At 63.3% G+C, this 67,278-nt stretch overlaps 2 protein-coding genes and 1 long non-coding RNA gene across 13 annotated transcripts; 1 reads left to right on the top strand and 2 right to left on the bottom strand.

Annotated features, from left to right (window-relative positions):
- Positions 1–27,738: 27,738 nt before the first annotated feature.
- RBFOX3 (RNA binding fox-1 homolog 3) lies at positions 27,739–46,030 on the top strand. Of its 9 annotated transcripts, none has more exons than XM_047094034.1 (11): positions 27,739–27,984; positions 33,379–33,516; positions 35,514–35,567; positions 36,395–36,487; positions 37,959–38,019; positions 41,175–41,275; positions 41,388–41,563; positions 42,172–42,207; positions 43,115–43,183; positions 44,267–44,345; positions 45,986–46,030. In XM_047094034.1, exons 1-11 carry the CDS (start codon positions 27,769–27,771, stop codon positions 46,028–46,030), a joined length of 1,068 nt encoding a protein of 355 aa, XP_046949990.1. In that variant the 5' UTR covers positions 27,739–27,768. The 9 variants fall into 9 exon arrangements, with proteins under 9 accessions (XP_046949990.1, XP_046949993.1, XP_046949989.1 ...); XM_047094027.1 differs by having other exon boundaries at positions 27,754–27,990; positions 41,175–41,228; positions 41,431–41,563; positions 42,049–42,211; positions 43,122–43,183; XM_047094031.1 differs by having other exon boundaries at positions 27,769–27,990; positions 33,382–33,516; positions 41,175–41,228; ... (1 more) ...; positions 42,172–42,211; positions 43,122–43,183.
- Positions 46,031–46,594: 564 nt separating this feature from the next.
- Positions 46,595–49,098, bottom strand: LOC124522546 (uncharacterized). Its single transcript, XR_006964804.1, has 2 exons — positions 48,563–49,098; positions 46,595–47,838 (listed from the first exon to the last, which is right to left on the bottom strand). It is a non-coding gene; the product is annotated as an uncharacterized LOC124522546 (long non-coding RNA).
- A 2,847-nt stretch (positions 49,099–51,945) lies between these two features.
- Positions 51,946–61,183, bottom strand: ENGASE (endo-beta-N-acetylglucosaminidase). Of its 3 annotated transcripts, none has more exons than XM_047094023.1 (14): positions 60,980–61,183; positions 59,372–59,439; positions 59,018–59,219; positions 58,105–58,253; positions 57,183–57,340; positions 56,486–56,634; positions 56,024–56,189; positions 55,026–55,129; positions 54,600–54,708; positions 54,238–54,428; positions 53,552–53,700; positions 52,980–53,088; positions 52,586–52,700; positions 51,946–52,424 (listed from the first exon to the last, which is right to left on the bottom strand). In XM_047094023.1, exons 1-14 carry the CDS (start codon positions 61,084–61,086, stop codon positions 51,975–51,977), a joined length of 2,226 nt encoding a protein of 741 aa, XP_046949979.1. In that variant the 5' UTR covers positions 61,087–61,183; the 3' UTR covers positions 51,946–51,974. The 3 variants fall into 3 exon arrangements, with proteins under 3 accessions (XP_046949979.1, XP_046949981.1, XP_046949982.1); XM_047094025.1 differs by having other exon boundaries at positions 52,980–53,085; XM_047094026.1 differs by having other exon boundaries at positions 59,018–59,215; positions 60,980–61,004.
- Positions 61,184–67,278: the final 6,095 nt, after the last annotated feature.

The following is a 67,278-nucleotide window of genomic DNA, read 5'->3' as shown; positions in this document are numbered from 1 at the left end:
CAGATTTGGGGGGCAGTGGGTTAGAACAGAGTCCTCTGGCCTCCCAGCCTCCCTGCCCCTCCTGCTTCCCCGTTTCGGTGTGTTACCCACCCTGGAGGAGGGAGCAGCCGGGGGGGTCTGTGAAAGCCCACGCACAGCTCCTCTCCTCCTCCTTCCCCTTCCCCTCCCCGTGCCCCTGCTCTCTGCCAGGAAGCCCCTTCCCCAAGCTCTCCGGGACCCCAAGCCCCACCCCTGCCCGCCAGCCTCTCCTGACCGCCTGCGCCACCAGAGCGCATGTCCCGTCCCTCTCTGTGTCCCCCACGAGCCCTCCCAGGGCAGGGTGAGCGGGCAGCCCGGGGCAGGCACCGGCAGGCACAGTCCACACACCTGCACCCGGATTCCTCATCTGTGTTACTGGGGGGGGGGGCGGGTTGGGCAGCATGAGGTCAAGTCCAACCCCTCCCCCCCATCAAGACTTTATTGTTCTGCGTGTTCAGGTGCCCAGCTGAGCAGACGGACAAATGTGGCCTCGAGAGGTGGCCCAGCCTGGGAGAGCAGCGGGGTGGCAGTGGTTCCCCGCTGGCTGTGTGTGTGACAGGCAGAGGCCAGGCACTTTGCAGGGACAGGTCTCCCTGGGGCAGTGGCATGAGAGGAGTGAGCAAGGCTTCACTCTCCCCACTGTGCAGATGGGGACACTGAGGCTCCCAGAGGGAGGATAACGGGCCCGAGGCCCCCCCGGCATCCACCCGGCTGGCTGTGAGTCCGTCCATCCTCCGTGCCCCTGCCCCTGTCGGCCTTCATCTGTGCTCCGGAAGGTGGGGGCTGGCTGACGATGTGGGCAGTGGGGGATCGGTAGGGGAATGAGGACAGAGGAGGTCGGTCCCTGTAATGTCAGGCTTGGCCCTGCCCCAAGGGGGGGCCACCTGCCCCGAACTCGGTGGTGGCCCCAGACCTCAGAGAAGAAGTGCCATCGTGGCCCCAGGGGTGGGGGTGGGCCGGCCAAGGGGATCAGCCACCTCCTGTTGGTTCTGAGCAGTGGGCACGGGGCACAGGAGTGTTGTTGAGTCACCCAAGGAGCTGCCGTTTGGGCCGGGGAACCTGTCTCGGGTGATCGGGAGGGAAGATGGAGTGACTTGGGGGCTGACGCCGTGTGCCCCAAACTGAAAGAGCCAGGCCCCACCTCTCCTGCCTGCCCCCTGCCCCCTGCCCCCTGTCTCCGGCAGCCCTCCTCCCGGGCTTCTCCCTCCCGCCTCACCCCGCCCCCCGCCCCTGGCCCTGCCCCCACCTCCACCTGCCTGTGTCCTCGATGCCCAGATGTGCAGGGGCCACAGCAGCCCCGTTGTGTCCCTTGATCAGAGTGAGTGCCCTGCCCTAGCGGAGACACCCTGGACGCTCCAGCCAGGAACCTCTGCAGACCCCGTGCCTCGGTCTCCCCGGGCTGTGGCTGTTGCTCCAAATCCTGGCCAGCAGGCCAGCCGCCACCCACTGCTTCTGCCGCACCTCAGACTCTCTTATCCTGACCGTAAGGGCTGGTCCTGGCCACCCCTCCCCCAGAGGCCACCAAGTTCCCGGGTGCCCCTCTTTGCCCCCGAGCCAACGTGCCCCGTACCCCTGCTTCCCCCGGCACGTAACAGGAGTCCCTAATACAGGCAGGAACGTTCTGCTTGCAATGCCTGTACTTCCAGAGAGGAAGGAGCTGGCTGACCGCCTCTGTCCCCTTGCTCCTGGCCTGCAGAGATGCCCGATGGTGGATGGCCGCCGAGCCACCACCCCGTTCGCCCTGCAGGGCTGGCCTCTCCCGGGGAGCAGCCCGACCCCACGCAGTGTCCCGGGGTTGGAGGCGCATCGGGGTGGGCGAAGGCTCCAGCAAGCACTCAGGCCACCCCCAGAGGGCATCGGCGCTGCCCCGGCTGGCGGGGAGGGAGGCCTGTGTGTGGTCCCGCGGGAGGAATTTTCCACCGACGCCCCCAAGTCACACTTCCCAGCGCCTCGCACGCCTCGCTGCCTCCAGCTCCGCGCAGCCAGCCTGAGTCCCTCCTGCTGCAGCCGAGCCCTGTCCCATCCAGCCCCCTCCCTCCCCCAGGACTGGCCCTCTGTCTTCACACCGAGCAAGTGAGGTGAGGTGCGGGGAGGGCCCTCCTCGCAGCCGCCAAGAGGGTGTGGGGGGCTGGGCCAGACCTGAGCCCCGCCTGCACCTGCCCCCTCCTCCCCGCCAGCTCCCCCCACCCCCGGCATCCCGGCTCCCTACAGCTGGACCGAGCCAGGGAGGGGCCGTGAAGCTGCCTCCCATGCTCTACTAATCCCAGATGGATGTTTCCACCTCCTTCCCTGCGTTCGCTAATTTGGAAACACCATCCCCAGTGTAACTCCAATAATAACGAAGCCGTCACATTCCCTGGCAGCCGGCTGGAGTCTCTCTCTCTCGGGGCCGCGGGACCCTCAAGGCCCTGGAAGGTCTCTATAAGCTTAAAGGTGGCCTGCCATCAGTTGGTGGCTACAGGCTGGGTATTTGAGCCTCATGCCCCCAAAGCCCAGGGCAGCACGGGGGTTTTATTATTAGTGTTTCTTGAAAGAATTGTGTTCCGGCCTCTTACATTCCTGGAGAAAACCCCAGACTGTCTCCCTCCGCCCACCATGGGGCCAATTGGCGGGGGAGGAAGGGCGGGTCTCAGCCTTTGCTGTCCTCTGGAGAGAGTTCAGACTTAACCGCGCAGACCCTTGGAAGGTGCCGGAAGCACCTTTGGGGACGGCTCAGACCCCTGAGTCTGAGCTCCCGGGACAGTCTTGCGTTAATGATCGCCTCCAGTTGGCCGACTCCTTGCTCACGTTGGTGACTGTGACTAGATTTCCCCCTCAGCCACCTGTCAGGTAGCCTTGTTTTGGGACTAGGCAGTGATAGCCCAGAGGGGCTAGGCAGCCCCCAGAAGGGGTCCAGCGGCCGAGGGGCAGAGGCAGGATGTGAGCCACCGCTGGGCCGTGCGGCACATGTTTCTTCCCCTCCGGTGGCCCCACCCTCGTCTCAGCATCCTCTGGGTGAGCAGTTTCGCTGTAGGGTCTGCCGGTCTGCGGTGTTAGCTCAGCTCCCATCCCCCTGGGCCACAGCAGCAGAGAGCAGGACAGCATTAGCTTCTAGAAACGTACAGACCCAGACCAGCCTGAGACCTGGAAGGAACTTCTGAGTGAGGCGGTGCAGTTGTGAGGCTCCGCAGGGACTCCGGCAGGAGACCGGACTCCAGATCTGCGGGGCGGCACGGCCGGGACGTGTGGGGCACACGTGGGGGAGGAGCCTTGGCGGCCACGGCTCCCGGGCCGAGAACGGCCACGTCGCCCTGGCGTCCCGTCCTGGGCCCCCATCCCTCCCCCGGCCCAGGATGAGCCCCGGCGTCCCGGGCGAGGAGGCAGGTCCAGGTGACAGGGTGGGTGGAGGTGTGAGCCACAGACACTGCCCGGCACCTGGGCCGCAGGCTCACGCACAGCCGTGTCCACCCCGGGCCCCGGCCCGGCTCCCGCCCGAGCCGCAGCGACAGCTGCTTGGTATGGATGGTGCGGCATTTTGGGTAATGAAATATTCACAGGTCAGTGATTCCTTGAGAAATGATGGGGATCAGTCAATTCCTTTACAGGAAGTAATTTTCTTCCCGTTCGCAGCCTCTGCCGCGTGTTGACGGTCATTAGCATGAGAAGAGGGGCCAGATCGAACGAAGGCACTTGTCAGAGCTCAGGACCAAGGAGCCTGGGCGGGGAGCACGGGGAGCAGGTGGGGGGCCCCCCCGGCCGGCTCACGGCGGGGGTGGAGGGGGCCGGCTCGTGGCCTGGCCCCGAACACCCCGCCATCCTGGGCCAGGCCAACCGCCCTCCAGTAGCCCCAGGACCCCAGGTTGGGGGCCAGCCTCTTCCCCGCTCGGGTTACAGATCACGGCCCTGATGTTGGCAAGTTGCTCGTCGCCTGTGCGCCTCGGCCTCCCCTCCTGTGAAATGGGCCGCACGGGCCGATGTGGGTCGAAACAGGGTTGTGAATCCACCCGAGGCATCTGCAGAAGTCGGCACCGACCCGAGGTCCTTGTTTCTCTGAAAGGCCACGCACACGTTGCCCTCCCCCTTGTGGCCCCAGATCCCAATGCGCCTGGTTGTTTCCGCCAAACCCGCGGCCGCCACTGCCGCCACCCCCCCGCCGTCCGTGACCACAGCTGCTGCTGACGTGGGCCTTCCTGTCTCCGAGGGTGGAGACGTGTCCAGGTTCTTGGTTCAGGTTGGATGTGCGCTGGCACCGATGTCCACAGTCAGACGGCAGGCGCGAGCCCACCGCTGGGCGCCGGGCCTGGGGTGACCGGGGTGACCGGGGTGGGGGGCGAGGCCTCCCGCTCACGCGCCGGTTTTCGGCTTTGGCTCGTTTCCTCTGTAAAAGATCAGAAGCAAAGGCTCAGGCCACCGGGTGTGTCCGGGAGCCAGGCAGGGGCCCGTGTTGATCGCGCTTCACTAAAAGCGGAGGGGACAGTGGTGCTGATGCCTCACGCCCTGCCCCGCGGCTGGCAGCACGGTCTGCCCGCTGCGCTGGGGCACTGCCCGCCTGCCCCCTTCTATGTGGGGAGAGAGAGCTGGGAGGGGAGGAGCCCACTGTATCCCGGCACGGCTGCTCTCACACACCAGACGTCGGTGAGCAGCATGACCCTTAGAACGAGCCCTCCCCGCTGAGGGAGGGGCCGGGACTGCCCCTGGGGACCTTCGCCAGGAGAGCCTGGGACTTGGGGACGGCAGCCGCACTGGGCCCTATCCACATGCTGAGGTGCCCCGGCTCAGCGCCAGATGCTGTCACACACACACACACACACACCAGCGGTCACCCTGCGAGCAGACCCGCCCACGCCGCGTGTCGGTGCTGGGATCGACTCCCCCTTCCGGCCAGGGAGTGGGCCTGAGGATCGCAATTGCCTGCCGGTGGGGGAGGGGTCAGGAGACCCCTCTGCTGTCCCCCCATTGGGCATGAGACAGGCCGCCTGCTCTGCAAACAGCTGGGCACCGAAGGGCTATGCCCGGAAGCAGGCGGTCACTTACCAAGGGCCTGATTTTGAGGCACGACAACTCCGGGACGGGAAGAGTGGGGGCTCGGCCAGAGCCTAAAGCTGATGGGGGGCCAGGCCCTGGATCATGAGTTTAAGTCCCTCCAGCACAAGCCCCTGCTGGGAAGCCATGGCCAACTTTGAAAGGCAGTGGTCCCCTGAGCCCCTCCTGCAGGAAGTTCCCTATGCTTAGTGTCCGAGGAACCGACCCATGGCTTCTGTGCAGGGGCTTGTGCTGGAGTTAAGTCCGTGCCATTGAGGGCCGAGTCACCAAGTGTGCCCAGACTGGGTTTACTGCTCTGCTTGAGCACGGGGTCCTCTGTGGCCGTGGACCCAGGTACCAAGTGAAAGCAGCTGTTTACAGCCTTCCAACTGTGCCCGCAGGGGACATCTGTCGACACCTTGAGAGCTGAGATTTCTGTAGTTCGGGGATGCTGCTGGCATCTGGAGTGGGGGGGGGGGGAGCGGGGGCTGGTGCCGGGGGCCAGGGGTGCTGCTCAACCCCCTGTAGTGCCCAGGACACCCCTCAACACAGAGGTTGACTCAGCCCCACATGTCAGTGGTGACCCGAGCTAACGTGATAGGAGGGCAAGCCCAGGTGACAGGGGCCTAGACGGGCGTCCCCAACCACACCTGGCCCAAGACAAATGGGAAGGTGGGGGCCGAGCACCTCTGGCCACCACCCCATGGAGGGCCGGTGCCGAGCAGGCCTCCGCGGGCCCCGAGGAGGGAGTATGCGGGCCCTGCTTGCAGGAGGCAGGGCGGCTGGGGGCTGGGGCTGAGGAGTCCGTGCCCACAAGGCCACCTCCAGCCAGTCGTTGTCCAAGCCAGTGCTTCTCAAGCTCAGTTGCACCTGAGAATCCCCTGGGCGGCCTTAAAAACCCCTATGCCTGGGCTGCACCCCAAACCAAAGACACCAGAGCCTCCAGGGGTGGGATGCAGGCACTGGCATTTTTTTTAAAAAACCTCCAAGGTGATTTCCGTGTGTGCAACCACGTTTGAGAACCGACCCCCCCCCCCCCAGTCCACGCACAGACAGCTGGGAGCTTGTCTGAAATGCAGAAGGTCAGGGCTGCCCCACGCCGCGGAATCAGATTCTCGGCAAGACCCCGGCGGAGGCGGATGAAGCTTCAGGGGTGAGACGGCAGCTTCTGTGCTGGGGCCCTGCCCACGCTCGGAGCTTGGCAGACAGGATCTGTGCCCCCGCCCCACGCACGCTGTGGGTTTCCGAGCCGCTTCCCGCAGCCGTCTGCGTGTTTCCCCCACCGTACTGGGACAGGTAGCCCCTCGGGGCTCCAGGCTGTGTCCAGCGCCCCGAGGGCGACAGGGGGTGTCACGAGCAGAACGAGCCACGGGAAGCCTGCTCTCCTTCCCCAGGTGTGGGCCAGCCAGGCCTCGAATCTCACGAGGCGTCTGGTGGTCCAGCCTCCCCTCGTGACTGTCCTTGGGTGGAAGGATGGGGCCAGCGTGCAGGCACACCGTCCGTCCGGGTGGGTGGACAGTCCCACGGGACCCTGGGGAGTGCCCTGTGCTGTGTGCCTGGCAGCGGGCCCAGGAGCCGTGGGTCGGGTCCTCGGACACTAAGCATAGGGAACTTCCCGCAGGAGGGGCTCAGGGGACCACTGCCTTTCAAAGTTGGCCGTGGCTTCCCAGCAGGGGCTTGTGCTGGAGGGTGACCGCCCCCGTTTCCCATCCCTGGTGAGCCCCCGTGCCTGGCTGTGAGTCGGTCGCCAGGCTGAGCGGGTCCCCTGTGGGCTGGAAGGGAGGTGTCCCTGGTGCGGGAGGACCCCGGCTCTGGCCGCTGAGGCCCGGCCTGCATCTGGGACCAGCTCTGTGAGGTCAAGATGGCAACGTGCCCGAGAGGAGACCCCAGGCTGCGGCCAGGCCACCCAGCACTGGCTAGGAAGTGGAGAACATCGGTCACTGGGAGAAGGCAAAAGAGGCACCTGAGACCCTGTTTGTAGGACACACTCCCCCCCAGGACAGCACAGTTAAAGGCCAGAGTCCCGGGTGACCCAGATGCTGCGCCCACAGGCTGGGGTGAGCTCTAGGCAGCCTGTGCAGGGCAGAAGCCAGCGTGCACAGAGAGCAGGGTAAGCTCAGCGCAGGTCAGGTGAGGGTCCCTTCTCGCGGATGTGGGGCTCTCCACGGCGCAGGCGGAGCCACCCCGCCCCAGGGGCCCGAGTGCACCTCAGAGCCCCCCTTGCCCCCGGAAGACAAAGTTGGGAGAATTGTGTCCTCTTTCGCCCACTGGCGGTGGGAGGTGTGCAGGCGAGAGTACGGGGACGGGACCCCTTCTCTCCAGGTCGTGCCCCATGCCCCACCCCCCTCCCCATCCTGCATCCTGTGTCGTGTTGTCCCCAGGACTGGACTCCGTGAAACATCAGGAGGGGCCCGGTGCAGGGGTGCCGGGGAGGGGGCAGCCCTCCCTGGGACCCTCTCGTCTCCCATCCTCAGGCCTGCCCCTCCCCCAGAGAGCCCAGACCCCGACACCCCCGCCCCCACTTCGTGAGAGCCCCAGGCGTGAGTCACCCCCCACCTCGGGCCAGTGTGCGTGGAGAAGCAGGCTCTCCGCCAGCCCCCTCCCCACCCGCTCGAGGCCACCTTGCCCTCAGAAGCCCACCGCAGTGAGGTTACGGCCCCAGCGAGGGGCGATCCCCTGGCCTGGTCAGCCCTGCTGCGGTCAGCAGCGTGGGGAAGGGGCATCCACAGCGAAGGGGCACCTTCGAATAGAAATCCCATCAGTGTTCAGCCATGGGCAACAGGGCCGGTTCAAAGAATACATTCAATTAAAAATTGATTTTTCGGTGTGATCTCAGTCCTAATGAACCACCGCGAGACCCCGTCCAGCTCCCCGGACAGTGCGGCCCCCACGCCCCGGCCCAGCCCTCCCAGCTCCCTGGCCTCCACTCCCTTCGTGGGGGAGATGACAGAGTCAGGGGGCCGGGGAGGGGCTCACCCTTCACCAAATTTGGGAATAACTACAAAAGAGGTGCACGGGGGGACTTTGTTCAGTGAAGGCATCACCGTGGCAAATCTGTCTTTATTTGTGGCACGAGGTTGTGTGTTCCGTGCGGCTCGTTAAAACCTGCAGTATTTAATCCCCCTTGATGCAGACAGTATCTCAAAGCATCGTAAGGTGAAGAACCCTACCGTTTTCCCTCCCGCTCTCCCCACGGACTCAAAGACACCAGGGCAAGAGCCTGGGCCCCAGGGGCCCCCCCTTTCTTAGGGGCTCCCTTCTGGCTGGTCCCTGCGATCCTCCTTCTTCCTCTGAGGTCAGGTAGGGGGAGACAGAGCCGGTTCTCCAAAGCTCCCTGGGGCATCTGGGCCGCGGGATTGTTAATAAACACGCTCATTTTCTGCAGCTCGGCTCAGAGTTTGGGGCCCTCAGGTGACACAGCACTGTGCTGTCCACTTACCTGCATTAACACAACCTGCCCAGGCTCTGTTCCCATACCTGTCTTACAACAAGGAAACAGAAGCCAGGAGCGGCGAGGGACCCTCAGCTACACAGGACTGCTGGACACAGGGGCATGACTATATTTTCTATATGTTTATTAAATGTTTATACGTAGATATGTATTTTATACTTGCATATATTTGGACCTCAGAATGCCCAGCCCTCCTGTTTGTTCTTCCTTCCTGACCCCCACCTACTGGTTTGCTGTGTGACCTCGGGCCCCATACTCACCATCTCTGAGTGTCTGTAAAAAGAAACCCAACCCTGGCTGCTTGTGATGTGATTGCAAGTTCAGAATCAGAGGCTCCGGGAGACACCCTTTTGGCCCCCCAGGCAGGTCCCTTGCCTGTGCTCCAGCCTGCGGCCTCCTTGGCTCTGCTCTCCAGGTGACTCCTGGGGGCAGACGGGGCTCCCAGCTGGCCACAGCTTTCTGCGCTTAAGCCTTCAATGGCCCTGACTCCAGCTTCCCTGGCTTGCTTGGGTTTTTCGTTTTGTTACGATTCTCGTTACACCAGTGGAAGATGCGTCTCATTCTCCTTACGTGTCGCTAAAGAACAGAGTGTCTGTCCCCTCCCCCAGTGGTCGCTATTCTGGGGACCCACAGTCTCATCCTGTCTTGCCAGGCCCCTGTTTTTGTCTGCATTCACGGCTGATTTGAGCCACCCTGCCGGGCCCTGGGGTCCCCCACACCCCGAGTTCAGAGCTGCGTCCCAGCTGGATGCGGCTGGGCACCAGGAAGTGTCCAGGGCCTGACTCACTCCAGAACCCTTCCTTCACTGCCTTGGTCCCTCCCTCTGTCCTCCTGGCCCTCAGCATGGTTGCAGCTCCCACTACGCAGGAGGTGGGGGGTCCTGGGGTCCTGTATCACTCAGCTAAAGGCCCTCAGAATTGCCTAGAAGGACCCTTTGCCAGCCATGGCCAGCCGCCCCCAGCCCCACTCAGCATGGTGTCTGTCTGTGGTTCCCCAAGACCCCTGCCTTGGGTAGGCCTTGGGCGGGAAAAGAATTCTGGGTCAGGGCAGTGTGGGAGACAGCAGGTCCTACGCAATTAAACACATCAGTTAAACTCCTCTCTTTCCCACTGGGGCCTCCTCTAGAACATTCCAGAAGCCTAAAGTTCCATAGCACACGACCTGGAAAGTGCTGGTCCAGGGAAAATGGCGTGGGCCGGGGGTGGGCTGGTGTCCGCCGCACCGTGCCTCTGGGAGCTGTGGGACCTCAGCCCTGCCTCTTTGAGCCTCAGTTTCCCCATCTGCAAAAATGAGGATGGTAATATTCCCAGGGCCGTTGTGAGCTTTACAGCTAAGGTAGGCGAACGTGCACCACCGATGGTGCACACGGGCATCTGGAAACAGACGCGTGGCTGGCACCCGGCTGGCGGGTAGGCTCCACGCTGGCTCTGGGGGTTCCTGGGGAAGCCGCGGGAGGGGCTTGGCATGGCTTTGCTTGGGCTTCACCCTCCAGGGCTGGCGCCTGGGGCTGAGAGAGGTGGGATGAGACTGGCCCTGGGCACAGAGACGGGAGGCCCTGCCGTGCGTAACCCGGATGACGCCCCAGCCCGTTTCCTCGTCTGAGAAATAGAGACATGCCTCTCGGGGGTGGTGAGGAACCTACTAAGATAACGGGCGGGAAGGTTCTGGTAGGCGGATGACCTGTGTCTGGCCATCAGAGCCGGGTGGCCAGCGCCGTCCTGGAGGATGCCAGGACCCTCCAGGACAGAGAAGCCTGGCAGGGGCACGGAACTTGGAGAGTGTGCTGGGGACCCTGGCAGAGCTGCGCTCAGAGCCTGCCCTGTCCCTTGCCAGCAGGGGGACCGTGGCACTTTATTCGGCTTCCTTATCAGTATCGCGGGGATAGTGACACCCACCTTGTGCAGCTGGGATGATGAGTCGGTAAGACAGCCTCGCCAGACACAGGCGGTGTGACTTCCCCCCCGGGCATGTCTCTGCAGCGCTCCGTCCCGCCCTGGCCACAGCCTCTCCAGGCTGGCACGTGGTCCCAGGGGTCCCCTCTGCGCCTGTGGGAACGTCTGCTTCTCTCAGCTGGTGGTCAGGACCAGGTCCTGGTCCTAAAGAACTGCCCTGTCCTGTCCCACCCGTAGAGGAGTCGGAAGGACGGGCTGTCCCCCCTCCCTGGCTGTTCGCCCCCCTCCCTGGCTGTGGCACAGTGGCCCCTGACTGCCCAGCCTCGTGGATGTGGAGTCCGGTGTCCTCGTCAGCAGCAGAAGATAAATGTTTTTAATTCAAAGAGCTTTTCATGAGCCAATGAAAGGGAGTAAATCATCCTTCTGGGCCCCGAAGCCCAGAGCTGGCGCCTGGTCACAGTGGGGTAGGCAGCCAGGCAGGGCCACTTGGACAAACGGTGGACCCGGGGACGTGGTCCTCCGGTGCGCCAGGCACCCCAGCTGGCTCTCCTCCCGTGGCGGGGCGGGAGGGGTCGTCCTGACACCTGCTCGCTAGGGTTTGGGTGCGTGTGCCGTGTGCGTGCGCCACCCAGGTGTGTGACACACTCACACGGGGTGCTCAAGTGCACGCGTGTGCAGGCGCCGCCGCCCGTGGGAGCGCGAAGCGCCGGGTGCCCGCGTGGCTGTGCCCGCGGCAGTGGGGGGGTGCGGGGCTGTGCCCCCAGCCGCGTGTGCGAGCACGCATGTGCACGCGGCTTCTGGAGAAGAAGTGTTTAAAGATGGAGTTGTCAGCCCCGAGTTGACAGGCGCAATCAGCAAAGTGCAGCGTCGGCAGGAACGGCCGCGCTCCCTCAATTACCCGGGAGGAAACGGCCCCTCTTGTGCTGAGGAGGCAGAGTGTGGCTGGAATAAAGCAAGTGAAGCAGACCCAAAAACTTCATTAATTAAAGAAACTCATTAATGAGGGACATTTAATCAGCCGAAGATTGGATCCAGGCTTTCCTCTTCCATGAGCCAGGCGCCAAACGGGAAGAGAAGCCGGCCTGCCTCCTCCGCCCGCCCGCGCCCTCCCCTGCGCGCCCCGGGGCCGGGCCGGGCGCCAGCAGCAAGGAGGGGAGGTGCCGAGGAGGCCTGGGTGGCGGGACCGCTTCTGGGGACAGCCTGCGCCCGGGCAGGTGGACCGGGGACCGCGACGCATGTGCGTGGGTGGGTGGGTGGGTGCTGTATGCACGGTCCCCTGGACGCATGTTCACGCCACGGCGGTGCATTCGGGGGTCAGAGGCGCTGACCTGAGGGTGGTCTTGCCCCCGCCTGGGGACGTCTTCGGTTGTCACAACTGGGCAGCATCTTGGTTGGGGGGTGGGGAGGGGGGAGCACAGGGATGCTGTTAAACACTCTGGGGCACCCAGAATGGCCCCACAGCAGAGGGCACCAGCAATGCCGGGGCTGAGAAGCCGTGCTCTCGGCTGTGCGGGAGATGTGCCTGGGGAGTAGGGGTGCGTGCAGCTGTGGGCGTGGGTATGGTGCGTGCACGAGGGAGAGTGGGCGCGGCCGTGGATGGGTCTCCGTGGCCTGACCGCCGGCACGCAGAACAGGGCACGTGGCACCTCTGGGGACGTGAGGGGACGGAGGGGCAGGGTTCGGAGGCCTGGGGCTGGGCATACAGGGCCCAGGCCGCTCAAGGCCATCCCAGGGCCCCTGGGAGAGTCCCTGAGTTGAAGTGTGTGTAGAGAATCGTGCCCTGGGGGTCAGGGCTATGGGGAGAATGGCCCTGGCCTGGGGCAGCTGTGTCCCGGGAAGCACCTGACTCACAGGGCACCACTCTCGGGTGACGGCACTGTGGGCGCTGTCCCCGCAGGTTCCCCACGTCCAGCTGCCCGGTGAACAGAGCTTGAGTAAGAGAGGCAGAGGCCTGGGACACGTTGAGCTGCGCTGGGCGGCCCTGTCACAGGGCTGTGGACAGAACAGGTGCTCAGAGGTGCAGTCAGGTGAAGGGGAGATGCTGCCCCCGAGGGCCTGGACGGTGGACCACGATGTGCCACCCACGCACCCACGACCTCAGGGAGTCAGGGCCCTGGAGGCCTCCGGCCCTCCTCTGGATGTGCCAAGGGTCCCCACCTCGCCGTCTACAGGGTCAGGTGGGGTCACACCCACGTAATTCTCAGAAGAGGACACTCAGAGTCCCCCCCGAATCTGGTGGAATCCCTGCTGCCTCCTCGGGCTCTGCCCCCTCTTCCTCGAGGGTGGCCTGGGACTCACGAGCAAGCCCCCCACCCTATGCTCTTCCCTGGGCACCTGTTCCAGACCTACTCTGTTCTGGCAGAGCTGGTGCCCGCCCACAGCCGCTGCCAAGCAAGTGGCTGCCCAGACCCAGGGGGTGGGAGTGCCCCCTCCCCAGCTCCGGGTCACCAGGACCCAGACCTCGCGTCTCTAGGGGAAACAGCGCCTCCAGCAGAGCACAGGACTCGTCCAGGGTCCGCTCCGCCGTGTGCTGGCCTGGAAACTCCTCCCTGCTCTGCAGAGCGTCAGCTCAGGCCAGCAGACCCCAGCTGGGACCAGCAGGCCCGGCAGGTCGGGCTCGAGCTCGGTCAGGGCACCGACAGAGACTGAGGGTCCCTTCTGTGGGACGTGTGGGGTTTGTGATCCGCAGTGGCGATTCTCCTGGGTCACTGGATTCTGAGTCGGCAGGGCAGGAGGGTGAGAATCTGCATTCGTAACTGCTCCAGGCCACGCGACGCTGCTGGTCTGCTGACGTCACTTCCAGGACCTCCCTGTGTCCAGCCGTAAAGAGCCACATAACCTGCCGTGTGTGGCCACACGTGACCAGGCACGAGCCCCCACGGGTTCTGTCCCCACCACATCCCCCCTCCCGGAGACACTGCACCGACCCCCAACTCCCACACGTCGCCATGGAAGAAGGGTCACGATGCGAATTACCCAACCGCGGATGAACCACAATCCTCAAACCAGACCCCCGGCGTCGTGTGTTTGACTGCGGGGCGTATTATGTAATCTTTGTTGCCAGGAAATTTACCTTCCTAATTACATTTTGCCAATTTTCATTTGAGTCTGCCTTCCCCGAGCTCACAGAAGCTAGGAGAAGGGCACATGGGAGGGCGAGGGGGGTGTCTAGGACCCGAGGCCACTGGGCACAGACCCTGGGCTACACCCAAGGAAGGGTCTTGCCCACCACCCCCTCCCAGCCACCCACCCACCCTCCATCCACACCCCCACCTGCCCACCTCATGTCTGGGCCACCGTGCTTAATATCCTGTTCCACTTGCTAGATGAAGACCACGGGCCATTAATAATGCTAATATCGCTTAATGAATATGCAGGGAACAGGCACAGGGATGCCGCTGTGGATGCAGAGGGCTGTCCCTAGGGGCGCAGAGCCAGATGCCCCGCACTGTCAAGGGGAGTGGCCCGGGGACCGCTCGCAGACACTTGTTAATGTGTTCTCGGTGGGGGGGCGGGGGAGGTTGTCGGTGGTCCTCCTTCTGGGGGTCACCTTGTCAGCTGTCCTATAGGTTTGTCTTCACGAGGCCCCGGCAGGGAGCTTTGGCCCAGACAGTGTTCTCTCCACCCCACTGAGTAGGAGCCTGGTGTCCGCTGAGAGTGGAGATCACGGGGTTAGGCTTGGAAGGCTTCCCAGAGGAGGTGTTTGAACGCTTGGAGGACAGGGGTGTAGGGTGCTCACCCACTGTTCTCACCAGTGAAACGGGGAGGAACAGCGGACACAGCACCTTCTTGGGGCCTGCACACCACCTTCTAGTAGCTGTTTTTGTCCCTACACCTGTGCAGTCTGAAGAGGGTCCCTGTGCCCAGAAGGCTTTGTTCTCCCAGTGCCTGGTGGGGGCGGAAGGGGAGGCTCCGCGAAGGTGACGGAGGGTACCCCCCAGTTCTGCCGCCAGCAGCCCTGGCATGCCTGGCGATCTGGCCTCATGCACGGTCTCCTGTAGACCGAGAGACCCCCGCACCTGTCCCTACGGGGGAGCACCCGGCGCCTGTAGATGGTTCTTCGTGGCGCATGCCCACACACGTACACACACAAAGCTGCGGGTTCAGAGCACAGCAGAGCCCCGGGGGCGTGCGTGAAGTCGGGTAAGGACCGCTGCTCGCTGGGGGCAGTCTCTCAGCTCCCTGGCCGACACCCGCTGCAGTGCTCAGGCCCCCACTGCCTGCCCTCCCGCGGAGACCCCACCTGGGCTTGGTGCCCGAGGCAGACCCCAGCCTGGGCGGTCCCTGCCCAGCCCAGCAGCCCCGAGGTCTGCACAGACCCACGAGTTGGGACCGGTGGGTAGTGTTTCCTTCTGACTTGATGGACAATCCGGGGTGAACCTGCTTCCCAGCAACCCCCCCCCCCCCACCCACCTCTCGCTCTCTGCTTTCCAAGCCCCATCAGCCAGACGTCTCCTCACTGATTTCCCCAGGCAGGAGGGGAGCCTGGTGGAGGTGTAGCTGAGGGGAGAAGGGATTTACGGAGCCACATTATTTATGATTTGTATGCAGTGGGCTTGGAGGGAATTACGGCTTAATCGCACGAAAATCCGTCCCCTCGCCTGGGGCTTTTCCGCCGAGCGGGTTGGGGCTGAGTCTGGGCTGAGTGGCTGCGGGCTCTGGCTGCGGGGCCAGCTCCGTTCGAGGGGGTGGAGGTGTGGCACCTCTTGGCCCCATCGGGGGTCCATCAGGACCAGAAGTTCTCAGTTTCTTGTTCTTGGAACCCCTGAGCATCTGGTGAGGCACTAGGACCCCTTGTCACAAGATGGTCTTACACGCCTACAGCACACGGGTTTACAAGGAAAACTCTTCGTTGAAATACACTTAGCAAAAGAGAGAAAACCGTGACGCCCTATCCGCGGCCTCTTTTCTGCCGCGTCAAATAAGCAGGCCCAGGGCCGGTTGTGCTCGCCACCCTAGCTGCTGGAGTTGGGGTGAGCACAGGGATCACCACTGGCGTGTCTGCGGCACACCGGGAAGGACCTGCGGTTTCTGCCGGTGGCGGCCAGGTTCTCGGGCGGTGCTCACGGCCTGGGCCTGCAGCCCCATTTGTGGGTGGGGCCGTGCCCGCGGCTCAGCGGGGAGACGGGAGGCTGGTGGGGTACTTTTCTGTCCACGAGAGCAGGTGCCCCAGACAGCACGCGGGGCGCGCCCGGCACACTCACAGGGCACACGGAGCTTGCACTGAGCGCACACACACGGCAAGGGGCACACGGGGCACCCTCGGAGCTGCTTTGCAGACGCCAGGCTGGCCCGGCCGCATCCTGCTCCGGCACCGCGTTCGCTCTGACTGGCACCACCAGCTTTCATGGCGAACGCGCAGAAACCGGGCCATGGCGGGGAGACTAGAACAAACGTCTCCAGGCCTCCCAGCCTCGGAGGCAGGGTGCCCGGGATGCCTCGGGGGGTGGAGGGCACCGGCGCTCGTGCTGAAGGCTCATCGGGAATCCAGGCTGGGCCCCCACGTAAGCCTCATGTGTTCTGTGTGGTTGGGGGTAGGGCTCCTCACTCAGACCTCGCAGGTTTCGGGGTGACCTGGCCCCATCGCCCACCTGCAGCCTCCAAAGCGCCAATGAGGCAGAGGCTTGAGGCCCTACTGGGAAATGAGAGGCTGTGGACACGGGACGAGGAGACACAAATTGGGTGGGGGGGGAGACCCGTGATTCTGGTGGAGTGGAGGGCAGGTGGAGGGGCCAGCAGGAACGCAGCGAGGCCCGCGCCGAGCCGCCCAGGGGCGTAGCCGGACTCCAGGTTGTAAACTTGCCAGTGCGTCAGGGTCCTGCCCATCTGTGGGGGCTCTGCCTGCCTTTCCCCCGAAGTCTCTCCCGGTCCCGGGGGCGGGAGCAGACACACGGTGCGCCCTGCGCGTTCTGGGGCATCGGGGCGGCCTGGGCACCAGACCCCTCGCGGAGAAGGAAGGAGGAAAGGAGGAGAGGCCGCCGAGAGCCGGCCTAACGGTCCCTGAATGCGATGACGTGGAGTATGACGCGCCATCCGACAGCCCTAATTAATAAACGACACGAAAGCAGCTGCCAGGGCACAGACGGGTTGGATGGAGCGGTGGGGGGAGCGGTCGCTCAGGTGGATTCGTGCCCCCAGCCTCCCACCCAGCAAGCAGCGCTGCCCGCCCCCCCCCCCCGGCCCGCCGACCACTGGTCTCCCAGCAGCCCCTGCCCCAGCCCTGCGCAGAGCCCCGTCACACGTAGCACCGTGTCCCTGGCCCTCCCACACCTCCTCTTGCTCAGACCAGGGAGGTGAATCGGGAGCCCGACCGGGGCGGCCCCCTCTCCCGCCCCAGGGTCTCTGGAGTCGTCCCCGCAAGCCCCGCGTTCAGACGCTTCTTGCTGGTAGTTTTCCACCACGGAAACCGTAGACGCCACAGAGCAGGGCTCCCCCCCACCACCACCACACGCACCCGCCACAGAGCCAGTTGCTAAGACCGAGGTGGGGACGGGAGGGCCCGGGGCTGAGCCCTCTGAGCACCAGAGGGAAGCGTCCAGCCCAAAGGTGGGCTCTCAGGACGGGCTCAGGAAACCCTGGCCGGCGGCTCGGTTAGAATGGTGTCTGCGAAGCAGGATCAGCGAGCGGCAGAACAGGCCTCCCGAGTCTTGGGACGGGGAACGAGCACCACGGGCCGTCGACCCTCTTCCAGGCAGTGGGTGGAGGGCACACCCTCTTCTGCTCCTATTCAGACAACAGTCCGTGCCGGTCTGGCAGCATCCGGCGGCTCCGAGTCAGCCGGGCCTGGGCCCGGATCCCAGCTCCGCCACGTGCTGGCTGTGTGCACGCGGGCAGGCAACTCTGGAGGAGGCCAGCTCACAGGTCGTCTGACCGTCACACGAAATAGCACGATGTTACTCCTGAGCCCAGTGCCGGGCTCTCGAAAACCCTCGACCGGTGGCTGTCACTCCCACAATCCCCCGCGTTACTGAGCATTTACCAAGCACTTGCTGTGTGCCTGAACTGTGTCAGGGGCTCACTTCCTCGTGAAGAGCTCTGGCCCTCAGGGCTCTCCTGGTCTGGAGCTCCACACCCTCCCCCCAACCCCTACCGCGGAGATTCTAGAATGTTCTAGAATAGAATTCTAGAATGCTAAGGCATCACCCTGCCCATCCGGGTTGCCTGTTCTGTGATAGCAGCCCAGCTGTGCCCTGAGGCGTGCCCCAGCACGTCCTGCTTAGACAACCCTCACCCCGAAGTCTCTGGCCTTAAGGTGCTCACCAGCAAGGACTCCCCACCACTGCCTCCCACCGCACACCTCTGGAATAGCATCTTGAACTTGGGGAGGGAGGCATGAGCGTGCCCAGGAGCGAAGCCTCTGCTGTGAATCTGCCGGATGGGGTGCAAGGGGGCCCGGTGGGGTCTCGGCAGGAGATGGGGGCTGGGCCTGCCCCCCAGGGCTCCCAGGCTCACCCTCTCACTGCTAGGACCCGGCTTTCCCGGGGTGCCTGGGCTGGCTGGAGTGCCTCTGTTCCCGCCTGGCAAGGATGCTCTCCTGCCAGTGCCTGAGCCCCAAAAGTTGGGGTCAGAAGCCCGTGAGCCATGAAGATGGCCTGTTTTGGGCTAAGGATGCAACTGAGTCAGAGGGCAAGAACCTGCGAGGGAGAAAGCCATGTGCTGCGGCTGTCCACCCCCTTGGCCCCCGTGCCAGTGACCCCGGCTGAATCCTGGAGCAGCCCCTTCTTTCTCTCTGGGATCGCTGTTGAGACTGTTTATTTCCATTTCTGTGCCCCCCGCCGTGTGCGTGGGGAGCCCCTCTGTGAGTCACCAGCCGCCTCCGGGCCAGGCCCCTGCTCTCAGTTGGCGGCCCAGGATGGGAAGGTTAACCTGAGCCAACCGCCGTGGAGACGCTAATTGGCTGCCCCTGAAAATCACATCATGCATTTCAAATTTAGCTAATGCCCAGGGGGCCTCCACAGGGGTGTCTGCTCCCTGAGTCTGGCCAGTGCTCACTGGTGCGCCCCAGGCACCCAGAACCTGGCAGCCGGTGGGTCCTCGTGCGTATCCGGCAGTGGTGTTCCTGCTCTCCATAGCTCACCCTCCTGCCCCGTCTGCACTCACCACCTCCCCGCTGCTGACTTCCTCCTCAGCCGAGCGGGTAGAACATCCTCCGAGGTCCCTTTCTGAGATCCCGGTCGTCCCTGGAGGCAGGGCCGGGCTCCACCATCCTTGGAAATATCCAGAAAAGCAGATACTCCTGCCCAGCGCTCTTTGAATCACAGCAGGACGTCTCTGCCAGAACCAAGCATCATGGTGGCAGGAATGCTAAAAGAGTCCTGACGGGGGGCTTGCCGGGACGAGAGTCAGTGGGCCCCCGTCCCCTTGACGTCATCCTGCACCCGGCTTCGTCCCCGTGCCTTCCCATACTTTCGTCGTCTTTTTCCCCAAAACTTCACTTTCCCGTGATTGGCACATTAAGAAAACAGGAAGGTCCCCTCCGAGAAGACAGCGAAATGTGTTAGTGATTTTCCTCTATGCCCCGAGGGACGCTCTTCTCCACCCCTTTCCTGTCTGTCACCCACCCTGGGCATCCAGATGCTTTCCCACGGTTCATGGCGTTGTCCCGAGTGGTCCCCTTGCTCCGTGACGCTCCCTCCCGTGGCCCCCATACCAGACCCCCCTGCACCTGGGAAAGGGAAGGTGCTGTAGCCGTGGCGACAGTCCAGGACACCGGCCTGGGTTCAGGCACGGCTGCTCGCCTGCCTTCTCTCACCCGTAAGACGGGAGCAACCACAGCACGTTCCTGGACGTGCACCGGGAACAACAGTGGCAGGTGTAGCCGTGTGGATTCTCCGCTCCTGGGAGCGTCAGCCACGGGAGCGTGAGTCCGTGGACTGCAGGGGTGCAGGCCCCGAGGCTGAGCCGGGTGCTGGGTGGAAGTTTCCAGAAGGCAGGTTTCAGCTCAGTGCGTGGAGGAGCTTTCTGGCAGAGCTGTTCCAAGACCGAAGGAGCCTTCGCGTTGGTAGCGAGCAGAACCCAGTGGGGGCGCCTGGCAGGGAGGCGGAGACGGGAGGGTCCCAGTTTGCCCGGCGGGCAGGTTGGGTGTCACCCGCGGTCGGAGATGGGGCCACCGCCTCATGTGTGCGTGCCTGGGTTGGGGGCCGGGGGGCGGGGGACACAGGGCCATCCCACCTCCAGGCTGGGAGGTCAGAGCCATGAGGTCCCCTGGCTCAGTTGTCACCGAAGGCCCCTGAGACTTGGGTGCCACTTCCTGCCTCCTGGAGGCCAGCCCCAGCCTGACTCCTCTCCTCTCTCAGGGGGAGCTGGGGGACGGGCCAGGAGTGCTCACAAAGGGCTCTCTGGACAGGTGTCCTCTGGAAACCAGCCCTCCTATTTTCCTGGCCCCGGGAATCGTCCCATGCCGCGTGCCTCTGGATGAACAGGCTGTGGCCGGGGCTTGGGAAGTTGACGTCTGTCTGTCCCGTTGTGGTTCCAGCCACGTGTGCAGAGACATCTCCAAGACCCGGTCCCCTGCCCGCTTCCCCGCTGGCCTCTGCCACGTCCACCTCCACGCTGCGAGTGCCCCAGACCTCCTGCTCGCTCGTCACGTGGCCTGTGGCCGCAGGGTCCCCTCTACGAAACGTAGCTTGTGACCCCCAACTCTTAGGTCACCAGGAAGTCACTGAGTTTGCAGGGCCCCAAGGGCAGGCCCTGCTCACCACCGGGATGTGCCCTGGTGCCAGGCAGGCAGTGGAGCTCAGCAGACGCTGGCGACTTGGGGACATACGGGTGTGCGTGGCACGGCTGTGAGGGTGGGGGTGCGACACCTGACGGGCAGGGGGCCGTGGTACAGAGTGGGGTGGGCACGTTACGCCCTAATAGTTTGGTCCACGCCAGGGCCATTCTGCCGTTCTGCCTCGCCCCCTCCTCCGCCCTGTCTGGGAGCCAGCTTTGCCCAGGGGTGGAGAAATGGCTCGTTGCCCAGCCTGTGCCGCCAGTCTCCCGGCCGCAGCCTGGCCTGCGGGCCCGGGGCCTGCGGCGCCCTCCTTCCTGGGGTGAGGAGTCCAAGAGGCAATTAGCCTGATTGTCCTGGAGGGACTGTGAGCGAGGAGCCAGAGGGACTGCAGAGAGAAGGTCTGGGGGGCGGGGGGCGGGGGGGGGCGCCATTGGCTGCTACTGACCCCTTCCCCTTCCCCCAACGACCCTGCTCCCCAAGCATCCCACCAGTCCATCCGTTCACACGCACGGGGACCTTCACCCCAGCGGGACGGGAACACACCGGCCGGGGGACCTGGGAATGCAGGCTGGGGCGGAGCACGCTTTGGGCCAGTGGGATGGGCAGAGATACCTGGGGGGACCTTAGCTCTAGATCCTAAAGGCGAAGGTTCCTCCCTCCCAGCCCCTGCCTCCAGGCAGACGGGACGCCCTCCTCTTCCACAGACCAAGAGGTAGGGCTGAGCCTGGTGTCACCTAGCAGCTGAGGATCCTGGTGCCACGGGCAGCCCCTCGGGGACCAGGCAGCTCAGCGGCGAGGCGTCCTCGAGAGGACCCACCTCCCTGTAGAGACGCCCGCCTGGTCCTTCAGCGGAGCACTCATCAGGATCCGGGAGGGAGCAGCTGGTTCCCTCCCTCGCCGTGGGGAAATTCCACGTGAGACGGTTTCCAGCAGTGTCGGGAGGGGGGACAGAGGGGGAGTGCCGGGGAGCACGCGGGACCCCAGCGCTGACGGTGACCGAGCCGCCGCCGCCTCGGGAGGGGGTGAGGGGGGAGCAGCCACTGGACCCGAGGAGGAGGGAGGTCCAGGCCCCCTCGGCCCAGGTCGCAGCCAGCCCGAGACAGCCTCCCGGGGAGGGAGCCAGGGACTAAATACCCGGGACGCGCTCTCCTCTGGGCGGACACCAGAGGGCACAGGTGCAGCCCACGCTTGTCACCTCTCGGGCGAGGGGAGGGCCGGGCTGGCTGGACAGATGGCAGACCCGAGGTGAAGTCACTCACAGAGCCCCGGCCCCGCCCTCAAGGCCAGCCACACGGGACATCTGCTCCCCGCGGCTCCCCTTTGCCAGATGCAGGAACGTCGATCTTTCTGGAACTTCTCACCTTCCGTCCAGCCTCTGGTAGTGTCTTCTGGGCGTGGCTGGCTCCTGCTGGGCCAGAAGCTCCTCGCGGACACAGCCTGCACCTCGTTCCCGTTCAAACGCAGGCTCGGAGGAGGGGCTCCGTAAAGCTGCTCGGGCCGCACTTAACTCTGGCTTTGCAGACGGTCATGCTCGGTACCGCTTCTCTGCCGGGGCGTGGGCCCCAGGGTCTTAACAGCCAGCTCTCCGGGGACAGACCCAGCCCTGAAGGGTGGCACTTGCCAGTCCGTGGGGTGTGGATGTTCCCACCCTGGCCGATGTCACGCTGCCAAGGTGAGGTCACCAAACGTGGAGTTTGAAAACGATGTTCCGGGTCGGCACTCGTGCACTCGTGAGCCGGCAGCCGCTGGAAGGGGCGCGTTCCAGTCCAGCACCGGGCAGGCCACCACCCTCTGCCTGCAGACTCGCCTCGGGCCGTCCCCCCTCGCATCTGGAGTGAGCACACGTGCAGCGGAGGGTGTGGGACGGGAGGGCTCTGTGTGCTCACCTGCTCCGGAACCCCCGGCGGGTGCCCTGGTCTCTGCCTCCGTGCCTCCACTCCCTCTCTGTAAACGTGGCGATCGAAATACCCGCCCCGCAGAATTGAGAACGTGAGATGCGGAGCACGGCCCAGGCTGTCCGCCCCCCACTTTCCCACGGAGCCCGGCCCCCGGGCTTGTGGGGACTCCGTGCAGTGGCACTGGGGGCACACTTAGCTCTGTTGGTGACCGCTGTCACGACACGTTCGCTCGTCCGCGAGGTGCGCCTCTGTCACAGTCCTACTGTGTGTCCTCACGCTCTGGGTGCAGGAGATGATTCGGCAACAGGTGAGGTCTGCCTGGAGACGACGTCCTGGGGCGGGAGGCAGACCGTGCATGATGGCCGCGTCGGGACTCTGAGACAGAGAAGGGCAAAGCCAGGTCAGGGGATGCGGAGTGCAAAGCGGGACTTCCCTGAGAACGTGACCCTGAAGGAGGGGAGACCTTTATGGGGTGTGCGGGGAACGGTGTCCCTGCGGAAGGAACAGCCAGTGCAAATTCCTTGAGGCCAGAACTGGATGTTTAAGGGACAGCAGGGACCCTTGTGACCAGCAGAGAACAAGCGAGGACGGTGAAGCAGGACGTGAGGACCCAAGATTCGGGGGTCCACGTCAGGCAGGGCCAACGGGCCACGTTGGAACTCTGGATTTTACTCGGAGAGGACGGACTATAGGGGCGGGGGCAGAAGCAGGGAGACGGGAACGTCATGGGGGCCGGACCCAGGTGGGAGCGGTGAGTTGGTCAAGGTGGTTGGGTTCTGGGCACGTGTTGAAGGTGCAGCCGACAGGACTTCCTGCTTGATCGTTTGCAGTGGACAGAAAGGTGTCACCCCAGGTGTAGGGCTGAGCCCTGGCCTGTGGGCAGGGGTGTTTCCTGAGATGCGGAAGACCTCAAGAGGGGCAGTTTGATGGGGACCATGGGGAGGGGGAGGTCAAGCTCGACTCGTGCGTATGAGGCGTGCAGACCGCGGAATTGTGGGGAAGAGCCCGGGATGGAGATAGAACTTGGGGTTGGCCCACATACAGCTGCTATTTTAAAATTGAGACTGAGAACCTTGAGGTAGTGAAGATAGCCACAGAAGAGAGGGTCCAAGGACTGGGCTTTGGGGGCCTCTAGCATCTACAGGTTGGGGAGAGGGGAGGAGACAGTAACGCAGGTGTAGAAGGAACTTCCAACGAAGCCAGGGAACGAACAGAGTGTGGCTTGACCAGACCGAGAGAGGACAGTGTCTCTGGAGAGAGGAGCGGTCAGCACCTCCAGTGCTGCTGAGGGATGAGGCCCAGCGAGGCTCTCAGCATGGCAGACGTGGGAACCTTGACGAAGGTGGTTTCGGGAAACGGTGCCGGGAAAGCCAGTTGGGAGTGGGGCTGAGAAAGTGTGGGAGTAAAGGGACTGGGGGCCAGAGGTCCAGGCGGCTCACTCAAGAGACTCTGTGGGGAAGCAGTGAATCCGGGGTGTAGGCTGACGAGGCCGCGGGGTCCAGGGGGTTCTCCCATTCCGGTCACGGATTGCAGTGGGTCACCAGAACCGTGAGCACGTGTTGGTGAGAAGGGCTGGGCTCTAGGATATGAGGCAGGCAGGCCAACAGGTGAGTGTGGATGTTTATCGCCAAGAGCGAGGGTAGCGGAGAAGGGAGGGTTGAGGAGGGTAAGTTAACTGGTCCCCCAGAGCTGAGCGACAGCTGAGTGGCCATGCCAGGCCTGCTTCTATCAGGAGTCAGTGAACTTAAGTGAATCGTTCAGGGTGATCTTCTGTTTTTCTCCCGCGGTGTGGGCCATGGAGTACAGTGGGCAGAGCTGGATCTTACTGGTTTTATCAGGCTAATGTGATGACACGAGAGAGGAAAAGGGAGCGGGATAATAACCGTCCAGCTACTCATCCATTCACCTGTCCACCCATCCATCCATCCATCTGTCCATCCAACCATCTTTCCACCCATCCATTCATACATCCATCCAGTCATCCATCCATCTGTCCATCCATCCATCTGTCCATCCATCCATCCATCCTTCCACCGATCCATTCATACATCCATCCGTCTGTCCATCCATCCATCTTTCCACCCATCCATTCATACATCCATCCAGTCATCCATCTGTCTGTCCATCCATCTGTCCGTCCATCCATCCATCCTTCCACCCATCCATTCATACATCCACCCGTCTGTCCATCATCCATCTGTCCGTCCATCCATCTGTCCGTCCATCCATCTTTCCACCCATCCATTTATCCACCCATCCTATCCTCCGTCCATCCATCCATCTTTCCACCCATCCATTCATACATCCATCCAGTCATCCACCCGTCTGTCCATCATCCATCTGTCCGTCCATCCATCTGTCCGTCCATCCATCTTTCCACCCATCCATTTATCCACCCATCCTATTCTCTGTCCATCCATCCTTCTATCCACTCATCCATCTATTCACCTATCCATCCGCCCATTCATCTACCTATTTGTCCATTGGTCCGTCCATTCATCCCTCCACCCACCTATCCATCCATCCACCCATCCATCCATCCACCCGTCCACCCATCCGATGTGCATTGAGACTCTTCCGAGTGCGGTGAAGTGCTGTGCTGAGTGCAGGGACGCGGGAGCAGAGAATGAGTGAGTTGCCCTCGTGTTCTGGGAATTTCCAGTCCCCTGGGGAGCCAGACATGTTCACAGGCTGCTCTGAAATGCCGCCGGCTGAGACGAGCCCCCAGCCCAGCAGGAGGACTCGGCTCGGCTCATGCCTCAGAGCCAAGCCTCTCCTTGACTCTGGCCCCAGCAGACCGAGAAAGAAGGAAGAAAAAGAACGTGGTGACACTGGCCATGCTGCCCTCTGTGGGTCAGGCGTTGACACGCCCCCAGGGTGCACCTGGTACCCTCTGCTTTCCCATCAAGTCCGGCCCGAGGGCCCTCAGCCTGAGCTGCACATCAGCACCTCCTGGGCAAGTTTGGATGTAAATTGACTCAGACGCCCTGGGGAGGGGTCCAGGCGTGGGGTGTGCAGCCAGGGTGAGAGCCACTCGCTTGACCACAACCACCTCCAGCGCGGGTGTGGGGGAGACACAAGGCAGGGCTGGTGAGGATCTCCCCAAGACCCCCCGAGTCACAGTCGCCAGCCTTTGTGCTGCACTTCCTCTGTCCGGGCGCCGTGACGACCTCTTGCAGATTGAGGGAACCTGTCAAAGAGGATGGATGGTCACCCAGGGCCACCCAGGGGCTAAGAGGGAGCCCTGCCTGTGTAGCCCAGGCTCTGAACTCTGTCACTCAGCTGTAAAACCTCACCCCCCCGCAGAGACACCCCCGCGAAGGGCCACAGTTGTGCGTGGAGGGGCAGAGGCATAGGTTGGAGGGCCGGGCAGCCTGCGCTGCCTTCCCAGCTCCTGCCGTGGCAGCCTGACCAGCCACTTAGCCCTTGTGCCTCAGTTTTATCGGCTGGGAAATGGGGAGCGCTGTTCGCCTTGTGGGTTGGAGGGGGATCAAGTGAGTTAATGTCTGCAAAGCAGAGAGCACCACGTTCTCAGACGTGCTGATTTATTGTCCTGTGCTAAATGGCCCAGATGCCACCTCCTGCCCACCCAGACGCCTCCGGACCCCGGCACTCAGTGTCCCGCCTTTGTGTCCAGCCCAGGGAGCCACTGCAGTGTGGGGCGGGGGCGGGGCGGGGGGGGGGGAACGACGGGGCGTCTGCTGTCACTCAGTCCCGAGGGGACCCAGGGAAGAGGGCGCTGGGGAGAGGTGGGGGTGGGGTGAGAAGGCACGGAGGGGAGAAGAGCCCCTCCTTCCCGGGCCTTGGAGGAGGTAGGGAAGCGGGGACACCGGGAAGATGTTAGTGAAGGTTCTGATCAAATATTTATCAGTTAATTGATCTCTGGAGGCTTCTGACAGTGCCCTCCCCCGCTCCCCTCACCCCTTGCCCTGGCCTCCAACCCTCCCTGGCCTCCTCCAACCCTCCACCTCCCCTCACCTGACCCTTCCCCACCCTGAGCCCACCCCCTCCCCCACCAGCACATCTGCTCACAGCAGGTAGTGGGACCTCACGGGCTACTTTGGAGCGGTGAGGGGGGATGTCCAGCGAAGGGCGTGCACTCACAAGTGTACGTGTGTGCATGCACACGCGTGTTCCCCTCCTGCTCTCTGGAACTCCGACACTGCCCGGGCTTCAGTCTCTGCAGACAGAGGTGGGACCCGGCAGCTTTGCACAGGAGGAGGAGAAGGACAGGATTTTCGGCTCCTTAGGCCAGCGCTCAGCAGGGTCACCCCAGGAGTTAGGGGTAGTGGGCGCTGAGAAGGGAGGCTGGCACTGGGTGGGGGGTGCTGGCAGAGAGTGGGCCCCCAGCCCCCCACAAGCAGGGAGGTGGGCAGGTGGACAGGGCCCAGCCGGAAGACAGAACACCCAGCCCGGGACGTTCACGCGTTCGTCAACACCCTCCTGAGGCCAGGGCACCTCACGATCTGGGTAATTGTCCGAATTTACCCCCGCTCCGGATTGCAGTCTGCACGGGCCGGGCTGCCCATCCCGCCTGACTCTCCGCCACGGGCCCTGGGCCTGGCGCCCCCACAGTTATGGGTGAATGAGTATAACCGATGAAGGACGGGGCAGAGGAGCACCTATCTCATACAGGGGGAGGGGTGGGCAAGGAAACAAGCCTCGAAACCCGCCACGGTCGGTCAGCGTGACAGGGGCAACATTGGGGGTGCATGGGGCTCCTCCCCAGGGAGACGTCAGGAAAGCACCGTAAGTCTGTGCAGGGGTCCTTCCGCGCCGGCGGGCGGGATTCTCAGAGATGGCATTCTCTCCCCTGGGGACACCCTCAGAAGGCCAGAGAGTGCCTCGCCTGCTCAGAGGGGCTGCTGAAAGCCCGCCCTCCCCACCACCTCCCCTCTGACAGCCTGAGGACCCCAGTCCCTTCTCTGGGCCCCTTCCTCCCAGGGCCACATCAGGGGCTCCCACAGGTGCCCAGGTTGCAGCGGGAGGTCTGGGGTGAGGGCGAGACCTTGCACTGCTGCTCCCCATGGGGACCTTGCTCCCCATTTGAAGACCCCTCTGCTCTGCTGGGATCCTGCTCAGGGCCTGGGGCAGCAGCCCTGCAAGGGTGGGGTGGGGTGGAGATGTGCTCAGGGGTTGTCGTCGAGACAGAGCCAGAACCTTCCGTGCCCCACAGACCACACCTCACCATCAGGGCCATCAGGGGGGCCGTGTGGTGCGGACTCCAAGTTCTGTGGGATCAACTCTGATCACCTTCTGGGCAGAGGTTCTCCTTCACCTCCTTTACCAATGGGAAAATCAAGGCTGAAAGCCTTCCTCAGGGAGGAGGGTGTGGGTGTGGCGCTAAGGGTCACGAGAGAGAGTTCTGTGTCTTGTCTGGATCAGTGGGATGGCGTCACGAAAGGTCACCGCTGGCTGATGCTGGGAACAGGGTGCACGACGTCGCGTGGGGTCCTTTCCTACGGTTTCCTGTGACTTTAGTGGCCTCAGGTCTGACAACGACAAGTGTGTGCGTGAGTGGTCTCGAGCCCTAAGCTCTCCAGACACCTGCCGCCCCGGCAGTCCCCTCTAATGGCTCAGATCTGGAGCCCCGTGTCGGGGAGTCCACCACCCAGGGGGCCCGGGCAATGCAGAGGGGCCACGGGCGCTTCTGGAACCCGCCCCCCTCCGCCCCCGTTCAGCCCGTGAACTCTCACAAGGAAGGTGGGCAGGGACGGGGCCCGCCAACGGTCTAACCAGCCACTCTCTTTCCCCCCACAGGGCAATCAGGACGCCACGGCTCCGCCTGAAGCGATGGCCCAGCCCTACCCCCCCGCCCAGTACCCCCCTCCGCCACAGAACGGCATCCCCGCCGAGTACGCGCCACCCCCTCCGCACCCCACGCAGGAGTACTCGGGCCAGACCCCGGTCCCCCCGGAGCACGGCATGACCCTGTACACACCAGCACAGACCCACCCCGAGCAGCCGGGCCCCGAGGCCAGCACGCAGCCCATCGCTGGGGCCCAGACTGTGCCGGTAAGGGGGCCCCTGGAGCCCGGAGCCTCGGGGAAGGTGGGGGGGGGCACACCCACCCAGAGGGGAGGCTCGGCAGGGCCGTGCGGGCCAGCAGGTCAGGGGCCGGGAGGGGCCTCGTGGTGGGGAGCCAGGTCCTTGCCCCCCGGGGAAGGGGCTTTCAGCCTCGGACACCGAGGGTCTCTGTCACACCAAGGGCCAGGCACCGCGGGTGGGCAGTGACCCCGCGGCCGGCCGAGGCCCGGGCCCGGGTGTCTGCGCAGGCGGGGACGGGGCGGCGGGAGAGGAGGCCTGGGGCCCCTCGCGTGTCTCGGGTTGCGGGCACGGTGATCGTTTCTAATCGCTCGTAATCTACCCGCCCGGCTGCCCTCCAATCAGAGAGCCTTGATTATGTGGTCGTAATGCGGCTCCGAGGAGAAAGTGCTGAGCCGGCCGCTTCTCAGACATTCCCTGACAGCGAAGGATTGTGGCCGGGAGCGAGCGGCCGGCCTGGGGGGGTGGGCGTCCCACGAGGGCAGCCCCCTCCCGGGGACCAGCCTGAATGAACCCCACCTGCTCCAGCCCTTCCCCGGCCCTCCCAAGTGCCTCCTCCAGGCGCCCGCCCCTGCCTGCCCCAGGGCGTTGGGGGCATCCGGCTGTCCCTGCTGGCTCCCTCCCGGCGATGGCTGGCAGGGCTTGGGCAGGAGGCCGGCACGCCCTGTGCCGCCCGGGAGGGGCCCCGCCCTGCCCTGCGCTCCCTCAGCCCTCCCCCTGCTCCAGCCTGGCTGCCGGGGGCGTCTACCCACCTTCCCTGTGCGGGCGCACCTGCCCGCTGGGCTGGCCCCGACCCCCGTCTGGGGCCCAGCCGCTGCCCCTCCTCCCCGTGCGGACTGCCACCAGCCTGAGTCAACTTGACCACTCCCCGCGTCCCCGCGTCCCATGGGCGCCCCCCCAGGGTTCCTACAGCGGGAAAGGGCGACACCCGCGGGTCCTGGAACCCGGAGCTGACGCGTGCTTCTGGGGCCGCTCTGTCTGCCTCTGCTTCCTGAAACCCACGAGGGGGTGTGCTCACACCAGAGCCAGAGGGGCCTTGCTGTGCACTGTCAGTGCTGGCAGATGGTCCCGTTCTGATGGGAAAGCATGTGTCCGGCCAGACCTCCCGCGATGTGACCTCCTCGTGAGCAGACACTGAGGCCCGGGAATTTGCCCTGGGAGCAAGCACAGGACACAGGATGGCCAGACGGGCAGATGCCTCGGAGTGGGGGGCCGACCACGCAAACCTGCACGGCAGACACCAGCCAGGGGGCCTGCGTGACACCCTGCATCACCAGATGAGGCCTAACGGGGGAAAGCATGAAGTCTTCCTTCACCGGGCAGACGGTTGTCGGGGGCGCGCACTGAGCCGGCAGTGGGGGCACACGGAAGAAATGACCACCCTGCCCCGCGGTGGCCACCGGCTCCCACCAGTCAAGGACGTAAAAGTCAACAGGGGGCCAGTCACGGGACGGAGTATGGGTCGTGGAAGGGACTCAGGAGTCCCAGAAAGGATTCGTGCATCTCACTTCCCAGGCCGAGAGCCTCCCAAGGAGAGCGCCCGGGCCTGGTGAATGGGGAGCCTTGACCTTCCTTCGGTCGGCTCGGGTCTCTCCAAGTCCCTGCAAGGGGGTCAGGGTCCGTAGGTCTTCCGTCCAGGGATACGGAGGAGGAGCGACCGGGACTCATCATGCCCCGGGGCCACCTGAGCCCTGCAGAGGACCTGAAGACACCCAGGCAAAGAGCTGGGCCACCGCTGGAGGCCGGGAGCACTCAGCCCCTGGAGTGTCTCCACAGGCAGAGGCTGCCCACCTTGGGAGGAGAGGAGATCTTGCTCTGAGATTCCGCTAGCCACCTTCTTCTTTCCAGAGAAGCTGCCCAGAGCTCCCAGCTGAAGCCTGAACACCTCCGTGCTGGGTCACACATCCCATCCTTGTGGGCGGGGTCCTCCGCTCACCACGGCCTCCTCTCTGTCCTCCCCAGCCAGCAGGTGCCACGCTAGCAGGAGCTGTGGCCTTCGGTCCCCTGCGTGCTTCGCTCCTGGAGCTTTAAGCAAAAGGAAAAGGGTGGACTTTGGTCACAGCGCAGAGGGGAAGAGCAGATGTATCCCCCTCCCCTCCCGGTCCCCCCAGCCCGGGGAGACTCAGCCGCGTGCCGCCACCACGCTGGCAGGGTGCTGACAGACAAGGCCATCCGTCAGCATCAGTGCAACAGGTGCAGTGGCCGGCAGAGAGCTTAGAACGTTCCGTGGCTCAGAGTCCGCAGTGGGAGCGCACGGCTCTGCCCAAGGACGGGGCTGCCCCTTACGACGAAGAAGACGTCGCAAACAGATGGCTTGAGGCTACCCACCCGTGGAGAACGCCTCCTCCCAGGCCAGCTCACCACCCAGCGGGCCCACCGGGTCCTTGCCTGCTGCCTGAGGGCCCGCCAGGCCGCTGGCCCCCACTAGGGTCTCTCTAGGCCTCTCTCTGTGCTGAGTGACCTCGGGGAGCCCCAGGTGAAGGGGCTGCAGGCTCTGGGGATGCAGGTGCCCCGGGTGGCATGTGGACCCTGCCTCTAACCCACCAGGGGTCAGCTCCTGGCCTTGAGTGACGGCTAAGGTGACACGGAGAAGGACAAGGACGCTGTGGCCAGACGGGGCAGGAGGGAGGCCGGTGGGGAGGGGGTCACTGTTGCTTCATTCTTCCCTGCCTTGGAGCCCTGGGGCCAAAGATTGCTTTGAAAGAGACAGGAAAGAAATGGGGAGTCCCAGGGAAAGGCAGCACAGCCCGGCCCACCCCCCTCCGCATCCCCCTCCCCGCCGGGGACACTCGCCCATCTTACCGTCTTACGGCCACCGAACCCGTTCACCTGCCTCTGCGTGTAGCTGCGCTCGGGTGAGGGGGCTCCTTTCTTGCTTGTGCCCTGGCCCCACTCACGATTCATCCCACATGACCCCCCCGACGCCCCATTCCCCCTCCTGGCCCTCAGCTGGCTCCCCTTAAAGGCCTCTACGGTGAGGCCCGGAGGAGGCCCCCGGACCGTGGAGGCTCACAGTGGGCTCAGCCCTGCTATGAGGACGGGCCCAGGGTAGAGACTCAGTCCAGGAAGGCCGCAGGCGCCTCACTTCGTCAGCGCCCTCCCGCGCCCCTCCACTGTGTGCCCAGGGCTCCCCCGCCCCTTTGGGTGCGAGCTGGCTAAGCTGACCGCTGCCCTCTGCTGGTCCCAAGCCGGCATTACATGCCCCTCCCCGGCCGAATCCCCAAATTTAGGGGGATTCCGTCACCCATACCCAGGAGCAACTGAGGGCACGGCTGCGTGAAATGCACTGGGCGGGGCGGGAGTGACAGAGGGCGCTGGGCCCACCCTGACCAGTGCACGGAAAGAGCCACACTTTGTCGTAACCAGAAAGCGGGAGAGTCAGCGGGTACATGGCCGGCCCTGCTCTGATTCAGGGGCACCCACGAGCCTCTGAAGGACTAGCACAGGCTTGCTCTCTGCACAGCAGAGTGGGACCAAGGGAGGAAGACTACTGGGGGGGGGGGGCGGGCCGGACTGTTGGGCATTTGCAGGTCCCTAGCTGGGCAGGAGGAGCCCCCAGGTGCCCCCCAGCACCCCCCAGGTGCCCAAAGGCAGCTGCCAGACGTTGCTCCCGCAGACCTGCCACCCACCCCCCCATCCGGATGCCTCAGCAGACTGGCTCCTGGGGCTGCTTGGTGGCCCCCAGGCCCAGGCGCCGCCATCACCTACAGCCCCACCCTCGGACACACGTCACTCTTGCCAGCCCGATAGGAGGGCTCAGAGAACACACACTCAGCAGAATGGGGCCCACCGCTCGTGGGATGGCCTCCCTGGGTCACACACGTCCCCAGGTGAACAGGAGGACGGTGGCTTCAAACCACACCTGGGATCGCACACCGTGTGCTGCAGACCCGAGTGTGAGGGACCAGCGGCCCCGGAGCTGATGACGTCCACCCCCCTCGCCTGTGGACCCTGGTGCCTGGCCAGAGGCCTCCTGGCCGAGTGCCGAAGCAGGGCAGCGGCCCCCTCCTTCCAGAAAGGATGAACGGTTGGCCATTGAGGGCAGCCACTCAGGAGCCCACAGACAGACCTCTGGCCACTAGCCATCGCCTTGGACGAGGCTCTGACTCCCAGCTCCGTTTCCTCAGCCGGGAGGAAGCCTCGGGCACAGGGCCTCCCCCTGCTCACCCGTCCGAACTCCGGGAGGCCTGTGGTAGCGGCCAGCGCCCCCTCGATTGCGGGCAAGGAAACCCGGCAGAAAGGAAACCAGCGAAGCGGCAGTTCTCGGAGGCCCGTAGGAAGTGGTGTCCGGGCGTCTCTCCCTGGGCTCTCTGCACCCCGACCGTCGCCGCTGCTCAGCTGTCCGTGCTCCTCCAGCCGTGAGCGAGGCCGCGGCCACCAGCACCTCCACTCTTGCGAAGTCCAGCCTGGGCCTCGGGGGACCCTCCCCCTGCGCTCCCTCCGGGCAGAGAGAAGCTCAGGGCGCCCCTCGTGCCTCCAGCCAAGGTCCCGTCTGAGGCGCAGACCCCGGACAAGGACGCAAGGCCACGCAGAGTGCCGGGGACGCGACCCCAAGAAAGCCTTGGCATCCCTGCGGGGCACCTGGGGACACCGTGGCGCCCCCGGGGTGGGTGCCACCCACCGTGTCTGTCACAGGCTGATAGCTGCCCCTGGACACTCCCACTTGCCTCGCCAGTGAGCTGAGCCACAGTGAGACTCGGGTCGGTCACCTGCTCGCCCACCGGGCACACGTCGATGGAGCCCAGGCCGCATGCCGTCGGCACCGTGCTACGGCAGCGACGGAACCAGGCTGGGGGCCGGCCTGCTGGTGCGCTGGTGGCCTGTCCCTGTGGAGGGTCCGGGTGCTGCACAGCACGGGGGCTAGGATGAGGGGCAGCACCTCGCGGGCCTGCGTGCCTGGGGGCGGGCTCTGACATCTCCCCGGCTTCTCATCAGGCCTAGGAAGCCAGAAAGGCCCCCGTGCTCCCAGAACTTGGGTTGTGTGGGGTAAGGGAGAACCCTTGACTTTGAGGGTCAGGATAGTCGGTGCAGCCGAGGGACCGCTAGGGTCAGACCTGTGTGCTCAGGGCTGAGCCAGGCGGTGACAGCGCACCCGGCCAGGGTCACCGGCCCCACGTTGGCGTCTGTGGTGTCGGGCACAGCCACGTGCAGAGGCCTGGAGGGGGGGCCTCGGAGGTCAAGGTGCCGCTGGGCCGCACCTAGTGAGAACCGCCTGCCCGGCCCCCCTGTGGCCCCCAGCCCCAGGGTGGGGAGGCCCAGGGAGTTGGAGGGTCCGGCCTTCAGAGCCTCCGCTCCGGACGGGACGGGACGGGACGGGGGCCGAGAGGGGTACCTCACAGCCCGGGTCCTCTCCCCCAGCAGACAGACGAGGCGGCACAGACGGACAGCCAGCCGCTCCACTCCTCCGACCACACAGAGAAGCAGCAGCCCAAGCGGCTACACGTCTCCAACATCCCCTTCCGGTTCAGGGACCCCGACCTGCGGCAAATGTTCGGGGTGAGTGCCCGCGGCCCCTCCGTGCCGGCTCTCCCGACGCGGGGCCCCCTGGGTCCAGCTCTGACCTGAGCCTGCAGGGTGGAAAGAAGGGGTGGCAGCCAGACACGCAGCACCTCCACGCCCCACCCCCACCCCCACTTCCGCCGTCCTCGGCGCTTCTCAGAGGCCCCTCGAGGCCCAAAGGTTATCAGGCGCCCGCTAGGTTATCACTCCGCAGTCCCCACGGTCTGACAGGAGGGGACCACCACCCCTCAGAGGGCACCGGGAGGGGCAGCTCGGCCTCCTGGCCCCACGAGGCCCGGCAGCCGACCAGCCCTGCCTCTCCTGTGTGCCAGAGGGCTGAGCACTCACCCTCTCTGGGCCCGTGTCCTTGGGGCTCCGGGCAGACGCTCAAACTGTGGGAAGCAAGCACGCGCCACTGTCCTTCTGGATTCCCCCAGTTGGTTCCAGCAGGGCGGGCCTCCAGTCTCGTGGCGACTCTGTTGGGCCGCTTGACTTGAGTGCGGCTGCCCGGTGGGCGAGCAGGCCGGCACCAGCCAGGCCATCCGTCCCAAACAGCGCAGCCACGGAACCCCGGGGGGCCTGGCCCGCGTTTCTTCCCGCGCCTCCGCCCTCACCCCAAACCCTCTTTCCCGCCACCAGCACTGTGCCCGCCCCCACCCCTGGCCTCTGAACCCCAGCCCCGCCTTCACACCACGCCCCACCCCACCCCCCGACCCAGATGGGATTTGTCAAAGGGGAGGTGCCATGAGGGGGGGCTCAGGATGGACCCGGCACCCACACTTGGCCCCAAGTAGCCACTCCCCTTCTTGGAGGCCAGGCCCCATCGGATTGGGGGCTTAGACACAGTGAGGGGCCTCTGGGATGTGGAATCATCAGGATTCTGCCCCACTCGGCCTGGGCCCCGGCAGCTGCCAACCCCTTTGATCCTGGGGGTCCCCAGTTAAAGCGGCCGCTGTACAAAGCTCGCCCTGACCTCGGTCCCCAGGTCACGTCCCATCCCTCTTCCCCATACAGCGGACACCTACTGGTGTCAGCTGGCCTGTCCCCTCACCAGGGTGTCAGCTCGCCCGTCCCCTCACCAGAGCGTAAGATCACCTGTCCTCGTCCCCGCTCCAGGGCGTCGACTCGCCTGTCCCCTGTCCCCTCACCACAGCATCAGCCCACCTGTCCCCGCACGAGGACAGGCAGCACCAGCCCTGTTTCAGCCTTCATCAGAGTTGAGATTGCATTGCTGTCCTCTTCCGTGTCACGTCACTGCTCCTTTGACACCCTAGTCCCAGTGTTGTGGGATGAGGGGAAGCCCATCGCCTACACATACCAGAGGCCTCGGAAGGGCCCCCCCGGGACCTGGTCTCGGGGATTTGGCCTTCACAGGTTCGTGGTCTCCTGCGACAGTGAGAGAGACAGGGCTGCCCCGGGGGATTCTGGGCCGGTGATGGGGCAGGAAGGGGGCAGCCAGAGCATCTGGGCCTGCCTGGCCGGTATGTCCCAGTCAAGTAGAGTTTGGGATCGGTTCTGTCCTGCACCCCACACAGCCCGGCCCCAAACAGCACAGGTCACTGGCAGCACAGGTCTGTCCGTAGCACTTTGTCTCTTCGGAGGGCTCCTGCCCATGAGCTTTTGGGAAGGACCTATCTGTAGCCCTTTACCCTCTAGTGTGAATGAGAGGTGGCTATCGGTAACTTGGGGCAGGTCCCGGCAGGGAGAGGAGAGGGACTCCAACCGCGCTGCACCCTTCCCCGGTCCTCGGCCCCCACGCGGGTCTCAGGCAGGGAATGCGCGCTCCGTGAGAATGTGGGGAGGCGTCTCCTGTCCCCCCACCAGGCTACACCTAGAGCCCCTCCTACTCCCTGCAGGAGGCTGGGGGCGGGGAGGGGGGCTCGGGCCAGACCCGGGGAGCAGGCGAGGGTCTCCTGAGAAGCGGGCGAGCCGGCCGGCCGGCAGTCTTAACCCGCCCTCCCTTGTCTCCCCACCCCCCCTCTCTGTCTCTGCAGCAATTCGGAAAAATTTTAGACGTGGAGATCATTTTTAACGAGCGGGGCTCCAAGGTGGGTGCCGCCCAGAGGCCGCCACCATTACAGCGCCGGCTGTAGGTCCCGCCAGGCTAACGTGTGAAATGTGCGTTTCCTTCCTGGAGAGCTTCGAGCCCGAGGACCCCTGAGCTACACGGGTGCTTGTATTCCCCGCTCCTCCGCCCCCCCGCCCCCCCACCCCGCTGTCTGTGTCGTTGCTGCAGCTGCGATGCTTTCTGTCTGAGCTGCCGGGACCTCTCTGTCCGCGCCCCCGCTGAGCCCCGGGTCCCCAGCCGCCTAGCCGCCCCGCCAGGGGGCCGCCGGCCTGCCTGGGAGCTGGCCCCGAGGCCGGTGGGCACGGCCGCAGGGTGGGCAAAGACAGGCCCTGCTCCCTGCTCAGGGAAGAGAAGACCCCCCCATCCAGGCTCCTAGGGTGATGGGGGGTGGGGCTGCCCCCAGGAGGTCCTGAAACCCAGCTTTGCCCCCCAGGTGGCATTAGGGTGACACAGTCCCGGCCCCTGGCCGGGTTGGCATCTCTTTCATGGCTTTGGCCTGTCCTCTCGGAGGCGCCAGGCGGTCAGCTCAGGCCGGGCTCAGGCCAGGCTGGCAGCTGCCCCCGCCTGGGGCCGGACCCTTCCTGGGCATCCTGCCGGTGGTACCAGAACAGACCTCTGGGCTGCCGACCTCTCCTTCAACTCACCTGACTCAGTCCCTCTCTCTCTCTCTCTCTCTCTCTCTCTCCCTCCCCCCCCTCCCCCCCACCCATCTTTCTCTCTCCCCCTCCCTCTCTCTCCCTCCCCACTCCTCCTTTTTTTTCCTTTCTCTCATCCTTTCTCTCCGTGTCTGTCCTTCTCCGCTCACAGGGTTTTGGGTTTGTAACTTTTGAAACTAGCTCAGATGCTGACCGAGCCCGGGAGAAGCTGAATGGGACGATCGTAGAGGGACGGAAAATTGAGGTGCTCAGATAAGTGTGCTGCGCAGGGCGCGCCCTTGAGAAACGCCACTGTCACCCAGGTCCCCCACCCCAGCCCCGCGGCCACCCTGCAGAGAGCCGGGCCAGGGTCCCCAGGGCAGGGAGACGGGGCGGGGGGCAGAGCCCAGCCCATCTCCTGCCACCCCTCGTGGGCCTACGCTTCAGGCCCACCCAAGGGCCCCCTCCCTCTGCTTTCTGGAAGAGGCCCCCCAACTGTGGGAGTCAGCCAGACACTGGGAGGAGCCCCCAGAACAACACGTTTGAGGCTGGCCAGCTCTAAGCACCACAGCCAACCCAGTCTGTCCCCCAGTGGGGAGGTGCTGTTAATCCCCTCCCTCCGGGGAGAAGCAGCTGTCCCCTGTCCTCCCCCTCCCCAGCTGCCAGGGCCTGGAAAGGGACCTAGCCCAGAGGAGCGGCAGAGAGAGGAGACCACGGGTCCCCTTCGGCCCCCCTCACCCCTTCCCTGGTGGGCTGCCCATCCCCCTCGCCAGTGCTGCGGCCTGGGAGCTGGGCTCCTGGACAGGCAGGGCAGCGGGGGGTAGCCAGGGAGGGGAGGGGTCCGCAGCGAGGGTAAAGTCCGTGGGAAGAGAAGCGGCAGGGCCTGGGGGGGCGAGGGGTTCCAGAAGCAGCAGCCCTGCAGGCACCGACCTCGGCCAAGCTCTGGTGCAGCACCCGGTGGGCACTGGGGGATGCAGCCCCAGGCCCAGGGGCTCACACAGGACATGGGGAGGCAGTGTGGCCCCGACTCCTCTCTTGAGTTCCACCACCCGCCCTATTCTCGGTCTCCTTCCACAGAGGCCGAGCCCCACCCTCCCTACACCCCAGTCGGGCCCCTGCAGGGACTCAGACGCCTGGAGTTAGGACCCACCCCCTCGGCGCCCGCTTGCCCCCTCTCCCGTCGGCCTTGCCCTCGAGGGGCACACGTGTCCCATCAGGAACTCTCTGCCGGCCTCAGGGGAATGGGGTGCTACCCCCCCCCGACAAGAGGGGTGCCCATGGCTAGGAAGGCCTCGGCAGCCACCGAGGGCACAGAATGTCTTGGGGGCCGGTCTGCTAAGTTGGGCTGAGAGCACTTTGTGGAGAGTCCACCAGCCAGCTTCTCCAGTGGCCTCGGGTTGCCGGAGAGAGAGGCTGGGGCTTGGTCTGTGGGCGCGGCGTGTGGAAGGCAAGGGCCAGTGGGCCGGACGTGGTGCCTGAGCCGAGCGCCGGGAGCCGTGGTGGCCCAGGCTCGCTGGAGTGGGGGCAGCACGGTGGGGAGGGGAGGCCTGGGAGGAGGGCCAGGCAGGGTGTGGGGCCAGGCCGGCCGCAGATGCTGTCCCGGGCCTTCTCCTAGCCCCCGGGCCCTCGGTGCGGCTGTGCAGGAGCGGTGCAGAGCAGGACTGGGGTGGCCGGACGCTTGCAGGGAGCCCAGTGCCCTGCACACCCTCACCTTCTCCTCCCTTCTCTCCGGGCAGGTCAATAACGCCACAGCCCGCGTCATGACCAACAAGAAGACTGCGAACCCCTACACTAACGGTAAGGGCCCCAGGGCTTCTGGGAGGCTGCAGGGGCCCACCTCCCTGGACGCTGAGCGCCCCCTCGTGTCCCAGCTCCACCGGGTCAGAAGGGGACAGATGGGCCGGAGCAGGAGGAGAGCTGGGGCCGGATGCCCGGGCCTTCCCAAGCACGGGACACCCCAGGGACAGGCCCCGGGCACAGTGGGCGGTGGCCACTGTTCGTTATTTTCCAAGCGGTGAGGCGGGGCCCGGGCTAGAGACGCTCCCTAGTGAGGGAGTGTGACGATAATTCGGACAGTCCTCCATCCGGGCCTTGGGGACCCAAGTGTCCCCAAGGGGATCTCCCCAAGGGAAGCCTTACAGGCACATAATGCTCGCCACCTCAGTGGTCTTGTGCACCCACACACCTGACTCTAAGCAGAAGCAGCCAGTCTACCCTGAAGACAGAACCGCTGAGGCTGAGGGGAGGGGTGGCCCTCGCCGCTTCGCGTCTTCACCCCGCCAGCCAAGGCGGACTGGTTTGGGCGCAGCTGGCAGTGCGCTGGGGCCCGCTCGGCTTCGTGCCCGTGCCGGTGAGCGGTAGCCTGCTGTCAGGGTGAGTCTCCCTGCAGGGTGGGGGCTTGACGTCTCACCCCCCAGCAGGGGCAGAGTGACCAAGCCACCCCCCCCCCCCCCAGCGCTCTTGTCCCTGTGTGATTGGCCACCAATGGAGTCAGGTGACAGGTCAGCAAGGGTCAGGGGGCTGGGGGGGTGGGATCTGCCGCGTGGTGACCCACCAGCGGGGCCTCCGGGAGCAAGGCAGGGGTCTGGCTGAGCCACATTTAGACTAGATTATGGCTCCCACCCTGCTTTTTGGAGGACTGTCAAAGCTCACATTTTTTAAAGAAATTCGGGACACCCGCCTTTGCCAGCGTCCCGAGCTCCTGCCGAATGCTTGACACGGTAAGGCACAGTGGTAGGTGTGTTTGGCAGGTCAGGACGATCATCGGGGGCCCGTCGCCCCCGTCACCTGGGAGCCACGCCCCCTGCTCTCCAGCCAGAGCCGGGAGCGTCGGGAAGCATGGAATCCAGAAGGGAGTCCATCCCTGAATGACCACGTTCCTAGCCCGGGATGGGCGCGGAACCCACAGTGGTCTCACGACAGGGAACGGTGAGATGCTCACTGCCAAGGTTTGACCTGAGCATCCTCGCCGGCCTGAGCAAGAAGGACGTGGGCTGCGGTCCGCGGGCCCCAGGTTCTCTGTGGGTCGATACGGAAGCCCAGCACGTGGGCTCTGGCGGCCTGGGTATGTGGCTTGCCTTCGCCTGAACCCTCCAGAGAATCCATCGAATTCAGAAATTCATCGGCTGCGGGGCGGGGGGCCGAAGTGTCCACTGCAGGAACCAAACTCACCAGGTTTGACCAGGCGTTAAGACTATTTACAGAAGAAACAAAGGAGTCACCCAGGGGGACCTCGGGCTGCCTCTGTCATCTGGGGTCCCAGACGGTGAAACGGGACCGGCAGCGACAGGAGGAGGCATCAGAAAACCAGAGTGACAGACAAAGATGCCCGAGATTGCAGAACTGAAGGACCCACGGGAGCCCCGAGGACGGAGCCTCAGCGGGAGGGTGGGCTTGGGTCATTGGCCCCAGGACTCCGCTCCATCGTGGTTCTTACTAAGAAGACTCAGTTCCTGGGACGAGTTCTTTTTAGGAGATGAAACGTTTCTTCCCTCCTGATCTGGGATTTAGAGAAGATTCCAGAGTCTCAGCAGTAACATTCAGACACAGAATGGACCCCCGGGAGGAACAAGGCCCCAGACACTCCCGGCCGCCCACCCAGCAGTGGGGATGTTAGAATCTGGGTTGGAGGCCCACAGGTAGGGTCTGACACTGATGGCCTGGTCGCGTCCTTCGCCACGCTCTCCAGAGGCGTGTTGCTAGCTGGCCAGTGGGTACGGGTCCCTTCTGTCCCTCCTCACAAAGCCAAGCGGGATAGGGAGCCGGGCTGTCAGGACATACTGCCAAGATAAGACCAGGTACAGCGAGGCGGTCAGGGGCTGGGCTCGGTCAAAGACACCATGCCGTGCCCGTGGTATCTGAACGAGCACCTGGGGCCAGAACCCACTCAAAGCCGGCTGCCGTCCACCCCTCGGACCCTCCGGTGGAAGCGGGCTTCACTCCTACACGTGGGTCCCTGGTGGGAGGGGAAGACTGGTCTAGAAGCGGAGGGCCCTGAGCCGGTCCACCTGCAGAGAGGGACAGGTGGGTGCAGATTCGCTGGAGGCCAGGGAACGGCCAGGAATGTGGGCTGGGTCTGGATCTGGCTCCGCCACTCCCCCCGGCTCTGGGATGTGAGGCTGCCCTTCCTTCCTCCCCGAGCCTCCTCCGCTAGCTCGTCTGTAAAATGCGAGGGTGTGACACTTGGGTGGGTTTAGAACAGTGTGGCGCGCGGTGAGGGGCTCCGGAAATGTTAGTTGTCCTTCTTAGTACCTCCAGTCCAGAGGCCCTTCCTCCTCAGGAAGCCCTTCCCCTGGCTGCTCCGGGGAAAGACAGACCCAGGACGGTCGGGGCGGGACTCAGCCGTGGGGACGGAGAGCTCCACCCCAGGACAGGGGCTTTGGGACAGGAGGTGGCAGGAGGCCGTGACAGAAGCCACGCCCCCTCACGGCAGCCTCTGGCCCTCCTGGAAGGCAGCCCGGCCCCCGCCGGAGACCGCGCTCCCGTGATTGGGCCCCATCATGTGCCGAAGCGCAGGTGGGCCGGACCCCTCGCCCCAGCTGTGGGCCCGCAGAAGTTTACAGAAGTGTCCCAGTTTCCCTTCCTAGTTCACTCCCGCAGAGACTGCAGACTCCAAGCTGCCGGAGCTGGTGCCCCGCCCCCCGCCCCCCTCCGCAGGGCAGTCCCAGGGGCGGGCTGGGGAGGGCCACAACTTGAAAACAATCAGGAGGACACCCAGGCAGGGGGGTCGGGAGAGACTTGGTCCCTGTTATCTAGGGACCAGAAGGTCAGAGCCGGGGAGCCTGCAACATCCCCAGAGGGGCCCGGGGTCTCCTCTCCCCGCCGCGGAGGGAGGTGGGCCGGCCTCCCGCCGGGCTGCAGAGGCCACGCCTAAGGTGGGAGGATCCCAGGATAGTGTGAGGTGGGGAGAGAACGGGGGAAACGGTGACTGGGTTTCTTTGCTTCTCTTCTAGGCTGGAAGCTAAACCCCGTGGTGGGCGCAGTCTATGGGCCTGAATTCTATGCAGGTACAGGCTGGAGCGGTCACTCTGGGCGGAGCCGGGCCGGTGGGGGTGTGGCCGGCGGGTGGGTGTGGCCAGGCAGGGGCGTGGCCGTGCGGGCGTGGTTGGGCGGTGCCGGGCTAGCTGTGGCTGCGCACTGGCCGGCTCGTTTCGACCTGGCCTCAGGCTTTCCCTCTCACCGCCTCTTCTCTGGCCCCCTTTCCTGCAGTGACGGGGTTTCCCTACCCCACCACGGGCACGGCCGTAGCCTACAGGGGCGCGCACCTACGGGGTCGGGGCCGGGCCGTGTATAATACGTTTCGGGCTGCGCCGCCCCCGCCCCCCATCCCAACTTATGGAGCGTGAGTACCTGGGGAGGCACTTGGGAGGGAGGCATGGGGGAAGCCCAGGGCGCGTGGAGGGTGGGGGGGGAGGCCCTGGGCAGCCGGAGGGGCTAAGCAGCCTTTCCAGAACTGCGGGAAGGTGGGGGGGAGGGGGTGTCGGGAACCCCCAGACCTTTGCACTGCAGTCGCCTCCATATCAGTACCCCAACCCCATCCTGCCATGGGCGCCAAGGCTCACTGGTATTTGGGGGACATTTAGAGCCCCGGCGCCTTGCGAGCTGATTTAATGGGACTGTGGTTGGCCCTTGAGCTCAGCGAGGGCCTGCTCGAAGCCCTCCCTGGACCATTTCCCCGGGGCCCGGTGCCCTCTGCCTGGATGGGGGGGGACAGCTGCCTGGGCTGGGGTTGGGGGAGGGTAAGCAACAGGGGCCGCGGGGCCCCTGGCTTTGTGGGAGAGAGGAACTGACCAGCAAGGGTGTTACTCTATTGTTATACCAAAACAGGGCACTGGAGCAAACGCTTGTTAAAATGCCAGTCCCATGGGCAGGGCTGGCACCCTGCCCCCTCCCTCCTCAGCAGACGCCGGAGCCGGCCTGCCCACCACTCTCTTGTCCGTTTGCTTCCAGGGTCGTGTATCAGGACGGCTTTTATGGTGCTGAGATTTATGTAAGTGCGGTCCGGAGGGGAGGGCGGGGTGGGGCTTGTCCAGGCCTTCAGCTGATTTCCAGGGTCTTGCCCTCCCCCACCCCATCCCACTTCATCCTCGGAACCCCAGAGGGTGAGAGTGCCAGGGCAGTGGGTCCCTGGGGACCTTGGCACAGCGGAGCCTGGGCTGTCTGTGCTCATGTCTTCTCCAGTCCCCAGGGCGTTTGGGTGATGGGGGCAGGGGCGACTCTCCCGTATCCCTAACTGCATTGGGGTCACCGAGTGAGCCCCGGTGGGTACCCCATGTCCCGTACAGAGGCCCAGAGAGAGACCAGGAGGCAGGGGCTCGAGGGCAGACCCCTTGGTGGGTTCCTGTGGCTTCTCTCTCCCTTCGTGGGGCTCCCCCTGCTGCTTCCTCTAGCCCAGAGCCCCAGCTGACAACCCCTTCTCACGCACCTACCCCGCCCAACACGAGACCTTGCTTCCATCGTGGGCATTTGCCCATAATCCAACAGTCCCTTTGTGCCAGGGCCGAGACGTGATCCGGGTTTGCCCTTGACCTTTCCCAGTATCTATGATGGCACCCAGTCACCCATGGGTTCTCCACGCCCACGGGCATCAAAATCAGGGGCCCACTGGACTGCTGGCAGGTCTGTGGGCACTTAACATGTGTCAAGGCCACGAACACAGCCAGGCACGTAATTGGTACCCACCAGTGTGTTGAATGGGGAAGTGAACAGACACCCCTGCCTCACCTCAACCCGGTCCACTTGATAATCTATGGTCCTTAGGTCTCCATTAGGCCAGAAGCGAGGTGCCCCCAGGCCTACACCCACCAGCCAGTCCTCACCTGGCTGAAAGGGGAAGGTTGACAGGCCACGTCAGCCCCGCTAAGCCTCTGTGCCATCTCTCCCTCCCCCTTACCCTGCAGGGGGGCTATGCAGCCTACAGATACGCTCAGCCTGCAGCAGCAGCCGCGGCCTATAGCGACAGGTATGGCTGGGGCCGTGGTCGGGATAAAGACAGACGATGGGGTAACAGGGTCCCTGCAGGGCTGGGCTCAGACAGACGGGAAGACTTCACTACTGCTTGGGCCTGGGGCAGCTCCCCCTGGTGGCACAGAATCTGGACAGAGGAGAGCAGATCCGAGACCCCACCCCCCACCCCCCCCCACCCCGGTTTCTTCAGTCCCTTCCTGCCCTGGAGGCCCCGGAGTGGGAAGGGTACTCAGGAGGCTGTGTTTCTGCCCGTGGGCGCGCCTCCGATCCTTCTCGGGGCTTCAGGGTCTGAGGCCCTTTAGCTCGGAGAAGGAGAGGCAGCAGCTTGGGCTCCCAGGGGCCGTGGCGAGACCAGGTGGGCAGTGTGGCCATCTGAGAGCAGCCGGCCCTCTGCCCAGTGGCGGGCACACCCAGGGGCTGGGGGGGTGGCTCTGTGTTTGGAGGCAGGTCCCCCAGGGGTGGCCTAGCCTAGCACATGGGCGCTTGGTCCATTGGGCACAGAGTTCCTGCTTAGGGGAGCCTGGCATGCACGTGGTGGGTGCCGGCCTGGGGACCACCTGACTGTCCCTCCTGGTGGCACCCGGGGACCCGCACCTTTCTCGAAGCTTCTCGCTGCATCTCACGTGTGGGTTTTGTCCGGTGCGCGGCAGGCCCTTCAGCCCAGCCCTGTCCTACAAGAAGGTGGCATTTCACACACAGAATTAAGTTGAGAGGAAGGCCATCAGGGGGACACAGGGCCATGTCCCCCCCGTCCCCCCTCCCTGCTCTGAGCACTCTGCCCTCATTCTTTCCGGGGATCGAGGTTTCTCTTCCCTCCACCCCAGCTCTGTGAGGACTCCCATTTCCTTCCACGAGGTCCCTGGTAGAACAGCCTGCCCCTCGTCAGGGACAGCACACGCTGGAAGAGCTGAGAGGAGGGTGGCCAGCTGTGTTCCAGACGCTTCCTTCTCAACAGGCAGAAAGGATGGCGAGGAGGGAGGGAGGGCCTGGCGGGCGGGACCACACTGGAGGAGGTGGGGGGCCCGTTGCCACCCCTCACTTGCCCCCATCACCCCCCCACACCTCCCTCTCTCCCCAGTTACGGCAGAGTCTATGCGGCCACCGACCCCTACCACCACACCATCGGCCCCCCAGCGACCTACAGCATCGGAACCATGGTAAGGAGCAGGGGCGCCGCCTGGCCTTAGGCACTGGCCGTTGACAGGCTGGGGTGGGCAGGCCCTGAGGACAATGACCCAGACCTCTGACCGGCGCCTGGGAGGACCAAGGCCTGGATTGGGAGTCTGGGGGAGGACTTGCCCCTTTGAGCCCCCGGGGGACTTCGAGGGAGGCAGGTCCAGTGAGGACGTCTGGCCCTCTGGGGAGCATTCTGGTCCGCCCACTCTGCCCAGTCTTCTGAGGCTCCAGAGGCTCGTGGGGGTGTGTCCGCCACCGTCCCCCTGTGTCCTGTCACTGCGCTTTTCCTCACGTCAAGGAGAGGGACAGGGGCTGCCCCCCACTTCCCACCCAGACCCGTCGGCGGCCCTGGGGCCAGCGCTCTCCCAGCACCCACCCCCCCACGCACTCCCGGCCGGCTCTCGGCACCAGAGGTGTGCAGGCCAGTGTGTCTGTGTGTGTGTGTGTGTATGGCCAGCTGTCGACACATGCAGCCCAGCTCACTCTGTACTCCGAAACCTGCTTCCAGTGGTCACCCGCCTCCTGTGCCCACCCACCCCCGGCCCTGGGGGGTGTTGATGTCGGTTTTTAGCTAGCTTGGCATCCAGCATCAAAGATGAACACATTTTCCGGGGGGTAAGGAGGGAGGAGGTTCGGAGCCAGTACGGATACGTCGTTCCATCTCCCTCGGTCTTGATTACTCCCTCCCCGTTTTTGTTCTTTGATTTTTTGACAAGTTCCCCGCATCCCAGGCAGTCTGCAGTGACAGCTAGCGGCCACAGGGGGCAGCAGCAGGCCTCTTGGGGGCCGGCCCCTCCCCGGACAGAGGCCCCAAAAGTGCGCTCTGCAGGTCCCTCGGCTCCAGGCTCAGCTCAGGGCGCCCCCCACCATGCAGCTGCTGGCTAAAAGCTTTCGTTGATTCACAGAGGGGCCCCTCTTGTGTTCTCATTTTTGCTTGTAAGATTTTCTTTTTTTCCCCTCTGGCACTTGCCGCTCCCATTTCCTGTTGAAATTGGTTGGTGGGGAGGAGGTTCCTGCGGAGACCTCCCTGACCCAGCGCAGCCCAGGGACACAGGAGCCGGAGCATCCAGGACCCGTCCTCCTCAGCCGGACGCAGGGCCAGGCCCAAACGAGGCCCCGGCGGAAGAGGAGGGACCCCAGGGACCCCCTAAAGCTCGGAGGAGCTGGGCGAGCAGCCACAGCCTCTCCTGGTGGAGCCGAGGCCTGGGGAACCCTGACAGAGGAAGTCCGTCCACCCGCCAGAGCCCCCAAGGGGCTCTGAGGAGGCGGGGCCCTCGCTCAGACCTCCCCCGACCCATTAAAGAGAGAGGGGCCCCGGGAGGGCCAGGCCCGAGCCTAGAGAGTCGTCAAGAGGCTTCTCAAACCTCCTTGTCCCGGAGTGCCGGGGCTGATGACCCCAGCAGCCTCCTGGCCCCCAGGCCACCACCAGGACAGAACGAAGCCCAGGGCCCCCCCCCCCTTCTGCCATGGTAACTGGTACCCCGCTCTCCCCAAGGCCAGCCTTAAAACATGGGACTTAGCGATTTCTTTTTGGTTTTCCTTATTTTTTTTTTCTTTTTGCTTTTTCCCCCCCTACCACAAGGCGGTACTGATTGGCTGTTTGTCATCTTTGATGTTGCAGGCTAGCCTCTGCCGAGGAGGGTACAGCCGCTTCACCCCCTACTAGCAAGAGGGCCCAGCCCCTAGCAGCATTCACACTGACTGCCCAGTACACACCACACCCAGCAGGCCAAAACCAGGCACAGCCACCGGGAGGACAGTGCGCCCCCCCCAGTCAGCGGCACGCGACGCTAAAGTCCATAGGTTTTTCCTCCAGCCAGCTGGTGTCCCTGCCCCTCACCATGGCGTGTGTGTCTTTGACCCTGGTTACCCCTGTGTGTCTGAAACCTTGCTTCCTATTTTGACTTTGTTGACGTTGTGACCCCCAAGCCATTTCAGGTACGGTATGCACACAGTGGGAGGGGCTAGGCTGGGCACGAGACCCCCCTCCCCCTCCCCGAGAGCTGGCAGTAGAGCCCGCCAGGGCGACACCCACTCCCCATCATCCCCCGGGGTCTGTGGAGCCACAGGAGACCCCCCCCCCCACGCCAGCGGCCAGCGGGGGCCACAGCCACTGCCCCTCCCCTGGGGTTCAGGGAGGGACGCGGGGACGGTGCCCCCTTCCCACCTTCACCTAGTCACAGGAGTAGCCGTCTCTGCCCTCCTCACCCCCGTCCGGCTGAAACTAACATTTCTGATTGAAGTTTATTGACGTTTCCTGCCGAACCAGTCACAAGCACACGTGCAAGGCGGAAACTGCCGTGGCCACACCAGCCTCGGGGCTGCTGAGCCTCTGTTGTAAGAAAGGAAAATCTAGGAGGAAATTCCCCTGCACCCCGCCACCCCACACACACGCACGCACAAAGCCATCGGCCCTGCAGGGCCCCAGGGGTCGCCCTCAGCCTGCCCGCGGTGACTTCTGGCTGCAGGCTCTCCCAGCCCCCACCCCACTCTGCCAGGCCCCGGGGATGGCACCTTGGCCCTGCCGGACTTGGGGTCCCGGCCAGCCCGGCACCTGTGTTGGTATTCGGGCTACGGCACCCTTCCCCTCCCCCGGGCTTGGAGACATCTTTTTGCCAGGGTCCATTTCAGGAGGGGGGAGCAGGTCGGGAGCAGGGGGAGGCCCATCGCGGGACTTCCTGGCGGAACTGCACTCGGTGCCAGCCTCCCCTCTAGAAAGGTCCCAGGACCGTGCGGGGTCCAGGGAGGAGATTCTGGCTGGGGCCGCCGGTAATCCTGAGACAGCCCCGGTAGCTTCTGGAGGAGGCTGCGCGGTCAGGACCTGCCTCCGTTACAGGAGAAAGTGTCTCGGGCCGGGGAATCCCAGGTGCCCTGACGCGCCAGAGTTGGGCTTCCGGGCGCGGCCAGCCAGCGGGTGTGGGTTCCCCGCCAGCCAGGGCACACCGGGTCCCGGCTGGTGGAGTGGCCGGATCGTGTCCTGGGCGCCGGGCCCTCTCTTCCCACTGCCCAGAGCCCCTCCTTCTCAGCCGCCTGGGTCCGGGCCCCTCGTGGCCTGTGCTGTGCCGTCCACCCACCACGCCCTCTGTCTTCAGCTGGGCCCCCCCTGCCCAGCTCAGCCCTAGCAGAGCCCGCAGGCTGCGCGTGCCGGCCAGCTTCACTGTGCTCTCTGCTCCTGCCGCCCCCCACTTCTTCCCACTGCGAGCCCATACTCTCTGCCCTGGAGAACGAGGTCTGCTTTAAAGTCAGCTCACAGAGGATGATGGGTTCCCGGAAGCTGGGGGGGGGGGGGACAGGCTGCAGCAGGGGGGAGGCGCTAGGACCTTGGGACCCGGGGCCCGGCACCCGTCCGCCCGCCCTGCGCCCTGTGCGGGCCGCTGGGGCTGGTCCCGTCCTCACCGCACGCCTGGCAGTTGCTTCTGTGAAACTGCAAGTCCTTTCTGTTTCTGTTGTAGTGAAAGCTTCCACCGTTTCCTTCTTGGACCATGAAGGGCAAAAACAAAAAACAAAAACAAAACAAAACAAAAAAAAAACAAAAAAAATCACAAAACAAAAAACAAAACAAAAAAAGATGTTAAGATCCAAGCAGCAACAAAACCAACCAAACCGAGAAGCATCCACCACGTCCGAGTCGCGCGTGGCAGCGCACATCGCAGCGAGGGAGCACGTCCGGCGGGCACCGCGCCCAGGAGAGCGCCCGGGCCCCCGCCCCTCCCCGGCCACGGCGCTGGCGGGATGGGGAGAGCAGGAGGGGAAGGGGCCTCGTTTTCTACCAAGTCTTCCTTTCCGGCCCCCCACTCCCAGGGCACGTGGGGCCCAGCGGAGGAACGGGCCACAGGCCTGCGCGGGGGAGAGCAGCTGGCGACCTGACCCTGTTGCCGACCGTGCCGGTGGAGGGGACGGCTGGGCTGGGCTGGGCGCGGGGGGCGGCCACTCATTCCCGGGGTCTCTGGCTCCAGCCCGTGCCCGTCACCCTCACGTCCAGCCGTCTAGGCCCCAGCTCACCCACTCTGCCATGCCGCCAGTGCCCACATCCCAGCGAAGGCGTTTGCAGGCCACCAGAGCCGGTCCGACCAGCAGCCCTGGGGCCCGACCCCAACACCAAGGAAGGGCTGACATGGTTCCAGAACTGTGGGGCGCCCAGGCCCCCCAGTCCGGTGAGGGGGCTCCCGGGCAGCCTGGACAGGATCATTCCCCTTACCTAAGAGCATCGGGAGGGTAAGGGCCTCGGGGCTGAGGACACGCTCTGGCCGGTTCCTGTTCCCTTTCTGGAGGCGGCCCTGGGCCTGGTCTGTGGGAGGGAAGGCAGGCCTCATGCCGCCTGCTGGACCGGGCCCTCCTCACCGCTGCCCTGCAGGGGAGCAGAGGGCGGGCGGGCCAGTGCAGCACGGTGAGGTCCGGAGTCAGGGTGCCGCGGGGCTGGACGGCCAGGCCAGAGCAGGGAGAGCGAGGGGTGGGGAAAGGCCCAGAGGGGTGCCCGGGTCCGGTCCCAGGGTGGCTGGAGAGCAGACCGTAGGCAGCAGGGAGGAGGCCCTGGCCAGGCAGGGATAGCTGGAGTAGGGAACAGCAAAAAATAACAAACATAGGCTCCCAACATGGCTCCACTGTCTCATGAAACGTAAAAATTTAAAAAAAAAAAAAAAAAAAAAAAAACCACCTCACTTTATATATTCAGCATCAGCTCCTGAAGTGAGCCCCTTTTCTATTCCTGTTGTACAGAGCCCCGCCCCGCCCCTCCCGTCCAGAGCCCCCTCTTCTTGCGGCAGCTCCGCCCCCGGCCCCGCCCTCCCGGCCCCCCAGGACTGCAGCCGAGCCCCAGGCTTCCTTTCTTACCATTCTGTATGCTTCCAAGGTGTGACCATTCAAATCAACAGTATTATTATTAAGATTATTAATAAAGATTTCTTTCTTCAAACCAGGACGACGCTTTTTGATTTGGCAGCTCCCGGGCGGGGCGCAGAGGGTGGAGGGCCGGGAGGAGCCCCGCGGCCCGGGAGGGGAGTCCGGACACCTTTCTGGGCCAGACGGCAGAGCCCCCGCCCTCCGCACTCCTTTCCCGACCCGACCCAGGACAAGCCGGAGGCAGGGCTCACGCGTACCCCTGGAGCCTCGCCTCGTCCCCGCTGCGGTAATGCTTGTAACGTTTCGAGCACATTCCGGGGGAGACCGCCACCGGGGCCCCTTCCCAGTGAGCAGAGGCTACCCCACACCGGCGCCTGGCCGGGCCCAACGTGGTGCCGAGCAGCAGCTGTGGCCAGCCAAGTGCGAGCGGGAGAGGGTACGGGGCTGGGGGCGCCGTGGGGAGGAGGGCCCTCAGATCCCAAGCGCGCCCCGGGCTCTACCGGTGTGATGGGCGATGGGCAGAGCCCTGGTCCCGCGCTTCAAGGAGAGCCCCGGGGGCGGGGCAGGGGGGCGCCCCTGGAAGGCTGGGGCGCAGAGCCCTGCCATCCTCCCCACCCCCGAAGAGGGAGCAGGACCGGAAGGAAAGCACAGGTCAAATCAAGAGCTGAGAAGCCTTGGGCGTGGGGGGCTGGGCCAGAGTCCAAAAGCAAGGTTGCCCCACCCACCACTCAGCTCACCAGTTTTCACGCAGAACAATTTATTTGAGAGCGATTACACCCACCGCAGGGGCACAGGCTGAAATGCCAACATACTAAGTTTCCTGCCCAGAGCCTCTGCTGTCTGCAGGCCGGGGACGGAGCTCCCGGGGAGCTGGGGTTGCGTGGTCTCTCGCTTCTAGTCGCCTGCCCCCCAGACTGTGAGAAGGTCACGGCCGCTATAAATTTTCCCTCCTTCTCTGCATAAAACATTTGGGGGAACCAGCAATTAAAGAAGCAAACAGGCCTCGTGAATGAAGAGCTGGACGTCACAGCAGGCGGTCGGCTTCGGGGTACCCGGGGCTCCCCCCGCTGGGGACGCAGGGAGCAGGCCAGGAGCCTCCACCCCGGTCCCCCGGGGCACGAAGCAGGAGAGGCTCAAAGTGCTCCAGGGATAGTTCCAAACTGCGAACACGCTTGTGTGAGCAGCTCCGAGTGGCTCAGGTCCTTCCCACCAGTCTGCTGAGCCGTCCAGCTCCGCAGGGACAACCAGGGGTCGTGGGTGGCCTGCGCTTCCCAGCTGGTCAGTGGAGTCACCATCCTGTTCCACATGAAGCACTTCCCCCTCGGCCAGGCAAACCCATTCCCCACCGGGGGCTGAGCTGGGTAGGCCACGCACGGGACTCGGAGAGTAAAACTTTGTTCCTCTGTCTCACCGGGAAGGGGGCACGTGGGTGCCTGGGCAAACGTCAGCCCCGAAGGAGACCCCCTTTGCTGTCCTGCTGGCCGAGTTTACCAAGGCCACCCCGACACCCCTCTGAACCCCCGGCTGAGGCGCTGTGGCTGTACTGCCGCCTGGTGGCCTCTCTCCTCCCTACAGCGTGAGACCAAGTCCGTGGACCCCTGGCCTTGGACCCGAGGCCACCCCTTAGGTGTGACCCCCTGGCTGGGACTGTCTGGCCCTTGGGACCGCTCCACCTCTCATAGCATGGGTGGAGGACAGAGAAATGGGCAAGTGACCCCCAACGATGGCCCTGGGCAGCCCCAGGGTGAGACCCCGGGAGTGACGACACTGCTCTGGCCCAAGAGAGGAGCCGGGCAAGGCCTCGGGGTGGAGAGCCCACCCCTAGGAAGTCAGCACAGTGGCCCAGCGATCGACAGGGGAGCTGTGTGACTGCAGGAGCCATCTCTGACTCCCTCACCCCCTCCCCTCCTCCCCATGCAGAGCCACTGGCAGAGGGAAGGAAGGTGCTAGAAGACAGAGGAGGCAAGAGAGGAAGGCGGCCCAGTGAAGAGAGTCCTCGAAGGGCCTTTGCTAACACCTCTCCGGGGGCCGTAGCGCGGCTCACCCTGGGAGAGGCTGAGGCAAGCGGATGTGATGGAACAGGGCAGCCAGAGCGCCCGCAGACAGGCTGGGGCCGGGCTGCAGGCCGAGGGCCTTTCTGGGCCTCCCGGGCTGGCCCAGGGGCCCAGAGGACGGCCTCCGTGCAAGCTTCGCCAGGACCAACAACCCGGGAGAGACACAGCAGGACCCGGGGCCCGTGAGATGCCCCACAGGTGGCCCCAGCTCACGGGGACAGCGAACTGGGAAAGCCGCAACACAGGATGGTCTGGACTGGGGCAGCCCACCTGGCCCGGGGGCAGGTACGACCTGGTGCCAGCCCGGCCAGGGGCTCAGTCCTCAGCACCCTCCCCCCACTCCGCCCTCAGCCCTCACCCTGGGAATCGCCCCTGGGCTGCTCAGAGGCCACCACCCGCCTCCTTCAAGCCTGGTGAGCGTAAGCGTCTCTCGGCCCATTGGGAAGCGGCCTTCTCGGACGGACGGGACTCGCTTTCCCCAGTTCTGTCACTTGCAGAACTGTATTCCACAGAGGAGACGGAACAGAGCTCCTTCACCCCAGGAAATCGCCCACCCAGCAAACGGACCTCTCGGGTTTCCGATTAGCAACGTCCCCCACAAGAAAGCCCCAGCCCGCAGCCTCCCAGGGGCCTGTGGTCGTCTGCACGCTTCGCGGGGCCCCGGCGCAGAAGCAGCCGTAGCCTCGAGGCCGGGAGGGTCTGTGCTTTAATGCTCGCTCACGCGTGGGGCCAGGAGTAGAGCAGGGCCGCCCGGCCCCACTCGGCCTTCGGCACCAGAAATCCCTCCCTGGAGACGGGCTCCACCAGGAACTCCACGCGGCCGTCCGTGCCTGGCCCCGCGGCTGCCACCGCCAGGTCCACTACGCGATACTGGTTGACAAACGCCAGGCCCAGGAGCGCGGGCTTCTCCGGCCCCGGGGGCCCCTCCGCAGGAGAACCGGTCGCTCTGCAGCAGTGGATGCGGAAGCATCGGATGTGAGACAGGGGGTAGGACCAGTGCAGAGCACAGCTGAGCCGGAGCCGGGCCGGGCGCCGCTCCTCCTCCTCCTCCTCCTCCTCCTCCTCCTCCTCCTCTTCCTCGGGGGCGGCCCGCTGCCAGCGCACCCGGGAGACACTGACGGCCTGCACCCGGGGCAGAGGGCTGAGCAGGCTGTTGGCATCCACCACCTGGCGGGAGGGAGAAGGCTCAGCCCGCGGGGGCCGAGGGCGCCCGGCCCCGCGCGTTCCCGCCGGCTGGCACCCTCACCCCTCCGGCCCGCGAGCCGCGGGGGCAGGCGGGGCTCGGCTGCAGGCGGCACCCCCCTCCTCTGCAAGGGCGCCCGCCTCACCTGGAGCTCTCCCAGGCGGCAGACAAAGGCCTCCTGCTCCCGGCTGCCGGGAGGCCGCGAGAAGCTGACCCAGAGGTCCTGCAGGACGCAGCCCCGAAGGTTCACCTCGTAGCAGCTGGGGGGGGGGGGCAATCGGAGGCCGGTCACAAGGAGCCCACCTCAGCTCAGCGCCCTCCAGGCCCCGAGCCACGTCGGGAAGGGAGACCCGTCCCAAAGCGGTCCCTGTGGTCAGCGGGAGACCCCAGCCGTGAGGCACGACCGTGACGGTTCCCAGCAGCGTTCCTGGGTTTGTGTCACGGGGCCGCCTGAACTCCTCCGGTTCTGGGGCTCTCGGGTGCCCCCCACCACGTGGCCATCCCCTGCCGGAGTCTCGACAGGAAGAAAAGGCACTCACCGCTGGACCCAGCCCCCGCTGAGCTGCTGGCCGCAGCGGCCCACCCATCTGGCCAGCTTGGTGGGGGGCACCCGGAGGGGGCGGGGGCTGTGCCTGGAGCTCGCTTCTGCTGCGGGAGGAGACCCAGGACTTGAGAATGAGGAGGGTCCAAAGGAAACCACACGGGGAGGCGTCTCTTCTGGAGGCCAGAAGGCTCCCTGGTGGCACCAGGCGCCCAGGGCCTGCCAAGACAGGCTGAGGCCCTCGGGGGAAGAACAGGGCGGAGAGCCCCCACACCCCCAGGCCCCACAGACGTCCTCCTTCTCGGTGCCATGGCTGGCGGGAGGCCTGATCCCCACGTCTCCGTGGGAACAGAGACCCAGTCCCCCACGGCACGCTGTGCTGCCCAGTGGGGGCCGTGGGCCGCAGGCTCTGGCTGGCTGGGGAGTCTCCCTGTCAGGCCTGGACCACAGCAGAGGCGGGACCTGCCTGCCTCCGCCCACCCCGGTGCACTTTCTAGACCCCCCTTCCCTGAGGCGTCCCCTGAAACAGAGGAGGCCTTCAAGAGGCAGGGGCCAACCCTACCCCCTCACCACTCAACGTCGAGATGCCACCGACGTGACAGCTGCCCGCGTCCCCAGTGGTGAGCTCCAACGCCACCCCAACATCCGAAGGCCCTTCAAGCTTATACACCATGGACAGGAAGATTTTGGGGGGCACCGGGACGTGCAGGGAGAACAGCCTGTGGGAGGAGGCCAGCGATGAGGGGCCACAGCGTAACCGCGGGGACGCCAAGCTGGCTCCCGCTCACTCCCGCCAGCCTCTCCCCGCAGGACCCGGGAGCCGGGGCAGCACAGGGCGTGCGCTCTGGTCCCGCCCGAGGCTGGGGACGGCCCTCCCCCCATCCTTCCGTGACCCAAAGATCTCGGTTCTGCGACTGCACAGGAACGAGAAGCGGTCGGACTCGGCAACGGCGAGCAGGGCGGTGGCTGCGGTGGGGGGTGGGGGTGGGGGGACGGGCGCTGCTCTGCGGGGCCAGGTTCGGTTTTGCGAGGCGAGGAGGTGCCGGGGTGGTTTGGGCAGCCGGTTCGCGCTGCCGCCCCACCCGCTCAAAGACGCTTGAGACGGAGAACCGGAGAACCGTACGTAAAAACCACCCGGTTCTGTCTGTCCTCATCCCGGCTGCTGCCGCCCAGCCGCCCGACAGGGGTGGGGGTTCGCGATCGGCAGGGGTGGGGGGAAGCGGATGACCCCACGGGTCTCATCCCCACCCGCCTACCTCACAGCCACGTGCCCGACATCGGGCGGGATCACCCCGCGGATGAGCAGGGAGCTGCCCCCGTTCCAGGCGTCCTCCAGGCAGCAGTGCGTCTTCACCCAGCCCTGCCCGTCCCCTTCCGGCCTGTGCTCTGCAAACAGGGGCTGGATTTCCTGGGCGCTCGGGTGGTACCAGGGCCCCACCGCCTCCTCCTGCAGGACGAGGCCACGTCAGGGGGGGGGGGGGGGCTGGGGGCCCAGGGGGCACCGTGTACACGGGGGGACGGGGAAGCGCAGCACGGCCATCCCTCGCACGCCCCCGAGCCCCCCACCTGTCCCAGGGCACACCAAAGGTGACGCGGCCCAACCGGGAGCCCCACGCACCTGGCCGTAGCACACTCTTCGAGTCCCCATGCCCAGGCAGAAAGAAGTGACAAAGGGCAGAGAGCAGATGCTGTGTGGGGGCAGGTAGCGTCCCAGCAAGCCCCAGAACCTGCAGAGACAGCCTGGACTCACTCTCTGCGACCCGAGGCCCCCCCGCATCCCTCCCAGAGTGGCCACGGCTGTCTGCGGAAGCGGCCCCTCGGGGACCCCAGGTTCCACCCTTGCCGCTTAACTGGTCGCCAGGACCCTCCCGCCCGCAAGCACCCCAGGTAGCTGACTTCTCGCGAGCTGAGCCCCTCCCCCTGCCCGGTGTGCCCTGGGAAGGTCAGTGGAGAGCAAGGCCTGAGCTACCCGGAGACACGTTTGAAATTGCCGGAGCCCCCATCCGGCCATCACTACGCCCCTGGGCCGCGGGACAGGACTCACTTGTCCTGGTTCTGGAAGAAATCCCTCTTCTCCAAACACTCGTACACCCAGCCAGGGGCAAAGAGAGCGGCCGAGAACCCGTGCTTCCGGATCAGCTCCAGCGACTAGGGAGACAGCAGTCAGGGGACGCCCCTTCCCCGCGAGCGCGACGCCTCCCTCCCAGCTCTGAGGGGGCCTTCGAACTCAGTCCCCGTCACTCCTCAGCCCACCAGCAGAGGCCGCTGCAGCAGTGCCGGGAAGGAAGGCTCTGGGCCGGCAGGGGGCTGCAGGGGGGCGGCTCTCACATGCTGCCTCTCCAGCGCCGTACCTGTCATCACGTTATCAGACTCGCAGCGGGTGGAGAGGATCTTCGGTTATTGGATTAATTTATTCACTTAGAGCTTAATTAATGAGCAAGAACATCCCCGTGGCACTGGGGACGGGGCGGGGCTGACAGCCCGGGAGACAAGCTGACTCCCTACTTATCCCACACCAGGAGCTCAGCCCCAGCAACCCCTCCTCTCTCTCCTCACTGCTGCCTTGCCAGAAAAACCTCTCTAGCTATTAAGCCAGCAATTCCCCAAACCGCTCTTTTGCCTGGGTCCTTAGCCCTGAGCTGCCGGAGAAAGACCCCCAGCTCCCTGCCAGGGTCCCCCCGGCCCACCCAGTGGCTCCAACTGCCGACTCAGTGCCCTTCCGGAGCACACGGTCCCGACAGACGTAAAAGCGAGTCAGAGACTCGGGCCGGAGGTCCGAACGGTGCTGCTGCCCATCAACACCTAACACAAGTACCACCCGAGCACAAGAAGGGGCTGGAAGTTAGGATTTCGGGGCTCGGCTTGGCCTCGGGGCAGGTCACCGGTGTTCCCCGGTCCTCAGTTTCCCCACTCTGGGAAGAAGGTCGCCTCAGTTTCCCTCGAGTGCAGGTGGGAACGGAAGGTCCACAAGAAAACCAGGCCCGCGGAAGGCACGCCGGCCACCACCCCCACCCCACCCCCGGCCCCGAGGGCCACCCCCACCTTGTGGGTGTCGAACTGGCCCCCGACGACGTTGCCCCGGGCGAACACGTCCACTCCCACGTACACGTCGGCCCGGCGCTCGCCGGCCTGCGCTACCATTCTGTCCAGATGCTCCTCCCGCCAGTTGTAGTTAGTGAAGAAGCCGTGGCAGGAGTCGAAGAAGATCCTGGGAGGCGGCGGGGACTGGCCGTGAGGCCCGGACCGGGAGGCACGGGGGCCGCCCACGCTGGACCTCCCCCTCCCTCGCCTCCACTCATAACCCACAGCCGGGGCTGCCTCCAGGCCCGGGACGGAGGCTGCCCCGGACAGCGGGGACCCCCGGCACAGTGCCAGCTGGGCCCCCCGTCGCTCTCGCCCCTCCCGCTCCCCCCCCCCCCCCCCGGGGCGGCCGAGTGCGCCAGGCCTCCGGGAGACACGCGGCACTGCCGGCGACCCCTCCACCCAGGGGGCCGCCCGGCTCACCGGTTCTGCTCATTGAGCTCGTTCTGCCACATGACCTGCCCGCTGCTCACCACGCTGTCGTACCAGAGCACCAGGCCCCCCGGGACCTGCCGACAGAGCTGCGTGCTCAGGTACCGGAGGAAAGGGGGCACGTTCCCCACCGCGGCCAGCTGGAGAGGGGTGAAGAGAAGGCCCTCGGTGAGGCCCAGGGACGTCGGGCAGAAGTGCCCACACAGGACGTAGAGGAGGACACTTCACCCCAGAAGCAAACGGATGGACACACACCAAAGAAGCCACGGTCCCAGGAGCCCCTCCACCCCACAGCCGCCGAAGGGCGGGTCCAGCCACCTGGCCTCTGACTCTCCTCCCTTCCTGAGGCAGGAAGGATAACGGGCACGGCCACCAAGAAAAGATTAAAGGCCACGAGGGGGGAGGCTGGCGGGAAGGGAAGCCACACGCGTGGCCCAAGAAAAGCAAACGGAGGAGGAGAGGGGTCTCCTTGAAGGAGAACACGGAGCTCGGCCAACCCAGGTTTCTGGACACAGCGCCAGAGAAGGTTCTGCGTCGCTTCGAAGGAACGGAGATGCGTGGGGCCGGCTCCCGCCGCCGTGACGGGGAGCCGGCCGCAGTGCGGGCCCCGCCAGGCCTAGCTAGGGAAGCGGCAGGGGGACAGCGCCTGCGACAGGGCTGGGCAGGCACCGGAGAAGGTCGTGCTCACACTCAGAGAGCTCTCGATGTTGATGAGCCAGCCATCAAAACGGAAAAACTGGGCGATCAGGACGAGCTGATCGGCCACCGCCTGGTAGGAGCGCTCGTCCCCGGCCAGAAAGGCTTCACAGAGCCGCCCACCTTCTTTCCACTCGGCGATGAAAGTCCCTGCCAGGACAGAGAGAGACGAGGTCAGGCGAACCCAGCAGTTAGCAAAGCGCGGTTCCTGCCACAGTACATCAGCGTGGCCTTCAAGGCAGACGTTCAACTTCTCGGCTGTCCCCGGACAACTAGGGAACCAAACGCCCTGGGGGCAGGGCCCAGCAGTCAGTGCTAAACAAGCCAATACATGTTTCAGGGGCCGGTGAAGAAAGCTTGAGAAGCCTCACTCCATCCAGGGACCGGCCGGCCACCTGTGGCCTGCAGACCACCTATTTTTTATAAACGCAGGTTGTCGTTTTGTTTTGTATTGTTTTGCTAAGTTTATTTACTCATGTTGAGAGGGGAGGGAGGGATGGGGGCGGAGAGGGAGAGAGAAAATCCCAAGCAGGCCCCACGCCGTCAGCGCGGAGCCCGACACGGGGCTCGAACTCGTAAACAGTGAGATCACGACCTGAGCCAAAATCAAGAGGCGGACGCTCAACCGACTGAGCCCCCCGGGCGCCCCTATAAACGCCGTTTTCCAGGAACACAGCCATGCCCACCGGTCTGCCCGCCGCATATGGCTCTGTTGTCTCTCTAGCAATTGCAAGAGTGGCCCCGTGGCCGGCCCCTTCCGGAAGTCCGCCTTGGCCGGTCCTGACCTATCGAGGCGGCCCCAGGCGCCGAGCTCTACTCGCTCAGAAGCAAAGGCCTAGCCTGTTCGCCCCTGCGACACCTGGCAGGTGTGCGACCGAGCCTGGCTGAGCGGGAGGCGAGCCCTGGGATCTTACCCAGCACACAGACCCCGTGCCTGTGGGCAGCGTTGGTCCAGCCCACGGGGGGGATGGTCACCAGGTGATGGCTGAAGTACACAAAGATGTCAATACACTGCCAGTGGTAGAAGCAATAGGGATTTTGCGCCGCCGAGCCCTGAATGAACCTGCGTGAGAAACACAGCAGTCGGGACCCGGGACACGGGGACCCCAGAGCGAAAAGAGACTAGCGAGGCCCCAAGGGAAGATCCTCTTCAGTCGCGGCCAGTGATGCCGAGAGCTCGCTGCGCACAGTGTAGACGCTGGGTCGAGTGAGAAACAGAACGACACCTCAGTCCTTATCTCGGGAGGTCTTAAGGGAAACGTGTTCACCGGGCCGCGCAGGCAGTCACCCCCGGACCCCACGGCGGTTTTGAGCCTCCACAAACCCAGACAAGACAGAAGAAAGGAGAAGCGGAAGGCCTCACGCAAAAGCTCCAGGCGCCTGGTGTCCCCCACACTAGTCCCTTGACGGTTCCTCCAGGATGGTCTCCGTGCACGTAAGGTCGGGCGGGTAACCACATGAGCCGCACCCGAGACGTCACCACCTGCCTCGGCCTGTCCCTTGGTGGCCGACTCTGACTCAAGCCTGCCCATCTATCGTCCCGTCCAAGAGTATTTTATAGACGTTTAAGACCCCTGAGCGCACCGCCGGCGACTCTGGAGGAAGCGTCCCTGGCTGGGGGAGGGGCGGAGTAGGACACTCAGAGCGGTGGGCCGAGCACGGAGTCAGAGCCAAAGGGACGGGCTCCGGGCCCGGCAGTCTGGTCCAGAGGCCCGGCTCCTGGCTGTCTCTGCCACACCGTCCCTCCCTCCTTCCCCTCCATCCGGTCCCACAGAAGGAAAACACGCAACAAATTTAACGTCAGGCGATGTCCTCGCAAAGCCTTACTTGTCATCCAGGTATCCGCCCATCATGTCATGGCACAACAACGTCCGGGGCCTCCGGCTGCTCAGAGGGGGCTGCCGACACTTGAGGGGTTCCAGGGCCACATTAAAGCTGTCCTCCGCGTCGGGCGTCCACGCCAAGAGTTCCTCCAGCGAAGGTAAGTAAAAGCTGATGGGTTTGGTGGTGTCCTTGTCATAATATCTAGCTGGTCAGACGAGGGAACAGTGAGGAATCGATGGGTTAGCAGAGACGCTCTGACAATAACCGAGCGAGAACGGAGACCAGGAAGGGGCGGGCCTGCCCCGAAGCCCCAGGGGTGAACTCGGAGACAGCGTTCAGAGCCTCGGTCCTTCTCACCTGGCAGAGGATCCCGGGTAAAACTGACCACTTCACGAAAGACTGCTTCTTCTTGTTCCTCCCCGATTCTAAGCAAGGAGGAAGTTAAAAAAATTTTTTAAGTAAAAGGGTAAAGAAAAACAACACTGAGAAGCACACGGACTAGGCTCCATCCAGACGTGTGGAGGGGAGGCGGTGCTATTCTCGGACTTAGGGTTTGAATACAAGCTACGGGAATACGTATAAAGAGGCCAGTAGGCACCGATGTTCCTGCTGTCGGAAGAACAGCCCATCCTCTGTACCAGCCACCCAGACATCACCCTGCAGGACCAAAGTCGTGCTTCGCAGAGTCCACGGGTTCTTGGCCAAGGGCCAGGAAACCTCACAGAACCAGAGTTTCAGGGCCCCAGAGAGCAGGGCCACACTTCCTCCCCAGTCCACGTTTCTGTGGGTATGTTCTGTGGATGCCACACTAACTCCCCAGCTGCCGTGGAGGATTCTAACAGAAAAAAAAAAGGGCACTTTCGGTACGTGAAGTTGGAAAAGCCTGGATAAAACCAAATTAGCTTTCTTTTTTTTTTTTTTTTAAATGTTTATTTTTGAGAGAGAGACAGAGTGTGAGCGGACAAGGGGTAGAGAGAGAGGGAGACACAGAATCCGCAGCGGGCTCCAGGCTCCGAGCTGTCGGCACAGAGCCCGACACGGGGCTCGAACCCACGAACCGTGAGATCGCGACCGGAGTCGAAGTCAGACGTTTAACCGACTGAGCCCCCCAGGCGCCCCCAAATTATCATTCTTTTAAAAACAATTATTGTCATCAGAGTACAAGAAGACACGGCCAGCTACCATTTATTGGCTGTGGGCTTCAAAGCGGAAGTTGTCTAAACCTACCAACATCCATGGCCTCTTCTTTGTGACTTTCTTAGGAGACCCTGAGACCTGCCAGGCGAGTGGATGGGATGAGACATTCAAGTCTCATTAAAGTGGATGTGCTAAGTGCTTGGGAAGTGCTCCCTTGCGAATTTCATCCTATGGCTGTGCTTTTCCCTCTCTCTTGATGATTTCTCGGTCCTTCAGCTTGTCTCCCCCAATACCCCCACTCCAGGAACTGTCAGAACACTTGTTGGTCTGTACCAGAGCGTGAGCCATCTCAACATTCCTATGCAGGAGCAAAAGCGTCCCCACCAGCGGGCAGCCGCTTGCACTCCATCCCTGTTCCGTCTGAAACACCCCTGGTCTCCTTTTGGGTTTAACACGAAGCTAGGGATGCTGTTTCCAAGAAGGCCATAGAGGGGTGCTCCTAACGTCCCCCCAGGTGAGCAAAGGTCCCAACAAAGAACCAAGCATGGGCGCCGAAGGGCACGTCCATCCCTTCCGTGCCTCAGCCTTTGCCCACTCCGTTCCCGCGTCTGGAACACCCTTCTTCCCATTCGCCACCTGCTCCCTAAAGACTCGGTGCAGATATCCCCGCTCCAGGCACCACCCCCTTCCTGTCCAGCAAGGGTACGAATGACACCAGCCGGCCTCCTCCGCGAGGACCCACGGCCGACGGCAGTGGGCGAGGGCGAGGACACACAAGCTTTCCACCCACAGCACCGCCAATGGCGGCCCCGCCGGACCCCCGCCCACCTCCTCCGCTGCCACCGGCGCACAGGCCGCCGCTTCCGCTGCTCCTCCCGCGTCGCGTGCGCCCCAAGCCGCGCAGCCGCCCGGGTCCTAGGCCCCGCGGTCTCCATCACCACGCCGCGCCCGCCGCCACGGCCGGCCTCCGGCCAATCGCAGGCCTGGATCAGACCCCGCCGCTGAACACCGGCCAATCGCTGGCCTGGATCCGGCCCCGCCTTCTGCCGCTAACCAATAGCAAGTCAGGGCCCGCCCCCCGCCCCCGCCCAATGGGGTTACTGCGCCGTACGGCTGTTCCGCCCCACCAGGCCGCAGGACTTCCAGCTCCTGCTCTGGGCTCGCCCCTGAGCGGTGGGGACTTTGTAGTCGGAGGACGGCCTGGGGCGGGGCCTCGGCGGAGGGCGGGGCCACGGCGAAGCGCGGGGGCGGGTCCGTGGCGGCGCTGAGGCCGGCTTTTGGAGACTTCGTATTGTCTCGCTCCGTTTCCCCCCGGCCCCCTTTTGCAGACGAGCAACGTCCCGAAGGTCCCAAAGTCAGTAAACTGCAGCAGTGAGAGCCGAGCTCGGTTCGTCTAAGATAATTTTCAGGAAAACGTGAAATCCTAATTCTCATTCGGGTTTTAAGTAGGGAGAAGTGATAAAGGCTTTATTTCTACTCGTTAATCAGAGAAGCAAGCAGCCAGACGTTAAAACCAGTTCAAAGAGAATAGAAAAGGAGACCCGTTTATAGATGAGGCGCATTGAAATGAACATGTAAGTAGAGACAGAACTAGTTTTTCTGCAGGGTGGGGTTGGGGGCGCGGATCCCTGAGCTCCCCGAGAGACAGTCTACACCTTGTGAAAGAGAGCAAGGCTGGGGTCAGATGACTGCTTGGATGTGTGGTAGACGACGCATCGTGTTCCACTGAGGCATGGATATTTTTCTACACCCTGAATCTGCACTCTGCAGTAGGTAGGGCCCCCAAGCTCACAGGGCCTGAGGGTTTCTCAGAGGAGGCACGTTCCCAGCATCTTGGGCACTGTTCACAGTAAAAGTGGTGGAAGGAGATCTGAGCAGGGAGAAGTGTAGTCCGGCGGGAGGAATCCATGAGCACCTGGCCCCCGCGGTCCCAAACAGACCAGTCTCAGGCAGTCACTGCTGAACAGAATCCAAAGACAGAGAAACAAGTAGTGGGGAAACAGGAAAGGAATTTATTTCAGGGAGGCCAGCACCGGGAAGACAGCAGACTATCGGCTCAAAGACTGTCTCCAAAGTGCTGAAAAGACTTCCAGGTTGATATAAGGAAAATGTGGGACAGAGGGCGGTGGATATGTGCAGATGGGCAGCGGAGGTCAGGTGGATCACTGTCTTGGGGTCAATCATGGGGGTCTTGCCAGCTCAGGGCACTTCTTGATGCTTGAGGGGGGGTAGTTTTCTGTTCCCACCACGGGATGCTTTGCCCGAAGGATCTGTTGCCTGAGTTAAGAGATAAGCTGGAAGAACTTAATCGGAGGTCAGAATGGAAGTAGTTGACGTCCTGTTTCAGAAGCAGGAAGTTCAAGGAGGCCAGACGCAGGGCTGGGGCCTGCAGGGCCAAGCGTGGGCCAGCCTGAGGCTCTCCTCTCCCAGCTGCTGACACCCCTGTGTGCAGCTGGGAGTGTCCAGCGCTGGGCTGCAGCTGCTCCCAAGCCAAGTTGAGTGGGCCTCTTTACCGTGGTTGCAGACTTTGAACTTGATGAGGCCCCAAGCGTCCATAAACCTTGAGCACGGCGTGATGATTCAAGCTGTGGAATTTGAGCCCGGGCCATACTGCCGGGAGGACAGGCCATCGTGGGGCAGGGGACAGCGATCCACGGGGAGGACAGAGATTGCAAAGTGCTGGGGAGTTCGCCAGGAGAAGGGGGAGCAGGGCCACAAAAGTCACTCCAGCTGTGATCAGGTGAGCACAGAGGATATGAAGTCTGTGGTCCGTACTTAACCAGTTGTTCCCAAGCACTTACCCGCAGCTTAGTGATAAATGTAAATAAATAAGCTTTTTGTCCTAACAATTAAAACATAGTTCTTAGAGATACATTAAACAGTCCTTAGGTAATGCTCAGTCTCTGGGGGGAAAATATGCCCAGGCCTCTCTTTTCTGCCCCTCTGCACAGCATTAGCCTCTGGTCTAGGCAGACAGGGGACAGTCAGGTCTTGTGACCTCTGTGTCGGCCCCTGCTTGCTGCCTTCCCGGCTGACCCTCGTGGCTCCTGGCCTCTCTAGGGATCAGGACGAGCCTGGAGGTCCCCGTGTCTGCCTTGAGGTCACACTGCTCCCTGCTGGGGCTCTAGACCTCTCTGAGATCTGGCTGGGCCCCCTGGAACCCTAACCCTTGTAGGATTTCCAGATAAAATACAGGATGTGTTCCCCTGCATGTGGCCAGCCTGTGTGCCTCCCTCTGTTGACACACAGTCACTCCAATGACACTAAAATGGCATACCCAGACTGCCTGCCCTTACCCGGCCCCTACACAAACATTACATTCACTTTCCCCTTTTAAAAATTTAAAGTGCTCTAGAGAAAATTAACGTTCCTTTTAACCCCCCTCCCTCCTGGTTTCCTGGCCTCCCCTTGTCCTTCAGAGATGCCTCAGTGTCCTACTGAGGACGTCATCAGCTAGGCCTCTTTCCTTCGAGATGTTTTAAAACATCTGGGGGTCTTGGGTGGCTCAGTCAGTTGGGCGTCTGACTTTGGCTCAGGTCATGATCTCGCGATTCACGGTTCGTGAGTTCAAGCCCTTGTGTCAGGCTCTGTGCTGACAGCTCAGAGGCCTGGAGCCTGCTTCCGATTCTGTGTCTCCCTCTCTCTCTCTGCCCCCCCCCATTCATGCTCACGCTCTCTCTCTCTCTCTCCCTCTCAAAAATAAATAAACATTAAAAAAATAATAAAATACTTCCAGTAGTAGCTGGAACTATAGAACATTGTTTGTGTCTTATAAAAATAGCATCACGTTGTACAGATTACTCTGTATCTTGCTTTTTTCACCCAGCAATCCTTTTGAAATCGAACCATGTTGAATTACATGGCTCTAACATGTCCGATTTTACTGTTATTTAATACGCTGTCACTTTAACACATCACCGGCCGCTTTCCAACCTGCCCACCTGTGGCAACTTAAACAGAAGTATTTGTTTGCTTTTATTTTTTGAATGTTAAAATGAACATCTTTGTATAAATCTTCTGGGACACCCATAGGCTATTTTTTTTTTTTCTTTTTCAGGTAAAAATATAGGAGTCGAGTTGTGAGCGGTGATCACGTGCGCATTGTCATACTTTACCCTCGCTAATGAGCTGGTCCGAAGGGGCTCTCGCGTTGACACGTTTCCATGCACCCGGTATGTATGTGTTGCCCCCCAGCCTCTTAGCCCTGATATTATTTAACTCGGATTTTCTGCTCACCCGATGGGTGCACCTAGCAGTCTCTTTTTTATTTATTTATTTTTTTTTACTTTTTTTTTTTTTTTTTTGAGAGCGAGACAGAGCACAAGGGCAGAGAGAGAGGGAGACACGGAGTCTGAAGCAGGCTCCAGGCTCTGAGCCATCAGCACAGAGCCCGACGCGGGGCTCGAACTCACAAACCGTGAGATCATGACCTGAGCCAAAGTTGGACAGATGCTTAACTGACTGAGCCACCCAGGCACCCCAAATATAGTTGTGGTGTGTGTGTGTGTGTGTTGCAGGTATATAACTTCCAGATGCCATCAGAGGTAGGTCTTTAACATTTTATTTTCCTTTTTGATTGTTGGTCTGTTCAGATTTTTCTTTCTTCCTGGGCCAATTTTGCTAATAAATGTTTTCCTGGAAAAGTGTCCTTTTCATGAGGTTTTCAAATGCGGGGTATTAAGTCCTTCCTGATCCTATTTTTTAATCTCTTGGTTATGCCCTCTCTTTAATTCCAATGTTGTTTATTTGTGTTTCCTTTTTTTTTTTTCTTGATGCTTTTTGCTGAAGGACTATTTTATTAGTCTTTGCAAAACACAAGTGCTTGGGTTTGTTCTATTTTTTGTTTGTTTGTTTTCTGTTTCCCTAATCTCCGCTTTTATTTTATTTCCTCTTATTTTCTTTGGATTTCTTTTGTCATTCTTTTTCTGGCTTCAAACGTGGACAGTTTGGTTCACTTAGTTTTAAATCCTTCTTGTGTTTATATAAATACAGCAAGGGAGGGGCGCCTGGGTGGCTCAGTCGGCTGAGCGCCCGACTTTGGCTCAGGTCATGGTCCCCTGGTTTGTGGGTTCAAGCCCTGTATCGGGGTCTGTGCTGACAGCTCAGAGCCTAGAGCCTGCTTCGGATTCAGAGCCTGTGTCTCCCTCTCTCTCTCTCTGCCCCTCCCCTGCTCATGCTCTGTCTCTCTCTCTCAAAAATAAATAAACATTAAAAAAAAATTTTTTTTTGAATGCAGCAAGGGAATCCATGTGTCTCCGAGAGTGAAATTGCACTGGAGCCCACAGGCTTTGATAGGTAGCGCTGACATTTCCATTCAGTTCTAAATACTTCACAATCTCTGTTAGCTCCTCTCTACCCCGTCCAAAATGGTCCTTAATTTTGCTACAGGAGAATTGATCAGTCTGGTCTGTTATGATTAGTACTTTTGTGTCCTTTTCAAAACGTATTTCCCTACCCTGAAGGCATGAACATATGGAATGCCCCATCATAGTGTTTTCTAGAAGCTCTGTTGCTTTGCCGTTCACCTTCAGCTCTGCATCTCGGGCTGCATTCATTTGTGTTTACGATGTGAGGGAGGAGGACGCGTTTTTATTTTTTATCATGTGGATCCCCAGTCATTCTGTGGTTTTTGGAAAGACCGCCTTCATCCAGTGCTCTGCAGAGCTCCTCTCTGGAAAATCAGTGTCCGTACATGCTTGAGTCTGTTTGGGGCTCTGCGATGCTGTGATTTTGCAATAATGTGTATTTGGTCTTCATTTCTGGCACAGAGCTCCTAAACCCTTGGATGATAAGAGCCATTAAAGTATCTTTTGTTAATCCCAACAAGCCCCTTTCAACCACACCAGAGTTTATGCCAGTGAGGAGACTTCTGGAAAGCCTCTAAGCATAGAGGCTGGATTGACAGGAAACCAACCTGGATCAGAGAGTGGGAACTTTCAGGACCGTCCCCACCGCCTCCTGGGAGGGGAAAGGAACTGAGACGGAGTTCATCACCAAGGGCCAATGATTTAATCAACCGTGCTTGTGTTACGAAGACTCTGGAAAAACCCCTGAGCTACAGGGTTGGAAGAGCTTCCCGGTTGGCGAGCCCGTGGAGGTGCTGGGAGGGTGGCACGTCCCCCAGGGAGCCCGTGGAAGCTCCGTGTCCCTCACCCTGCCTTATGCGTCTCTTCCAACTGGGTGTTTGTTCCTGAGCCATGAACTTCTAGATCGTAAGTGTCGTGTACATCCCCGGCTGCCCTTTTGTTTGCTTCTCAGAGGGCAAGAAGCAACAGGCTGTCCATAGACTGAGACTTTATATCGTCTGAATAATACTGTGTAGTTCTCCACACAGACATCCTACACACCTACTGATAGATTTGCTCCTGTAGATAAATGGCAGGTGGAAGTGGCATTTTGGATGGGTTACAGGGGGTTACGGGTGGGTTACAGGTGGGTTACGGGTGGCTGCAAATTCACTTCCTCTCCTCCCAACAAAGGAGGGAGTCTATTACCCACTCCTTCTCTGGGCCGACCGGTGGTTAAGTAGCTGTGGGAGGGCTTCTCGGTCTAGGTCTCCAGAGGTCTTGGAGATTCCGCGCCTGCCCTCTCGGCCCCTGTGCTGAGAGCACCGTGCTGTAAAGAAGCCTGGCACTCACGTGAGGCTGACAGCCACCCTGCCATCCTGAGGCCCACAGAAGCGCCCAGCCAACCTGCAGACTCACGAGAAACAACAGTATCCTGCGTCTTTCAGGATACTGAGTTTTTTAGGTGGTTTGTTATCTTACGATGGATAATGCATCCAGCATTTTTATTCAGAGAGCAGGGGGAGGGGCAGAGGGAGAGGAAGAGAGAATCCCAAGCAGGCCCAACACTGGCAGCATAGAACCTAACGCGGGGCTCGATCTCACAAACTGTGAGATCGTGACCTGAGCGGAAATCAAGAGTCAGACGCTCACCCGACAAAGCCACCCGGGCGCCCTTATTTACTTTTTTAAAATACTTATTTATTGGGGCGCCTGGGTGGTTCAGCCAGTTAAGTGTCCAACCTCACCTCAGGTCATGGTCTCGCGCTTCATGAGTTCGAGCCCCGCGTTGGGCTCTCTGCTGTCAGCACAGAGCCCGCTTCAGACCCTCTGTCTCCCTCT

The sequence above is a fragment of the Lynx rufus genome, unplaced genomic scaffold (genome assembly GCF_022079265.1).
Source record: "Lynx rufus isolate CCGP_SWC_20201006 ecotype Redwood Valley unplaced genomic scaffold, mLynRuf1.p SCAF_37, whole genome shotgun sequence".
Taxonomy (NCBI): domain Eukaryota; kingdom Metazoa; phylum Chordata; class Mammalia; order Carnivora; family Felidae; genus Lynx; species Lynx rufus.
This window is presented reverse-complemented; position numbering and strand designations above follow the sequence as displayed.

Bases quoted from the DNA above. Each gene is read 5' to 3' on its own strand.
- RBFOX3 (XM_047094027.1), top strand. From the start codon at position 27,769: ATGGCCCAGCCCTACCCCCCCGCCCAGTACCCCCCTCCGCCACAGAAC. The intron at 41,564-42,048 runs GTGAGTACCTGG...ATACCAAAACAG, and splicing joins CCCATCCCAACTTATGGAGC to GGCACTGGAGCAAACGCTTG. The intron at 42,212-43,121 runs GTAAGTGCGGTC...CTTACCCTGCAG, and splicing joins TTTATGGTGCTGAGATTTAT to GGGGGCTATGCAGCCTACAG.
- ENGASE (XM_047094023.1), bottom strand. From the start codon at position 61,086: ATGGAGACCGCGGGGCCTAGGACCCGGGCGGCTGCGCGGCTTGGGGCG. The intron at 56,635-57,182 runs GTGAGCACGACC...ACCCCTCTCCAG, and splicing joins ACATCGAGAGCTCTCTGAGT to CTGGCCGCGGTGGGGAACGT. The intron at 55,130-56,023 runs GTGGGGGTGGCC...CTGTCTCCCTAG, and splicing joins GCCAGTTCGACACCCACAAG to TCGCTGGAGCTGATCCGGAA.